The 72,089-nt window shown below is 34.8% G+C and overlaps 2 protein-coding genes and 2 pseudogenes across 2 annotated transcripts; all 4 read right to left on the bottom strand.

Moving 5' to 3' along the window:
- Positions 1-33,325: 33,325 nt before the first annotated feature.
- Positions 33,326-34,071, bottom strand: LOC120185479 (protein PIR-like). The gene is made up of 3 exons (XM_039189683.1): positions 34,008-34,071; positions 33,822-33,886; positions 33,326-33,551 (listed from the first exon to the last, which is right to left on the bottom strand). Exons 1-3 carry the CDS (start codon positions 34,032-34,034, stop codon positions 33,332-33,334), a joined length of 312 nt encoding a protein of 103 aa, XP_039045614.1. The 5' UTR covers positions 34,035-34,071; the 3' UTR covers positions 33,326-33,331.
- A 674-nt stretch (positions 34,072-34,745) lies between these two features.
- Positions 34,746-35,725, bottom strand: LOC120185475 (protein PIR-like). Its single transcript, XM_039189680.1, has 3 exons — positions 35,606-35,725; positions 35,217-35,289; positions 34,746-34,876 (listed from the first exon to the last, which is right to left on the bottom strand). The coding sequence occupies exons 1-3, from the start codon at positions 35,660-35,662 to the stop codon at positions 34,773-34,775; spliced, it is 234 nt and encodes a 77-aa protein (XP_039045611.1). The 5' UTR covers positions 35,663-35,725; the 3' UTR covers positions 34,746-34,772.
- Positions 35,726-42,951: 7,226 nt separating this feature from the next.
- Positions 42,952-44,192, bottom strand: LOC120185471 (annotated as a pseudogene).
- A 16,596-nt stretch (positions 44,193-60,788) lies between these two features.
- Positions 60,789-65,359, bottom strand: LOC120185470 (annotated as a pseudogene).
- Positions 65,360-72,089: the final 6,730 nt, after the last annotated feature.

Here is a 72,089-nt window from a genome sequence, read left to right as displayed (position 1 = left end):
AAAATTTTAGTGAAAAAAAATGAAAATTTACTCAAACATTATCATTTGTGTACTTTATTTTTTTTGTCTGTGAAAGAAGAACAAGGAGTCAATACTGTGAGATTCCAAAGAATGCCATCAAAAGCTTAGCTAACGTAATTTATAATATAATTAGGACTAGGAATGAACAAATGTTGATTTGAAAAAAATGAATTTTTCGACTCAATATGGGATTAAAAATCATTTCATAACTCAACTGGATTTAAAAAAAATTCAAATTCGAATCGCATTATAAAATAAAATTTGAATAACTCAAAATTTTTACTAATTAATAGATTAATTTTCAAATTCGAGTCGAATTCCTCAACTCTGTATAATATATGTATATCACATATGATAAAATATGAAGAAATATATATGTATATCATATATGATTATAAAAAAATCGTTTAAGTTGAATTCAAATATTATATAGCATTATAAATATTTACAATTAAATTTAAATAAATCTCTTAAACAAATCCCTTACGTAACCCAATCTTAAAATCATGTGCTCACTTGACCTCACTAGTCCGTACTAATCTCTTATCTCTTTATCAATGAATGTTGCTTGTCGACTTGTCTGGACATTGCTCTCGATCGATATCTTTGCCTTGAGCTCCCACGTATGAAGAAGAAGAAAAGAGGAGAGGAGAACTCTAGAAGCTTGGATTTTTTTGCTTCCTCTCATCCACGTGGGTTACTCCCTTAAAAATGGAAAAATAAAAATCTTTCTTTGCCAAATAACCATTTTACCTTTTACTTAATTTAATAATTACCAACAATCCTTCACACAATATTTCCAAATAAGTCATTGAACTTTTCAATTTTTTGAAATCATACCTCAAAGTTTCAAAAATTCCATTTTAGTCACTAACCCTGATTTTGGGATATTACAACCTAAATATGAGAATTGATATTACGTGGGGATGGCAATCGGGCGAGGCGGGTGCGAATATCCCTTCCCCATCACCATACCTACCTAATATTTTTCATATCTACTACTTAACCACCACCCACGATGGGTAAAAAATTTAAATCCACACCCACCCACGCAGATACATTCTCAAATCCATCCTCACACCCACTACCAACTGATACCCACCATCCATCTCATACCCATTTATATCTGCCCGTACCCGTCCATACCCACCAATTTGAGATATGAGAAACAATGGTATTCAATTCTAAAAATGTTTATACCCTAACATTTGGTTAAATTACAAGTCATGTTCTATAAAATCTTAAGATTTACAGAATAGTCTCTAGAATTATATCTAAATTCATAATGGTCCAAACTTTATACGGTAAGTAAGTGGGCTGGCGGATGTGGGGCGGGTGGATGCGGGGCGGGTAAGGTCTCAAACCCATCGCCTACCCATTACCCACGGCGGGTATGATTTCTTACATCACACCCGCCCACTACCCACTAAACTTATACCCATCCTCTCCCCAATTAGAGCGGATACGGTGCGAAACCCATGAAATTATACCCATCTGTCATCCTTAATATTATGTGAGGTTTCTAACTTTTAAGATTAAATTTGAGAAAAATTATTCGAATATTCTTAAAAAAACAACAGATTAAATGAATATTTCGGATATTAGGGGTGTGCAAAAAATCTGATCCGTTGATCTGATCCGAAAATTCGGATATCCAATCCTGTTTTTAATTATCAAAAAACCCGATAAAAATTGGGTCTGTGAAAATGTTTAACCAGAGTAATTCAAATATCCTAGCCCAACCCAGCACTCCAAGCCTACTAAAATTTTAATCCAGTTCAGCCCACTCCACAACTAACGCCCCAGTTAATGTTGAAATGGAATTCTCTTACATTCTGTTTTTATATATAAGTTTATAATTAATTCATTTTTTAATGTTGTGAAACATTAGATGGAAATGATTTAATATTAGGAAACAAATTTAGAATTTTCAAAATATTAAAATTTATAATATATCTATAAAATCATTTTTCTTGTATCATGAAAGAATTTAATGGTGCTTTTCACTCAAAAAATTGGAATTTGAATTATTAATATGCAAATAAAATATTAAATTTATAATTAATTTTTTTATCAAATTAAAATTTATATTCAGATCGAATATATGAATATTCGACCCGAAAATTCGGATATCCGATTTTTTATATCAGATACGAATTACAATTTTAATGATCCAAAATTTCTGTCCGTATCCAAAAATACACACCACTACCGGATACTCTCATCTTCTGAGAAACATGCAACCTCTCCAATTACGTGGTTCAGCTATGTTTTGGGTATTTAAAAAAAAAAGCTATGTTTTGGGCTTAGGAGCTTTTAGATGATCATGTGTAATATGTTCGATAATTTGGTCAAAAGTTTAATATATATTTAAAAAATAATAATAGTAATTATCAATAAAAACTAAATAAATTTGAACCAACTTTAAAAAACATAAAAACTCAACATTAATTAAAATTTCAATTATGTTTTTATTGGTTCAACCGATAATTTTTTTTACTGATTTGATAAAATTTCAATTAATTCAACGAATAAACCCGGTCTATTTCAATTAATGTCGACTGCAGTGATGTCGAAGAGATCCCGCCATGGACGGTGGATTGAAGTCAGGGATTGGGTGGTGCCCTTAAAGCTAGAGAATAAAGAAGACGTTTCCCGGGCAACAATAACCCCAAAAAACAGAAGAAATAAGAAAAAGATACAGAAGACGGAGAGACTTAAATCGAACAGATCAATAACGTAAATGATCAAGCACACTTAATTAAAAAACCGATAACCAAAGTAGGTAAGACCGAAAATAATGGGGGACTACTGCATAGTTTACCCAAATTTAAAATAATATAAACAAAAACAATTAATGTGTTTATATTACAATATTTAAAATATGTAAAATTATAGTGTTTAAATACATTATAAAAAATTAATATGATTTACTTTTCAGATTTAATTTAAAAAATAATATTATATATTAAATGAAATTTAATATATGTCCTTTTTCTATTAGAAAAATAAAAATAAACATGAATTATTATTTAAAAATTAATTAATAATATGATATGAATATTCTCAAATAATAAATGCAGGCAATAAATTACCACTTCCAATTAAAACAAATCCCCCATAAATTTATTGTTGCATAGTCGTTATCTATTAATTAAAGGGTAAACTACACAAATGGTCACTGATGTTTGGACAAGTATTCGTTTTCACTATTGATGTTTGAAAAGTCACAAATCGGTCACTAACGTTATCGTTTGTTACAAAATAGTCACTCGATGTTAACAATTGTTATTGTGGGTTACGAAAAGTTGATGTGGCACGTTAACTACTAATTTGGCACCGTTAAACCATTATTTTGACCCACCCTTCTCTTCCATCTCAACTCTCTCATCTCAATCGCTTTGAAGAAATGTGGCAATGGGGTTCTCGGCTTGGATATTTTCAATGACTATTACAATCTTTTTTTGAAACAAGCGAGCCAGAATCTTTTAAGAAAGCACCACATTTTCATTGTCGAAGGACATTTCAACGAGACGTTGTTGACGAAGCTCTTCGATGTCGTTCCGTTCACTCATATCCTTCACCTGGGGGCATAAGTCGCGTGTTCGTTACGCCATACAAAACCTATAGTCAATCATGAGAATGAACATTGGGGGTTCATTAATCTGCTCAAAATTTCCAAGGCGGCAAATCCGCAACCGCCATTGTTTGGGCTCCGTCGAGCTCGGTTTATGGGCTCAACACCGAGAACATATTCTCCAAACGCGATCGTACCAATTAACCGACAAGACTTTACGTCGCCAAGAAGGCCAGCGAGTATATCACTCACACTTATAACCACATCTATGGACTCTCTGTCACCCAACTAAGATTCTTCACTGTTTACGGCCCATGGCGAAGACCCGACATGGCATATTACTTTTCAATCAAGATATTCTCCAAGGCAAACTGTTCGCGTGTTGTGAGTACTATAAAATATACACAAATAATATGCAAGTATACACAATCGCTCAAGTAATATAATGATAAGTGAGTATCGTCTCCACAGGGATTGGGTGAAATCACAAAAGTCTAACCAAAGGATATGTGTATGCTGGTGGATGCGGATTGATGGTGTGATGGTGTAGCAAATGGAAATGCAGTGGCAATGATGGATGTTTAATGTTGAGTATGGTGAAATGTTGAGGCAATGAGAATTGGTAAAAACAGTAACTAAAAAGATAAATAAAATAAGAAGAAAATAATCCTCACGTGACAAGCTTCCAATGAAATGAATGGTAAGGATTGGTCTAAGGTTGCTAAACTTATTTCTCAAGTATATCTAAGCTATCTTGTCTTTACTTACTCGACAGGGCTTTCCTAAGGTGTTCAAAAGAACCTAACAAAATAGGATGCCAAGGCATCTGCTCTCACTCAACGATGTTGGACAGCCTACCCTATTGATGAAGACACCCTTTTTAGTCGATGAAATCCTATCCTAGTCTCTTCCGAGATCTAAGGGATTAAGTTATAATATTCCTAGGCCGGTTCAAAGCCCCTTGAAAATACCATAACCCATTGCTTATGAGGATCTTATCTTGCATTTCTTCCGAATACTTACAAGTATTTTTAGTTTAGGATTCTTCCGAATACCTAAACTTCATCTAAGAGATGGACATTTCCATGCCTCTTACAAGCCTAGATGGTGAAGCATTCATAAGCAAAGCAAATAAAGAACCAAAATAAACTTAAATATACCATTAAAAATAAAGTTTAAACAACCATTCAACCAACCACCACCAAATAAGTTAGTTCATGGTGGGGGTTCGAAATATCCAAACACAAAGTCATGAAAATTCGTTCCAACAACCCATAAAATAATATAAAAAAATAGCAGCAAAAAGGGAAGTGAGAAGAAGCATTCGACGCGCCACCGGAGGTCTCCTCTCGGCCACCACGAACCATCTAGCTCACTAGCTCCTTTCGGCGCCTAGCTTGCCACTCCTTGGAGCTTTATCAATGGAGGAATATTTCAAGGAAGAAGAAGGGAAAAAGAGAAAATAAAAATTTGATTTTTCTGCTCTATGCGTGTGCTCACCGTCCTCTCTTCTCTCTCCCATGAGGTGTCATATATAATAAATAAAATATCTAGGGGTAATGATGAGTTTGTTGGGTGCAAAATACCCCTCATACCCCTAGAATCACATTTTGTGCATGAATCTTATCCTCCAAGTGGCAGTGGCCCATTGGCAGCTCTGGAAGGCGGTTACAGCAGTCCTTCACGTGCAGAGACAGCTGTCCAGTGCCAGCTGTCCTTATGCAGAAATATCTTTTTGTCTTTTTCTGCGCCAGAAATGCCAAGGCATTTCAATCTGCTTTAGCAACGTGTGATGCCGCGGCATTACTTCCCAAAGAATCTTTTTTCTTGCTATTCCCTGCACACCATAGACAAACTGCACCTTTCCCTCAAACATCACCATTGAGAAATAAAATAGTACAACCACCACAAATGCAACTATATGCAACTACATGATCCTAAAATGACTAAAATGAGCTTTTAAACAAACAATAACTTAAGTGAAAAAGGCTTTAAAAGTAGCCTTTTTAGGAAGTTAACACACCCCCAAACTTAAGCTATTGCTTGTCCTCAAGCAATGGATAGCAGTTACATAAGTATAATGTCATGGCAAAGTTCGATAGTAAGACAGTAGGACAAAATTGAATTTCAACCCTCAGAACGATAGGCTTCAACATGCTAGACTTATCAAGAATTCAAGTACTTTTCCCTAGGTCAAAATCCTTTGTGGTAGTGTGTGTGCGTGATTGTATCCAATCTATACTTAGCGAATTTAGACAATTTCTAATCAAGTCCCCTAGTTTTTGTCAAGGCATTTACTTATCATTAAGCACATTTTTACTCCATTTTCTTTGTTTTTTTATTATGTTACGAAGGGAGTCAGCTCATCACACCTACTCTCCCACACTCTAGATGAAAGGGAGCATACCTTCCATCCCCGAGCTAGTTAAGTAGAGTCATCCCGTGACTTCTTTCATTCACTCATATGCACAAGGCTTCCATTTATTAAAGAAAGTTCCTGGAAATGCCACGGCAAAGAGGAGTGTCCCTCTACAGCTATGCTTAAGCATTTATTCACAGTTTCATTTCTAAGGGAGTTTGTTTTTGATTTTTCTTTTAAACACCATACTATATTTCAATGCCAAGGCTAACTAAAGTTCCTTCATAAAAATTTCCTAAATTTTCTAAGTGTAGAGAACATACAAATCGTGTGAATATTTTTCACCAAGCATCAAGCCCTAGAGTGAGTTCTATCATTCTCAACAGTCATTTACATTCAGATTCTAGCCTAACAAAATTATCATCATCGGGTATCCTCAAAACATTTTATCTAACTGTCCTACCATTTACTGATGCCATGGCATAATACTATGCTAATGCTATCATGCATATGCCCTACCAAGAACAATACCTCCCCCAAACTTAAGGGAAGCATTATCCTCAATGCTTTAAAGAGAACTAAACTATCTATAAACTATATGTTATGCAATGCAATACAACTAAATGAAAATAAATGCAAGAGAGGTACCTCAATGTTTACGTGATGGTGGTGCTTTGGAGGTCCTAGCAGCTCCTCGTCGGGTGCGCTTTCGGATAGGTGCTGGGCTGGACTCGGAAGAATTGGAGTAATAGTGTGCAATGCGTCCAGCCGTGGTCTTGGTGCGGCGACCATTACGTTGTGCAGGAGAAGGATTGGGTGCTGGGACGGGGCTGGGTGTTTCTTCGACAGGGACAGTGGGCGGATATTCAGGAGTCTTGGACCGGTGTGTATCAGGAGTAGGGTCATCAGCAGGAGGATCATGTGCATCGTGCTCAGGCTTTGGAGATGCCTCGGCATTGAATGCCGGCAGAATTTCGTCTGGGAATCCAGGAAAATTCCGTTGTCCGTGGGGAATGATTTCTTGAAAGAATGATTCCACCACAGCATCTCTATGCTTCACATATCCAAAGAAGTTACGGATGTAACCGTGTAAAGCATGCATTTGAGCTTGAGTCTGCGTCACAGCTTCCTCGAGAGCAAGTAACCTTGCCTCGGCATTCGATTCTGTAGCACCTGCAGATTGCTCATGAACAGGGTCGTTAGACTTGGGATTTTTAATTCCCAACAACAGTGGAAGTCTAGCCCTAGTGATGCCCGATAATCCAGGTAAAATTTCATCAAAAGCCTTTTCCTCAACCTTTTTCTTACGACATAAAGCGGTAATTAAATTAGGAAACACCAAAGCACTTGCCTTTTTACCCAAACAGTCGTGAACTTGCTGAACAATGATATGACCCACATCGATCGAACGGGATACCATTATAGAATGCAAAAGCAATAAGCGTGAAAGTGATACCGTAGTGTTGTGGGAGGTGGGCATTAGTTTATGCTTGAGAAAGTGATTCCATAGCTTTGCGCACGGCTGAAGACATTCCCGGTTGACTGAGTATCTACTCGTCTGGCGACCATTCCACTCAGTGTTTTCGAAACAAAGGTCCTCCAAGATCCCATCGTATGTGTTGCTATCGGCTTCCTCTTCGAACGTGGTATGGTTATCCACAACATCCTGCAAATGAAAATAACGATTAATAGCAGTTGATGTAAAACGGATTTGCTTACCTCGAACGAAGATGGAGTGTTGATTGGTCTTAGAAATATTCGCATAGAACTCCTTAACTAATGAGGCATTCACCGAACCAGGATGACGGGCAAACTTCTGCCATTTGAGCGGCGCCACGATGTCCATAACATCGGGTCCAAAACCACCATCGGTTTCCTCGATAAAAATAAATCCTAACTCAAAAAAGAGTTTTCGGTTCTTGAAGTTTTGGAATCGAGCCTTAGCCTCATCGTTCTCAAACTGTTGCCAAGCGGTCGTGTCGGTTGGAGCTGGTCTTGAGCGCACCATTTTCAGTGCTTTAGAAGTAAGAAAAATGAAAAAGGAAGAAGCTTTTGAAAGCTTTAAAAACTTGGATGTATTTCGGCTATGGAGAAATAACAAAGAAATAAGATGAATGAAAGAAAGAGAAAACGTAAAAGTTAAAATGAAAGAGAAAAATTAATAATGAAAGATAAAAGAAAAAGTTAAAAATTTAGGAGGGAAAAGGGGTGATAGGACGGTTAAGAGAGAAATTAGTGGATGGGGTTGTGCGTGTATGGGGAAGGAAAAACTGCCAAAAAGCAATGATGATGATGGGACAAAAACTGTGGAAAGAGAAAAGTAAATGTCAGAAATTAAATTAAATAAAAAGAAACAAATCACAAGAATATCTCTCCAATTAATACTTTGTCATTTCCTCCCTTTGGTAACCGCTCCTTGTACGGTTTGCAGCAGTGTGGTCCCTACAAATCAGATCAAAAATTAATTACAAAATAAAATAAAATAAAACTAAAGAAAAAACTTGAATGTTAAATTTTATTTATGCACAGACACAAATTCAATGCCGAGGCATCGAATTTTGGTTCTCCTATGGGCACGCTTCAGTATCGTACAGCCGTAACACGTCCTTGTTGTGCGGTGGTGGAATTCCATTGTAGGCTTTCAGTCGCTGGCCATTGACCTTGAAGATCTTCCCATTGTCTATTCTCTTGATGTCAACAGCTCCATGGGGATAGACATAATGCACCTCAAATGGCCCTGACCATTGAGATTTTAGCTTCCCAGGAAATAGTTTAAGTCTGGAGTTGTAAAGCAAGACTTGTTGCCCCAAATGAAAATGCCGTGGCATCAGTTTTTGGTCATGCCACTTCTTGGTTTTCTCCTTGTATATCCGATCATTCTCATATGCTTGTGCTCTAAACTCTTCCATTTCATTAAGTTCTAATAATCTCTGCTCCCCCAGCTAGTTGAGCATCGAAATTCAATCGCTTGATAGCCCAATAAGCTTTATGTTCAAGCTCAACCCGGGAGATGACAAGCTTTACCATACACTAACTTGAAGGGTGACATCCCCAAAGGAGTTTTGAATGTTGTTCTGTAAGCCCAAAGTGCTTCATCCAACTTTGGCGACCAATCCTTTCACTTTGGGTTCACCACTTTCTCTAAAATCTGCTTGATCTCTCGATTAGATATCTCAGCTTGGCCATTTGTCTGCGGATGATATGCCGTGGCAATCTTGTATCGAACTCCATATCTCAGAAATGCCTTGGCAATCAACTTGTTATCAAAATGGGTTCCTTCATCACTGATGATAGCACGAGGTACTCCAAACCGAGTGAAAATATACTTGTGCAAAAACTTGAGTACGGTCTTGGAGTCATTCTTTGAAGTTGCTATTGCTTCCACCCACTTTGACAGATAATCCACAGCAAGCAATATATATAATTTTCCTTCAGAAGATGGGAATGGTCCCATGAAGTCGATGCCCCACACATCAAACAACTCTATCTCCAAAATATTTTGCAGCGGCATCTCATGTCGTCTGGAGATGTTTCCAGTCCGTTGGCATCGATCACATCCTTTGTAAAATGCTTGGGCATCTCTAAACAAAGTTGGCCAGTAAAAGCCTGATTGCAGGACCTTAGCAGCAGTCCTTGTTCCACCAAAATGGCCTCCACTTGGGGCCGAATGACAATGGTACAAAATATTACTTTGCTCCTCTTCAGGTACACATCGTCTAATGAGCTGATCGGCACAATGTTTGAACAGATATGGCTCATCCCAAAAATAGTGCCTTGCATCGTGCTTGAACTTCTTTTTAGCCTGACTATTCAAATAAAAAGGCACAATTCCACTAACAAGAAAATTAACAAGGTCAGCGTACCACGGGATTGCCGCGGCATATAAAATTTTCTCATCAGGAAATTCCTCTTGGATATCTACAGTGTCATGGCATTCAGAATTGTTCTCTATCCTAGATAAGTGATCAGCAACTTGATTTTCAGTTCCTTTTCTATCTACCACCTCTAAGTCAAATTCTTGCAAACGTAAGATCCACCTAATAAGTCTAGGCTTGGCATCCTTTTTGTTCACTAAGTATTTTATAGCCGAATGATCAGTGTGAACAATAACTTTAGTGCCTATTAGGTAAGGTCTAAATTTATCAAAAGCAAATACTACGGCAAGTAATTCTTTCTCAGTGGTGGTGTAGTTCAATTGTGCTTCATTTAAAGTGCGGCTAGAGTAATAAATAACATGAAAAATTTTACCTCGGCGTTGCCCCAAAACAGCTCCTACGGCATAGTCGCTTGTATCACACATCAGCTCAAATGGTGATGTCCAGTCGAGAGGGACTACAATGGGTGCCGAGATCAGTTGTCGTTTCAGCTCAGTAAATGCGCCGAGGTATAATTTGTCAAACACAAAGAGTTGGTTTTGTTGAAGCAATGTGCACAAGGGCTTAGAAATCTTGGAGAAGTCTTTGATAAATCTTCTATAAAATCCAGCATGTCCAAGAAAACTTCTTATTCCCTTGACCGAAGTTGGTGGTGGCAATTTTTCAATCACTTCAATTTTCGCCTTGTCTACCTCAATACCCTTGTGTGAAATTTTGTGGCCTAATACAATGCCTTCAGTCACCATGAAGTGACATTTTTCCCAGTTTAAGACCAACTCAGCCTCCTCGCATCTCTTGAGAACTTTTGCTAAATTGTCGAGGCATCGTTCAAAATCATCCCCACAAACAGAAAAATCGTCCATGAAGATCTCCAAAAAATCATCAACCATATCTGAAAATATAGCTTGCATACAGCGCTGAAACGTTACCGGGGCATTACAGAGTCCAAAAGGCATCCTCCTAAAAGCAAAAGTGCCATAGGGACAAGTAAATGTAGTCTTCTCCTGGTCCTCTGGTACGATGGCAATTTGATTGTACCCCGAGTACCCATCCAGAAAGTAATAGAATGCTTTTCCGGCCAATCGATCCAACATTTGGTCGATGAAAGGTAGAGGAAAGTGGTCCTTCTTCGTAGCTTTGTTGAGTTTTCTATAGTCCATGCATATCCTCCAGCCGGTAACAGTGCGAGTAGGTAATAGCTCATTATCCTCATTCGTAACCACCGTCGTGCCTCCTTTCTTTGGAACACATTGGACAGGGCTCACCCATGAGCTATTGGAGATAGGGTAGATCACTCCAGCATCAAGCCATTTCAGAATTTATTTCATCACTACTTGCTTCATAACATGGTTGAGTCTTCTTTGTGGTTCAATTGAATTACCGTGGCAATCTTCTAGCAGAATCTTGTGCATGCAGATTGTGGGACTAATGCCTTTCAAATCGGCCATAGTCCAACCAATTGCTTTCTTATGCTGCATCAAAACACTTAACAAACTTTGCTCTTGGTTAGCAGTAAGGTTAGCGGAAATAATCACCGGTAAAGTTTCATCGCTACCTAAGTAAACATATTTAAGATGCCTTGGCAAAGTCTTGAGCTCTAGATTGGGTGCATGCACTAATGAAGGCTTAGGAGAAATGAATTCATCAAAATTCAGAGGTTCAAAATTCATACCTGATCTAACTTGTACTAAGCTAGATTGCTCCTCCAAAATTGGAAAGTCGTCGGACTCCACTAAGCTTTCATCATCCACCCAATATTCATTTTCGGCTAGCTGAATGAAGTTGTTCTGGCAAAGATGTTCAGTCTCTTCTTCAATTACTGAGTTCAATTCAGAAATGCTTTGGCATTCTTCAGTGTCATCAACATATTTGAGCGTTCTAAAAATATTGACAGTTACACACTGATCAGCCACTCTCATGGTGAGTTCACCTTTTTCACAGTCTATCAAGATACGTCCAGTGGCTAGGAAAGGTCTTCCCAGAATGATTGGTGCCTTGGCATCAACTTCGCAGTCCAGAATTAAGAAGTTGATTGGAAACACAAACTTGTCCACCCTTACTTTGACATCCTCGACTCTCCCTTCAGGTTTAACATGGGATTTGTCGGCCAGTTGTAAAATAACTGAGGTGGGTCTTGCATCTCCTATGCCAAGCTTCAAGAATATCGATTTCGGCATTAAGTTGACACTTGAACCAAGATCACATAAAGCCTTTTCAACAAAATTAGCTCCAATTGAATAAGAAATAATGAAGCTGCCCGGATCATTTCTCTTTGGCGGCAACTTACTCAATGAAGAACAAAATTCTCTTGCCGTGGCAACAGTCTCTACTTTCCTCTTCTTGGTACAGATGTCCTTCAGAAATTTGGCATACATCGGCATCTGTTCAACAGCTTCCAAGAGAGGTATATTGATGTGGAGCTGATCAAGAATGTCTACGAACTTCTTGAACTGAACTTCATCATTGTGCTTCTTCAATCTTTGCGAGAAGGGTGGGGGAGGTCTAGCTTCCTCAGCTGTAGGAATAGAATTTTCTTTTGCCTTGGCATCAGAATCTGGTACCTTGGCAGAATCCTCCTCCTTGTCCTTCTCAGAAACTCTATCATCTTGTAATTCAGCTTCAGTAGTGGGATTAGAATCATCATGATGTGGCCCACTATCCTTGACTTGTCGATTGATTTGCGTTCCACTCCTAAGAGTTAACACATTGCAATGCTCTTTTCCAGGCCCTTTAGTGACTTCAGTATCACTTGGAAAACGTCCTTGCTGACGCTCTTGCAATGCCGTAGCAATCTGACCAACTTGACCTTCCAAAGCTCTCAGAGACGAGCTATGGCTTTGAAGTAAGGCGCCTTGACTATGAAGTAAAGCTCCTTGATTCTTAATTGAAGTAGAATGGTCTTGCAGCATTGTCTTCGTAGTAGATATGAATTCTTGAATTGTAGCTTCTAAGGAACTTATGCTCGCTGAAGATGAAGCTCCTTTGTTAGCATTATGCCATGGCATAGCATTTTGGTAACTTTGAGGCTCATTGTGATTCTGCTGCCTAGTAGGTTGATTAGCATTGTGGGCTCCTTGATTTCCCCATGAAAAATTAGGATGTTGACGCCATCCAGCATTATAAGTGTTTGAGTAAGGATTGTTGCTGCCTCGATTGTAATTACCAACAAAGTTGATGGACTCATGGTTGGTTGGGCATTCGCTCTCGTGATGATTGCCTTGGCATAACAGACATGCCAGACTAGTTGTTTTCACTTCCTTCACATCAGTGGAACATTGTAAGTTCTTCAACATATTAGTAATAGCAGAGAGTTGAGCGGACATCGAATCTTTGTCTTCTAACTCGAATGCTCCAGGTGCTCTCCTCCCACTCCCAAGTCTTGAGGAAGGAAATTGATAATCATTGTTAGCAATTCTGTCCAAGATAGCAAATGCCTCCATAGGTGATTTATCCAGCAATGTCCCATTTGCCGAGGCATCCAGTAACATCCTCGTGGGTGCATTGACTCCATTATAGAACATGACTACTTGAGTCCAATCATGAAAACCATGATTTGAACACTTTCGAAGCAAACTCTTGTAACGATCCCAACACTCATACATGGATTCGTCGTCGCCCTGGTGAAAAGATGATATTTCATTCCTTAGCTGCGTATTCATATTCGGTGGGTTGTACCTCAATAAGAAGCTCTTGTAAAGATCGGCCCATGATTCCATCGAACCGGCTGGTACACCACTCAACCAAGCCCTTGCTCGGTCACGCAATGAATACGGAAAAAGCTTTAATTTCAAAAAATCCTCATGCACTCCTTCTTGGCGGAAAGAATCACAAACTTCCATAAAATTGCGAATGTGCTGCCTAGCATCTTCAGTTGGTATACCCCCAAACTGTCCAATGGAATTCAACATGTTGAACATGACTGGTTTCAGCTCGAAATGTGCAGCTTGAATTTCGGGTGCCACAATCCCAGGATTCAGATCATCCAGCATCGGATTTAAATGATCTCGAATAACACGAGGCCTGATAGCAGGTTCAGCATTGTTTAATGCCTCGGCATTCTGATTTCCGTCATCTTGATCAATGCCTTGGTTTCCAATCTGATACATATTTCTTTGAGCACGTCTTCTTCTTCTAAAGAGTCTTTCAATCTCAGGTTCTATTGGTTCCAAAGGCTCTTCAGAATTTCTTCTAGGCATACACTAAATAAACCTGAAAAATAAAATAAAAATATCAAGTAAACTATACAAAAATAAAAATACAAAACAAAATAAAATGCTCTGGCAAAACTAAATAACTTCAGGTTGCCAATCCCCGGCAACGGCGCCAAAAACTTGTTCGCGTGTTGTGAGTACTATAAAATATATGCAAATAATGTGCAAGTATACACAATCGCTCAAGTAATATAATGATGAGTGAGTATCGTCTCCACAGGGATTGGGTGAAATCACAAAAGTCTAACCAAAGCAATGCAATATTCTATCTAAGTATAGTTAGTCTTGATATGTACAAATGTCACGGCAATGGATATGTGTATGCTGGTGGATACGGATTGATGGTGTGATGGTGTAGCAAATGGAAATGCAGTGGCAATGATGGATGTTTAATGTTGAGTATGGTGAAATATTGAGGCAATGAGAATTGGTAAAAACAGTAACTAAAAAGATAAATAAAATAAGAAGAAAATAATCCTCACGTGACAAGCTTCCAATGAAATGAATGGTAAGGATTGGTCTAAGGTTGCTAAACTTATTTCTCAAGTATATCTAAGCTATCTTGTCTTTACTTACTCGACAGGGCTTTCCTAAGGTGTTCAAAAGAACCTAACATAATAGGATGCCAAGGCATCTGCTCTCACTCAACGATGTTGGACAGCCTACCCTATTGATGAAGACACCCTTTTTAGTCGTTGAAATCCTATTCTAGTCTCTTCCGAGATCTAAGGGATTAAGTTATAATATTCCTAGGCCGGTTCAAAGCCCCTTGAAAATACCATAACCCATTGCTTATGAGGATCTTATCTTGCGTTTCTTCCGAATACTTACAAGTATTTTTAGTTTAGGATTTTTCCGAATACCTAACCTTCATCTAAGAGATGGACATTTCCATGCCTCTTACAAGCCTAGATGGTGAAGCATTCATAAGCAAAGCAAATAAAGAACCAAAATAAACTTAAATATACCATTAAAAATAAAGTTTAAACAACCATTCAACCAACCACCACCAAATAAGTTAGTTCATGGTGGGGTTCAAAATATCCAAACACAAAGTCATGAAAATTCGTTCCAACAACCCACAAAATAATATAAAGAAATAGCAGCAAAAAGGGAAGTGAGAAGAAGCCTTTGACGCGCCACCGGAGGTCTCCTCTCGGCCACCACAAACCACCTAGCTCGCTAGTTCCTTTCGGCTCCTAGCTTGCCACTCCTTGGAGCTTTATCAATGGAGGAATATTCCAAGGAAGAAGAAAGGAAAAAGAGAAAATAAAAATCAGATTTTTCTGCTCTATGCGTGTGCTCACCGTCCTCTCTTCTCTCTCCCATGAGGTGTCATATATAATAAATAAAATATCTAGGGGTAATGATGAGTTTGTTGGGTGCAAAATACCCCTAATACCCCTAGAATCACATTTTGTGCATGAATCTTATCCTCCAAGTGGCAGTGGCCCATTGGCAGCTCTGGCAGGCGGTTACAACAGTCCTTCACGTGCAGAGACAGCTGTCCAGTGCCAGCTGTCCTTATACAGAAATATCTTTTTGTCTTTTTCTGCGCCAGAAATGCCAAGGCATTTCAATCTGCTTTAGCAACGTGTGATGACGCGGCATTACTTCCCAAAGAATCCTTTTTCTTGCTATTCCCTGCACACCATAGACAAACTGCACCTTTCGTTCAAACAGCACCATTGAGAAATAAAATAGTACAACCACCACAAATGCAACTATATGCAACTACATGATCCTAAAATGACTAAAATGAGCTTTTAAACAAACAATAACTTAAGTGAAAAAGGCTTTAAAAGTAGCCTTTTTAGGAAGTTAACACAAACCCATCGACATCTACAAAACCAACAACCAAGTGACATAAACCAAGTGGATCAGCCCCTGGATATCATTATTCCTTAGAATATACAAACTCGGATTCTTGAAATAATGACATCCATTAAGGTAAGCAACAAGTTTGAAACCCATAATTATAAGGGAAGTTATTAGGAAGAGTTTGACGATAGTGAAAAGAAGTTTCCCTTTCCCCATTTTTTCACTTGAAAATGCCTTGTCTTGCCTAATGATCAGCCTTTTCCTGATAGCTCTGAGCAATGCCCAGAAGAACGAAGCAATCCAGACGACACAATCGACAGCATGATGAGCCTTGAATGACTATTTTGTAACAAACGATAACGTTAGTGACCGATTTATGACTTTTCAAAAATCAATGGTGAAAACGAACATTTACCCAAACATTAGTGACCATTTACATAGTTTACCCTTAATTTAATAGTAATTATAACTAATAATATCTAACGCAGTTGAAAAAAAATCCCTTTTCAAGTTCTTGAAAATTTAAAAGTAATTTTATCTTCATTAATTAAAATTAATATGTTTTAATTAGAATCTCATTTTCCTAGACTAAACATTTTATATAAAGTCCACACAACTAACTATTTCCCTTATTTTTTTCTTTATAAATCTTTACCTTCTTTAAAGAAACCCTAAAATAACTCCCATAACGTCTTCTCATGGTCGACATCAATTCCGACACCCTTTCTCCAATCGGAGTTTAGAGATGGAACTTGTGTTTTATTATTTTCTCCCCCTCCTATGGGCACAAGAAGCGCAACGCCTGCGCCCACGTGAAAAAGCGACATAAGCATGCGTCTACTGTTCACCGCCTCACCTGTGCCGTTAGAGGCGATTTTCCCCCCACCCACCTGCTCCCGACCCTCTAGGCGCGCCTAGGTGCGCTTTTTTAAACTAAGATACAAATGAAGAAGAAGTTATGGAATGGGCATCGGCTATTGGTTGTGTAATTGGTATTTTTCCTCAAAATACCTAGGTCTCCCGCTCAGTGCAAAGAAGAATTCAGAAGTTTTATGGGATCCAATCATTCAAAAATTTCACAGTAAGCTTGTTGGTTGAAAAGTTGCAACACTATCTTTGGCTGGAAGACTTGTTCTATTGAAGTCTGTGTTATGCTCTCTCCTAAATTATTACTTATCAATTTTCAGACTCCCTTTAAGTGTCAACATGAAACTAAATTCCATAATGGCAGAATTTTTATGGGGGTGGGGGAGAGCAGAGAAGAACAAAATTCATTGGATTAATTGGTTAACAGTGTGTAAATCAAACGACAATAAGGGTTTGGGTGTTATGGATCTCAAGTTAAAGAATAGAGCCTTAATCGGGAAATGGTCCTGGAAATTTGTAAATGATAAGGACTCGGTGTGGAGAAAATTGATTTGCAGCAAGTATAATTTATACAGTAGATTCTTGATGTTCAACAATAAGATTTCAGTGAATGCTTCATGGATTTGGAGGAATGTGATGAACAATCATTTAAAAATGATGACTTTGGCTCAAGATTTCGCAGTTGTTTTTTAATCAAGGTGGGAGATGGTGAAAATATTCTTTTTGGCATGATATTTGGAGTTCGAAAGCCCCTCTAAAATGTATATATCCTAGGCTCTTTATTCTCTCTATTAATCAAAATGGAAGATTATCTGAGTTCAGAGAATATGGAAATAGGGGTTGGATTTGGAATGTTCGAATGAGAAGGAATTTGAGTGACTGGGAGTTGGATCAATGGCTTGAGTTAATGTCTTTAATTAATAATTTTAGCTGTGGGAAACATGAGGGACAATCTATTATAGAAATGAAGTGGTCCAACACCATTAGAGAAAGTGGCTAAAGTAGTGCAATTAGAATCTTTCAAAACTCTTCCAATTCCACCCAGCAGCCCATCACCTCTTACCGCCCCATCCACATTAAATTTAAAAAAAATCAAGTGGAGGAAGCCAACATAGAACCTTCTTTATCTTAAAGGATTAATTAAGAATCCTGTCTACAAGTGAGGGATCCCCAACTAGTAAATCAGCCTGAATAAGAACATGAGGGAACTTAGTTAAAAACCATTTAGCCAGCCTAAATCTGGAAATGAAGAAGAGAGAAGAACTTATAAGGAGAGGTGTTCAAAGAATTTTGGACCCCCTATGTCCTATGTGTAAGCTGGAAGTGGATACTTCTTCGCATTTATTTTTTTTCTTGTAGAATTGCATGGAGGCTGTGGAACAGGTTTTTGCTTTTTTGGAAAATTTCAACAGTCCTTCCCGAAAATGCTTTAAGTTTTCTGCTAGCCTCGGAAAAGTTAGTGCCCTAATCGACAATTTGGAGGTTTATTCCAAGGGTAGTTCTATGGACAATATGGAAAATTAGGAATGTATGTCTTCAAAAAGGGGGTTTTAAACATAACACAACTATTTTTCACAGCAAGATTCAGACTAGCAGCTTGGTTCCTAGCTAAATTTCCTAAAGCTCCGATTTTGATAGGGACTTGGTTTTTTTTTACAAAGCCACAACATTCAGTTTTGGTATCTTGGATCCCCCTACCCGAGAGATTCTTCAAACTAAATGTGGATGCAACAGTTAGAGATGATTGGAAAGCATGTGGCATAGGTAGGATTCTTAGAGATAATTCCAGCTCAATTATAGGGACCTTTCCAGAAACTTTTGGTCTTGGCCCTCTAGCTTTTGTGGAATTGTTGGCTATTAGAACTAGTTTAAACTACTTTGAAGCATCGAGTTGGAGTTCTAAGAGGAGTCTGATTATTGAAAGCGATAGTAAGATTTCTGTGGAGTGGATAAAGAATCCGGATATATGTCCAGGTATTTATGCTTCAATCTGTAAGGATTTAGCAGATAGGATCAGAAGCAATGAAGGTATTCTTCGTTGGATTGCTAGACCAACAAATTTGGAAACAGATGCATTAGTTAAGGCCAGAATTGGTTAATGGAGAAAATCTCCTCTAGGAATAGGGTGCTTTTTGTTTTAGAAATCAAGATTCCTATTTCGGTTTAATAATCCGTTGTACTAAACTCTTTGTAATTTTCCTTTACAGTTTATTAAAATCTGAGGCACTCTTTCTCCCTTCCGCTTTTTATTGGAATACCTTTTGGTTTCTAGTAATTATGAAGGGAGGTTTTAATGAGACTTCCAATTCTTATAGAAAAAAATACCTTCTCATAATTGGAATAAGATGGTTATAACTCTAAAGATTCTGAAGGACGAACATCCTTGCATGGGCGAGAAAATTTCCAAGCACATTGTTCCCAAACACGTGCAGTCCATTTACTCAATAGCTGGAAACCTTCAACAACCATATTATATGTGTTGCCTTTAACTTCTTTACACCACTCAACATCTGCACCATCAGTTGATTTCAACAGAAAAAGTTGTACAGAATAATATGAAAAAAGGAACAACGGTTTAAATTTTGATATAGCATTGATTAGAAGTTTCTGCATATGATGAAAAGAAACTGAAGGACTCGGGACAGAGAATCACCTGATTCATCGCTGAGGAAAAATGGATAGCAAAATCATCATGCTCAGCACGGATGGTTCCGATGTGATTGACTATCAGATAATGTCTCTGATATGTAATTATGTCAAGGCTTTACCAAGGCAATAACTAAAATTTTAGCAATGAACAAACGGATAGATATACCAAAAGACATCATAAGTTATTAAACAAAATACGTATATGAAAAATAATGTGATACTAGCAACCACAAGGGGTGTAAACGAGCCGAGTCGAGCTCGAGTATTGCTGAGCTCAACTCGAACTCGAAAAATTTAAATGTAGACTTGACTCGACTCGAAAACTCGTAAGTTTAAAATTTTCAAGCTCGACTCGAACTCGAAATATAATATTGAAACTCGACTCGAACTCGAAAAGGCTCGAACTCAAAAAAATTTCAAGAGTTCAATTAAACCTCAAGCTCGATTAAAGCTCGAAACTCGAGCTCGATTGAAGCTCGAAACTAGAGCTCGATTGAAGCTTGAAACTAGAGCTCGATTGAAGCTCGATTTTGAACTCGATTCAAGCTCAATTTTGAACTCGATTTTAAGCTCGATTCGGGTTAATTTTCATTTGATGAAACTCATCCCCTTTTATACACTTGACTTTACCCCTTATTCCCCAAGAACCATCGATGTGGGACTTTACACAAAAAAAATAAAACTCTATTCGAGACGTTGTTTTAGCTGCTGTTTGATCTTCGTTAAAATTTGGTGACTGCTTAATATTTCTTGGACAACCGATGCATTATTTTTTTTCTCTCCCTCTTTTTTCCAGTGTACATGAAGATACAAGCCTCTGCTCATTAATTGAAAACCATGTCCAGCCTAGCCCCTGGAATCATCCTCTAAGGCGGTTTCGTGAAAAGCGGCTCGATTGCCTCAAGTTTTTCATTCGAAAATACCCCAAGGTGATTTAGGTCTCTGGGTTTCATTCTTTTTCTTCTTTTGAACTATATATATATTCAGCAACCTCCACGTGCTCTTGTTGCTTGTTGTTTGCTAGGTTTTGCTACATTTTCATGTTAAAACTGGAGTTAAGCTCAGTTATCTGGGTTATGTTTAACGCCCTCATCCTGGATTATACATTATATGTATTGAGCCTGTGGTGTTGAACAGGTTGTTTAGAGTTGTGATTCCAGTGCTTCTATCTATATATATAGTGTAAACCAAGATGCGACTAACTTCTTTTTCGGGAAGAGGCAAGAATTGGACAAGATTAGGCCCTTTCACTCTCTTGCAGATGGCAAATTGTTTTCATGTATAAAGAAAATAATAAATTGTTTTTTATAATGTTTTCACCAAAAATGGATGAACAAAGTTGTTGGTATTGCTTATTAGTTGCATTAACAAAGGTTAGTTGAACCATGTTGAAGGAGATAGTCTCTGCAATGTTGATGATCTTAACAAGTCATTGATAAGTTTGGTTAACAAACTATTGGTTCTAGGCCTGTAAATGAACTGAACGTTCAGCGAACCGTTCATGAACTGTACGTCGGGAAGTTCGTTTATGTGCGTTTATTTATTAAATGAACGAACATGAACAAGATTTTGTGTTCGTTTAATTAAATGAACGAACATGAACATAGGTCTCGTTCGTTTATTTACATTTGTGAACGTTCTGTTATGTCTGTTTATGTTCGTTCGGTTATGTTCGTTTATGTTCGTTCGGTTATGTTCATTTATTTTAATTCATTTATGTTTAATCCAATCTTCTTAAATAAATTTTGGTGACCAATTTGTAAATATCTTAAAATATAAATTAATCTGATATTCTGATGATCAACTCCATAATTAACCCAATTTTATTTGGAGATTAAATTCAATATGTTAACCCGTGAGGCACCTCGCACCTATATTTATTTTCCCCCTTTTTTCCCAAACCCTAGTGTTTACTGGAGAGTGGAGACGATCGCTGAAAGCTTCAAAACAAGTTATATTATAGTGCAATCTGAAGTTTTACAGATATGTTTTCATCTATTTCTCTATTTTATTTGGCTTAATAGTTGATATGTAAAGTTATTGCGGGTATCTTCACATCTAAAACTCAAGAAAACATCATACTTCTTTCTAAAAATAGATGAGAAGATAAATGTAACAATCGGAAGTATATGAGCATAAGTAAAGAGAAAAATATATAGAATTTACCAGAAAACAAAACAAAGGTTTCTATGCAATTTTTAAAAAAGAGTGTAATAGCGGAAGTAATGAGTTTTCTAGGAAAAACCCATTAATAAGTAGAAAATATACTTTGACAATGAACTTTTGTTTTCATAGTTTTTGTATGACCTTTAGTTGTGGAGTAGACTTTAGGTACGTTAAAATTTTGAAGGTGGTTTAGCAATAATATCAGTTACAATATGTATCATCGAAGGGATTTCGGATCTATATTATTGCCTTGTAGTCTAATTTGTACCGTTCGAAATCTTTATGTTGTTAAATTTTCTACTCTGCCAATGGAAAGGACCGTTATTATCAAACCTCACTAAAGTCTGACATTGATGTCACAAAACTTTTAGCCAGCGAATTTATTTGAATAACGTAGTGGAAAATGATTGTTCATATGTAATCATGGACCACTAAGATAAATGTTATAGCGTTAAATTAAAGTCGTGTGAATCATTTAATATCTTTAAAAGATCGATCGAAATATTTGATATCTTCAAATATTTCATCACTACTAATCAGCTCTTACACTATTTATCACTGTAGATTTGATTGATTTGCATTGTCGACTATTTTTCATGAAAGAACAATGGAAGGTAGGGTCTCCAACGTTTATGTTCGTTTATGTTCGTTTATGTATTAAATGAACGAACATGAACAAGTTATATTCTTTAATAAACGAACATGAACAAAAAAAAAAATTGTTCGTTTATGTTCGTGTTCGTTTATGTTCGTTTATTTTTTAAATGAACGAACATGAACATACATCCGTTCGTGTGCGTTATGTTCGTTTACAGGACTAATTGGTTCAGTGGTTGAAGTTTAAAAATTTATGATTAATTCAAGATTTGAAACCCTTGTAACCTTAATTGGCAAACCCAAACAAAATTTGATTTCACACGTAATTGGGCTTTGCATATTACGATTTGGGCTCGACTAGGATCATGGGTCTTTTTCTTTTGCCAAGGCTATTACCAATATTACGATTATGTCGTCGAATCACTTTTTGAAATATTATGTTGGTAAGTCAGTGCTTGAAAGCAATGACGGTGTTGATAGTCATCATTAAGATATAATAAAATCATGTCTCAATCAGAAAATTGTGTATATTTATTTTGCATGTTGATATGTTTATGTATAAGTATGCGAATGATTTATTTAGGAGTCACATAACATGATTTATTTAGGAGTCACATAATATGATTTATTTAGGAGTCACATAACATAATTTTGCATAATTTGTATGTTACCTTCATGTGAATAACTTAACCCCTATCACATATCGGATTAAGGGTTTATGGTTTAGAATTTATGTTTTATGTTTTAGTATTTAGGGTTTAGGGTTTAGGTTTAATGTTTAATGTTTAGGGTTTAAGATTTAGAGTTTAGTGTTTAGCATTTAGGGTTCATGGCTCATTACAAAGACATTAATTAATCGATTTGATATCAATTTATGAGGTAAGTACAATATAGTATCTTGATATTAAATGTTCAAACCCTTGATATTTATGATATTTGAACTCAAAACCTTAAAATATAACAACAATTAAATAATTAGTTATTAAAAATATTATCATTAGAAATATTTTTTTAATAAGGGTTTTGTTAATTTTTTTTTTACTTTTTAAATTTTAATATTCTTTTTTCTATAATTGATCTGTTTTGTTTTACTTTATATGGTACACGTTAGTAGTATGGATGATCATTTTCTCTCAAATATGATTTGATGCCATTAATTTTTTTAATTAAGATACTAATGTAAGTCTAAATGAGTTTTTCTTTCTTAATTCTTTATAAAATCGGTTACACTCTATTTTGATATATTTTTTTAATTATTACTATTTAAATTGAATTATATATTTTTTATTATGTTTTTAAAATTTTATAGAATTTTTAATATATTTTTAAAATTTTATAATTATCAATAATGAATTTTTAATATAATTTTAATAATGTAATTTTAAAAAATCTAAAATTATAATATAATATTTTTTCGAGCTGCTCACGAGCTTTTCGAGTCGAATATCGAGTAGCTCGTTTCGGCTCGTTATGAACTCGAGTCGAGCTCGAGTCGAGTCCATTCGATCCGAGTATTTATTGAGCCTTGATCGAATCGATCTCGAATAACTCACGATCTTTCTCGTCTCATTTACAGCCCTAGCAACCACATAGCATAATGACCAAATGCAATGCTTACAGTTTAAAATAATAGTGACCCGGATATATAAATATAATAAAGGTCTCTCTGCCTATAACAAATTGCTTTAGGTTAGATGCCAATCTAAAAATTCAACATTTTCCAGTGCAGGTGGCACAGCTCCTTTAATGTGGTCTATTTATGACCAGAAAAAAGTTCACAGACCAAAACGAGAAAAGCTAGTTGCAATGAATGTTTTGTAAACCATAAATAATAATATTTAACAAAAGTGCTAGGATATTCTTGTGCTTCTCGGAGTGGGAGTTCATGAGGTGACGGAAGAGTGAGAAGACGAGTTTGGCTGGAAAAGTACATTGACAATTCTTTCAAAATTGCAGCTGGAGAAAGATGAAGATATGGGAATCAGTCTTTTGAAAATAGGATTGGATCGGTCGATTCAATCGATTTAATCGAAAATTATTGTTTAGTCTGATTCAATCTACACCGGTTGAATCGTTATTAGTGAACCGGCCGAAACCGTCAAACCGTTCAAATCGGACCGACTAAAAACCGGAAAAAACCGGTTAAAACCCAGAAAAACCGCCATTTTTTTTAAATTAAACCAAACGACGTCATTTGTTAAACGAGCCAAGTCGAACTCGAGTATTGCTGAGCTCGACTCGAACTTGAAAACTTTAAAAGTAAGCTCAACTCGACTCAAACTCACGAGCTAAAAATTATCAAGTTCAACTCGAACTCGAAATATAATATTGAAACTTGAACTCGAAAATGCTTGAACTCAAAAAAAATTTAGAAGCTCAATTAATGCCTAAAATTCAAGTTGAAGTGAAAGAATAGTTCACTCAATGCTCCATGATTTTGAATGTCAAATTACCTCTATTATTTATAGAAGTTAGTTGGGATGCTCTTCTATGTTTCTTAGCCATGTGGGATTATTTTGTTCTCATATTTTTACTCTTTAGACTTTTGAGATGCTCTTCTATCTTTCTTAGTCATGTGAGATTATTTAAAAAATAAATAAATTAAACAATATAATTTTGTTATGATTTTTTTAGCCTCAACTTTATTTTTTAATTATAGTTATATAATTATATTTATTATTTAATATGTTTTACCTTAAATATTATGTTGTAGTCAATTTGAATCATTTTGTTTCACTTGATTTTATGGTTTTTAACTTATATATGTTATGACTTGCTTTGAATATAACTTATGATATAAAAAATTATTTATGTGATATAAAAAATTATTTTTTATTAAATATTTTTGGTATTTTTATTTAATTTTTTAAATAATTATGACGTCGTCCGGTTCTTCCGACCGGTCGGACCGGTTCTTCCGACCGGTCGGACCGGTTCGACCGATTGAATCAGTGAACCGATAACATGACCGGTTCGCTAACCGGTCCGGTTCTGAAAACCATGTTGGGAATGCAGGAATTATTGTATCATTCTACACAAGAAATAGAAGCTATTAATTTAATCATCTCAACTTATTAATAAAATATTTCAAGAAGAAAAGATGTAACAAATAATTTTGTAAAAAACAGAATAATTCTCTGTATTTTCATATTATTTCAATAGGACAGATTACATATTTATATACAAATTATCTCTCTAAAGTAGGAAACACTTAAGAAAAGAAAAATACTAATCCTAGGATGTGATCCCTTAAAATAAGGGGTGTATAAATATATGTACAAAATCCCTTAATTAAAGGAATGATATCAAATCATAACAAATCATATCTCTATAATTCATACAATCCCCCTCAAGCTAGAGAATATATATTGTATAACCCCAGCTTGAATAGGAATTTATTGAAAACATGCTTTGGCAAAACCTTAGTAAGAATGTCTGCAACTTGTTCTTCTGAAGGAATGTATAAAAGTGTGATTGTATTTTTGTTAACTTGACCAGCTATAAAATGCCTATCAATCTCAACATGCTTTGTCCGATCATGTTGAACTGGGTTCTTGGCAATTTGAATAGCAGATTGATTATCACACAAGACTTCAAAGTGATTCTCTTGATTAGTGCCAAGTTCTTTCAGTAGTTTAAGTAGCCAAATTCCTTCGTATATTCTCAATGCTAGTGCTTTGAATTCAGCTTCAGCACTACTTCTTGAAACGACATATTGTTTCTTACTTCTCCAAGTTGTAAGATTACCCCAAACAAATGTGCAGTAGCTACTAGTGGATCTCCTTTCAGTAAGGTCTCCGACCCAACTAGAGTCTGTAAAAATTTTAACAGTTATGTCTTGTGTCTTCTTAAACATTAAACTGTGTCCTAGAATTTTCTTCAAGTACTTGAGAATTCTATTTGTTGCTGCCATATGCTCTTCAGTAGGATTAGTCATGTGTTGACTTATCACATTTACGGGAAAGGCTATATTTGGCCTTGTCAAGGATAAATAAATTAGTTTCCCAACTAATCTTTGAAATTTCTCTTTGTCTACTAATGGCCCATCTTCTTTGCTAAATTTCAAGCTTGCCTCCATTGGTGTATCAATCGACTTACAACCAAGAAAACCAGTTTTTTTGAGTAAATCAAGTACATATTTTCTTTGGTTGATTACAAGTCCTTCTTTTGACCTTGCTACTTCCATTCCTAGGAAATACCTTAGCTTTCCCAAGTCCTTGGTTTCGAATTCCTCATTTAACAACTTCTTCAAATTGCAAATCTCTTCTTCATCATCTCCGGTAAGAATTATGTCGTCCACGTACACAATAAGGATAGCTTTCTTATTTGTAGAAGTTACCTTAATGAAAAGAGTATGATCGGCGAGGGACTTCTTGTAGCCGTTTTTCATAATGACTTTAGTGAATCTCTCGAACCAAGCTCTGGGTGATTGTTTTAATCCGTATAGAGACTTGTTAAGCTTGCACACCTTGTTACTTCCTTCAACAGACTTTAAGTCAGGTGGCAACTTCATATAGACTTCTTCTTCTAGCTTGCCATTAAGAAAATCGTTTTTTACATCAAGTTGGTGTAATTTCCAATCGCAATTTACAGCCAAACTTAGGAGTACTCAAACAGTATTCAGCTTCGCCACAGGTGCAAAAGTTTATGTGAAATATATCCCATATGTTTGCGTAAAGCCTCTAGCCACTAGTCTAGCTTTGTATCGTTGAATACTACCATTGGAGTTATACTTTACAACAAAGATCCATTTACAGCCAATAACTTTTTTTCTTTGAGGAAGGTCCGTAGCGGTCCAAGTAGCATTTTTCTCTAATGCACAAATTTTCTCTTCAATAGCCCTTCTCCATTTTGAATCCTTTAGAGCTTCAGTTATCTTTGTGGGAACCTGTTCTTTATCCAAGTTTGTTGTAAATGCTTGGAAAGATGACATCAATGAATTATAACCAGCAAATTTTTCAATAGGATGCTTGGTGCACTGTCTAACCCATTTTCTAATAACAATAGGAAAGTCATCTAGAGTAAGGGAAGTGAACTTACTGATTTCTTCTATTTCGACAGCTGGACCCAAATTCAATTCTCGGCAAGCATCAGATTGCAAAACAGCCTCAGGAATATGTTTGCTTTTCCTTGTATAGACATGAAATTGTTTTATTTGTGATGTTTGTGGAAGATTTTGAATGGGAGTAGGTGTGTTTTCAGGAAGGGTGTTTAAAGTAGATGTGGGTGAATTAGTGATAGGTACTACAGATGAATCAATGGGAGTAGTTACAGGTGACAAATCTGTAGGTAAAGACAAAATCGGTGACAATTCTGAAGGTTGAGAATGAAAAACAAGAGGAGATACCTGATGTGGCTGAAAATCCTTCCATGTCTCCCCCTGAATTTCAGTCTGAGTGAAATAGGAATCCTTCATGAAATTATCAATAATGAATTTTTAATATAATTTTAATAATGTAATTTTAAAAAAATCTAAAATTATAATATAATATTTTTTCGAGCTGCTCACGAGCTTTTCGAGTCGAATATCGAGTAGCTCGTTTCGGCTCGTTATGAACTCGAGTCGAGCTCGAGTCGAGTCCATTCGATCCGAGTATTTATTGAGCCTTGATCGAATCGATCTCGAATAACTCACGATATTTCTCGTCTCATTTACAGCCCTAGCAACCACATAGCATAATGACCAAATGCAATGCTTACAGTTTAAAATAATAGTGACCCGGATATATAAATATAATAAAGGTCTCTCTGCCTATAACAAATTGCTTTAGGTTAGATGCCAATCTAAAAATTCAACATTTTCCAGTGCAGGTGGCACAGCTCCTTTAATGTGGTCTATTTATGACCAGAAAAAAAGTTCACAGACCAAAACGAGAAAAGCTAGTTGCAATGAATGTTTTGTAAACCATAAATAATAATATTTAACAAAAGTGCTAGGATATTCTTGTGCTTCTCGGAGTGGGAGTTCATGAGGTGACGGAAGAGTGAGAAGACGAGTTTGGCTGGAAAAGTACATTGACAATTCTTTCAAAATTGCAGCTGGAGAAAGATGAAGATATGGGAATTGGTCTTTTGAAAATAGGATTGGATCGGTCGATTCAATCGATTTAATCGAAAATTATTGTTTAGTCTGATTCAATCTACACCGGTTGAATCGTTATTAGTGAACCGGCCGAAACCGTCAAACCGTTCAAATCGGACCGACTAAAAACCGGAAAAAACCGGTTAAAACCCAGAAAAACCGCCATTTTTTTTAAATTAAACCAAACGACGTCATTTGTTAAACGAGCCAAGTCGAACTCGAGTATTGCTGAGCTCGACTCGAACTTGAAAACTTTAAAAGTAAGCTCAACTCGACTCAAACTCACGAGCTAAAAATTATCAAGTTCAACTCGAACTCGAAATATAATATTGAAACTTGAACTCGAAAATGCTTGAACTCAAAAAAAATTTAGAAGCTCAATTAATGCCTAAAATTCAAGTTGAAGTGAAAGAATAGTTCACTCAATGCTCCATGATTTTGAATGTCAAATTACCTCTATTATTTATAGAAGTTAGTTGGGATGCTCTTCTATGTTTCTTAGCCATGTGGGATTATTTTGTTCTCATATTTTTACTCTTTAGACTTTTGAGATGCTCTTCTATCTTTCTTAGTCATGTGAGATTATTTAAAAAATAAATAAATTAAACAATATAATTTTGTTATGATTTTTTTAGCCTCAACTTTATTTTTTAATTATAGTTATATAATTATATTTATTATTTAATATGTTTTACCTTAAATATTATGTTGTAGTCAATTTGAATCATTTTGTTTCACTTGATTTTATGGTTTTTAACTTATATATGTTATGACTTGCTTTGAATATGACTTATGATATAAAAAATTATTTATGTGATATAAAAAATTATTTTTTATTAAATATTTTTGGTATTTTTATTTAATTTTTTAAATAATTATGACGTCGTCCGGTTCTTCCGACCGGTCGGACCGGTTCTTCCGACCGGTCGGACCGATTCGACCGATTGAATCAGTGAACCGATAACATGACCGGTTCGCTAACCGGTCCGGTTCTGAAAACCATGTTGGGAATGCAGGAATTATTGTATCATTCTACACAAGAAATAGAAGCTATTAATTTAATCATCTCAACTTATTAATAAAATATTTCAAGAAGAAAAGATGTAACAAATAATTTTGTAAAAAACAGAATAATTCTCTGTATTTTCATATTATTTTCAATAGGACAGATTACATATTTATATACAAATTATCTCTCTAAAGTAGGAAACACTTAAGAAAAGAAAAATACTAATCCTAGGATGTGATCCCTTAAAATAAGGGGTGTATAAATATATGTACAAAATCCCTTAATTAAAGGAATGATATCAAATCATAACAAATCATATCTCTATAATTCATACAATCCCCCTCAAGCTAGAGAATATATATTGTATAACCCCAGCTTGAATATGAATTTATTGAAAACATGCTTTGGCAAAACCTTAGTAAGAATGTCTGCAACTTGTTCTTCTGAAGGAATGTATAAAAGTGTGACTGTATTTTTGTTAACTTGACCAGCTATAAAATGCCTATCAATCTCAACATGCTTTGTCCGATCATGTTGAACTGGGTTCTTGGCAATTTGAATAGCAGATTGATTATCACACAAGACTTCAAAGTGATTCTCTTGATTAGTGCCAAGTTCTTTCAGTAGTTTAAGTAGCCAAATTCCTTCGTATATTCTCAATGCTAGTGCTTTGAATTCAGCTTCAGCACTACTTCTTGAAACGACATATTGTTTCTTACTTCTCCAAGTTGTAAGATTACCCCAAACAAATGTGCAGTAGCTACTAGTGGATCTCCTTTCAGTAAGGTCTCCGACCCAACTAGAGTCTGTAAAAATTTTAACAGTTATGTCTTGTGTCTTCTTAAACATTAAACTGTGTCCTAGAATTTTCTTCAAGTACTTGAGAATTCTATTTGTTGCTGCCATATGCTCTTCAGTAGGATTAGTCATGTGTTGACTTATCACATTTACGGGAAAGGCTATATTTGGCCTTGTCAAGGATAAATAAATTAGTTTCCCAACTAATCTTTGAAATTTCTCTTTGTCTACTAATGGCCCATCTTCTTTGCTAAATTTCAAGCTTGCCTCCATTGGTGTATCAATCGACTTACAACCAAGAAAACCAGTTTTTTTGAGTAAATCAAGTACATATTTTCTTTGGTTGATTACAAGTCCTTCTTTTGACCTTGCTACTTCCATTCCTAGGAAATACCTTAGCTTTCCCAAGTCCTTGGTTTCGAATTCCTCATTTAACAACTTCTTCAAATTGCAAATCTCTTCTTCATCATCTCCGGTAAGAATTATGTCGTCCACGTACACAATAAGGATAGCTTTCTTATTTGTAGAAGTTACCTTAATGAAAAGAGTATGATCGGCGAGGGACTTCTTGTAGCCGTTTTTCATAATGACTTTAGTGAATCTCTCGAACCAAGCTCTGGGTGATTGTTTTAATCCGTATAGAGACTTGTTAAGCTTGCACACCTTGTTACTTCCTTCAACAGACTTTAAGTCAGGTGGCAACTTCATATAGACTTCTTCTTCTAGCTTGCCATTAAGAAAATCGTTTTTTACATCAAGTTGGTGTAATTTCCAATCGCAATTTACAGCCAAACTTAGGAGTACTCAAACAGTATTCAGCTTCGCCACAGGTGCAAAAGTTTATGTGAAATATATCCCATATGTTTGCGTAAAGCCTCTAGCCACTAGTCTAGCTTTGTATCGTTGAATACTACCATTGGAGTTATACTTTACAACAAAGATCCATTTACAGCCAATAACTTTTTTTCTTTGAGGAAGGTCCGTAGCGGTCTAAGTAGCATTTTTCTCTAATGCACAAATTTTCTCTTCAATAGCCCTTCTCCATTTTGAATCCTTTAGAGCTTCAGTTATCTTTGTGGGAACCTGTTCTTTATCCAAGTTTGTTGTAAATGCTTGGAAAGATGACATCAATGAATTATAACCAGCAAATTTTTCAATAGGATGCTTGGTGCACTGTCTAACCCATTTTCTAATAACAATAGGAAAGTCATCTAGAGTAAGGGAAGTGAACTTACTGATTTCTTCTATTTCGACAGCTGGACCCAAATTCAATTCTCGGCAAGCATCAGATTGCAAAACAGCCTCAGGAATATGTTTGCTTTTCCTTGTATAGACATGAAATTGTTTTATTTGTGATGTTTGTGGAAGATTTTGAATGGGAGTAGGTGTGTTTTCAGGAAGGGTGTTTAAAGTAGATGTGGGTGAATTAGTGATAGGTACTACAGATGAATCAATGGGAGTAGTTACAGGTGACAAATCTGTAGGTAAAGACAAAATCGGTGACAATTCTGAAGGTTGAGAATGAAAAACAAGAGGAGATACCTGATGTGGCTGAAAATCCTTCCATGTCTCCCCCTGAATTTCAGTCTGAGTGAAATAGGAATCCTGCTCATAAAATGTTATATCCATAGTGGTAAAAAATCGTTTATAATGAGGATGATAACATTTATAACCCTTCTTAAGTGAAGAATACTCAACCAGTACACACTTTAATGATTTATGATCTAACTTGAACTTATTAGAAGCAATGTTTTGAATGAAAACAGTACAACCAAATATTTTAAGTGGAAGAATAGAGGAGATATGTTTAAAATGGGAAAAGTATTGTAAAAATATAGATTGAGGTGTTTGAAATTGTAAAACCTTACTAGGCATTCGATTGATTAAATATGTGGCAGTTAATAAGGCTTCCCCCCACAAATATTTTGGAACACTAGTGGTAAATAGAAGATAACGGGTAACTTCCAGGAGATGTCTTTCTTTCGGCAATGTCGTTTTGTTGTGGGGTGTCAACACAAGAACTAATCTGAACTATGCTCTTTTCCCTGAAAAACGCACCCAAAGACTTAGCAAAATATTCACTGTCATTATCAGATTTAAAGAGCTGAATTTTAGACCCAAATTGAGTGAGAACCATGTTATAAAATTGGGTAAAAACACAGCAGTTTCATATTTATCTTTTAGCAAATAAGTCCAAGTTATCCTACTGTGGTCATCAATGAAAGTGATAAACCACTTACAATTATCAGCATTCTTCACTCGAGAAAGGCCCCAAATATCATTGTGGATCAAAACAAAAGGGTGAGAAGGCTTATATATAGAAGGAGAATAAATTGATTTAATATGTTTGGCAAGAGAGCAAACTTTGCAAGAAAAAGAATTTGGACTTTTATGAATGAATAAAGCATGAAAAACTTTTGCAAGATAGTGGAAACTAGGATGACCTAAACAATAATGTTGTAACATAACATTATCAACTTTTTCTAAAGCGGTGAAAGATTTCGAGATTTCGGTTTTAGTAGAGGTAGGAAGAATATAGAGACCATTCTACAAGCTGACCTTACCAATCATCTTCTTCGAGTTCAGTGCCTGCAAAGTACAATCAATATCATTAAAAATTACAGAGCAGTACAAGTCGATAGAAAGTTTACTAACAGAAACGAGATTGCAAGCAGATTTGGTACGAAGAGGACATTTTTAAGTATAATCTGGTCATTGAGAATAACAGTGTCATGTCTTATTTTGCACAAGGAACCATCAGCCGTTTTGACAGCTTTACCAAAATTTGAAAAAAAATTGCAAAACAAATCCTTATTAGCATTCATATGATCCGTAGCACCAGAATCGAAGATCCAATTAAAGGTCGACTAGGAGGAGAAAAAAATTGTAGTATGAGATTTACCTTCTGGTTCTTTCATGACCAGATTACCTTCTGATTGAGTAGCAGAACCAGAAAAAAAATTTGGATTCGAAGTGATCTCCGGAGTAGGAGAAGAAGTTGTGGACATCATCTAGGTTGGAAAGAAACCGTAACCTAATCTGATACTATATAGAAATCAGAGTAATTCTCTGTATTTTTATATTATTTTCAATAGAACATATTACATATTTATATACAAATTACCTCTCTAAAATAGGAAACACTTAAGAAAGAAAAAATACTAATCCTAGGATGTGATACCTTAAAATAAGGGATTGTATAAATATATGTACAAAATCCCTTAATTAAAAGAATGATATCAAATCATAACAAATCATATCTCTATAATTCCTACAAATTTTGCTTCCCATATGGCATTTTAGACCTTCAGCGGAGACGATACCTTAAATATATTGATCAGTCTATTGATTTTCACCCTCTTGTATAGTGACTCGCTCTCTTTCTCAGATGACGTTGCCATAACAACAAGAACAGGCAACACTCGGAGAAGCATGTGTCGCTCAGGGAACAGAAGAGCAAAATCCAGTTCCAATGACTCAACAGCAAAGACAATAAGAACCTGAAGGATATCCTCTACACTAAATTCAGTCAAGGACCTCAACAAGCATTAAAAAGTGTTGTGCAAACGAAAAAAATAAAAAGAATGTCACATGGATTCTACACGAGGTCTTAATAGAAAAGGGCATACTAGTTTCCTCAAAAACCTGGTAACAAACTAAACATTTTTCAAACAAGGTAGGTTCAACCCAGATGCCAACCACTGTGATTGTCATTTTAAGGCCACATGTGGGGATGCATTAATAGAGACTAAAATCACCACAAGCATGTATTAAACAGGAATAGGATACTTGTTCACACGGAACATCTCCACATGCAAGTTCAATAAAATAGCCCACCTCGTGCTTAAAAAAATCTGTAAAACTAACAATAAAAAATTAGTTACCACAATGAAAATAGTAAGCAAAATTTCAAGTGAAAGGAAAGCAACGATTACTGTTGCTAAACAATCATCATAGCAGACCACAAAGACCCACCTGTAAATCATCCAATTCTTCTCTCATAGAATCAGTGTCTGGCCACTGAACGCTAACTTGTGTAAATGTCCTGTCGAAGTGGGGATAGGTCAAAAACATTTTTAAAAAAATCTGTGATTGCCCAGAATTAAAAATCAATTCTACTGACTTTAGGAACACTGATAATAAAACAAATTTTAAAACCATGAAACAGTGAATTTGAAATTTGATGATCAACCGGTAAATTTGAGCTTCAAAATTTTTTAGATCTTACTGGCAAACATAGCCTAAAGAACCATATTCTCTATACTAAATGAATTTTTATGAAATAAAAGCTGCAGAATTATTCAGGGGATAGTATTTCCAACTCGACTCCAATAAAAAAAAAAGATTATCCACACATAGGCAAGGGTCCTACTCTAGGCCTAGTTACATGTTTTACTTTTCTATAACTATAAGCTTTCTGTTTCTCCAGGTTTTGATTCAGCGCTTATTGGTTTTCACTCGTATATAATCTGAAGCAAAGTGATTACATACCATTTGGAAATTTTCTTTTTTATATAGCTATAATCTGAGTTCTCATCCCTAGATCTTCTCTATTTTCATATCCTCATATTTTGACACCTTCAAAAACATATTTTGACAAATTAAATGTACAACTCCTTCCCTATATCCTGATTGATGATGAACCATTCAACATCTTACCTGATACTAGATCAAAGGGGGGGGGGAAACAAAACATTACAAAATTTAGACTGTAACTAGCTTAGGCAAAAAAATAAGTATTTAAGCAGATAAGCAAAGAGGAGCAGAAAAATGACGTACAAGCTGATTGAGAGCTTTTGTGTCCTCTGTAAGAGACAAACGATAAGCAGAAACATCGCTATATTCTGAAAAGGAAAAGGGAAAGTATACAAAAATCATCAGTTGTGCAAGAAATTAAGAAAATGCAACTAAGGTAATAAAAGCAATAAAAGAGAAATCAAGCAACCTCAATACGATAACAACAATAAATAACCAATATGCTACTGATAACACGGCATCTATTCTGAATCCATCCTCTTTACAACTCCATAAAGAGTCTCACAGGTCAATATTTCATGCAAATCGAAGTTTTAAAACTTGAAGGTCAAGTGCCGCAATGAACATATAATCCATTCTTCAGCTAAAACTTAAATCTAACTAAAGAATCTACCCTAAAATCATAAGGGAACACAGAAAGAGAAATACCAATTGGACTGATAGTTGATCCCCTTTCAGTAGACACCAAAACTGCTGGTCCTTGTATTTCTGGTTGCTCATCCTAACAAAAACAAATTTTAACCAAAAAAAAGTATGGGAAAGTATTTTATTTTATTTTTAAAAATGCATTTTCTCCGTTAATTGTTTGCTAAGAGGTTAAATTTGATTTCTTTGAATTTTCTTCAAAGATTTAATTATTCAAAAAAATATATAATGTATAAAAACAAAATGCATTGTAATTTCGCTAAAAAAAAGAACAGGACGAAAAACCCATGTTGGAAATAAAATTTTAGACGTTAAATTAATTTCTTTGAAACCAAATTAATGAAAGCCAATCAAGGCAAAAAGAAGAAATAATGTTTAAGAAACTTATTTACCTCTAGGGAGAATGTCGATAAAGCTGCAATGGCTTCTTCAACTGGAACTGCTGCCATTTTCAAAGAAATTTTCTTGTTGAAATTATCCCCAAAAAAAATATTTAAGCTTCTCTTCCCGAATTCAAAACAACAACATTTAAAAAAAAAAATCAGTTTAGTTATAAGGCTGAGAAAAATGGGAACGTCCGATCCTCAGTGAATCGGAAAAGGGTAAATGGAGTGGGAGCTTGAGTTAATTACTTGAGATTTCAACAATGGTTGATAGAGGTGGTTGCTTTATGACTCTTTTCCCCCTTTCTCTAGAATGGGCACGTTTCTAATCCGAAATTACTGCAATGCCATTGTGAGATGTGAACTTTAAAGTTAGAAATTATTTCTTTCATTGGTTCGTTAAACTTAGAAATTACTTGTGATTTATACCAATATATATATATATAGATGAATTTTATAGAACTTTTATATATATTTTTTTTGATGAAACAACAAAACCAGCAGCATTTAGCTAGCTGCACTCAGGTCCTTCTGCAGCAGAATCTCCACTTCCATCGAGGCTACCGTGAATTCTTGGGTTTCTAGAGCGAGTCCTCGACTCATCCTCGCCAATTTGTCCGCAACACTATTCTGTTCCCTCCTCACATGTTTCATCCTCGTGACCCAATTCCGATTCCGAAGGTTCTTATCACCAAGAAGCGTGTTACTCTCAAGCCGGGACATACGCATGATTTTATGGTGGGTGCGAACTTAAACTTAAGGGGAATGAACTAAAATTTCAGGGTGCGAACTAAAATTTCAGGGGTGAACTAAAATTTCAGGTGGCGAAACAGATTTTCAATAAGAAATAAATAGAAAATTTTAAAATATATGATAATTTTAAATTTTTAGGGACGACTGCCCCATCCGTCCTCTCGATCCATCTCTGCCCTCAAGAGCATCTAAAATATCATTAAAAATAGAGGCAACCTCGATATTATCTGTTTCGACTTCCATCCTTCGAAAACCTAGCCTCCATGCATGCCATAGAATGTCATGAACAACCCAAAGTTCGGCCAATAAAACCGAGCACCTACCAAAACTTCGGGTGAAACTGAAAATCCACTCCCCGTCTTTGTTGCGTAACACCCCACCAGCGGCAGTCGAACTGTCACCGGTATTGATAGCAACTTCAACATTGGCTTTAATCCATCCTTCAGGTGGTCGCCACCGTAATGTCCTCCACAAAACGGTTACATCGCAGCAAAAAGCCATCCCTCTCCACGTACTCCGAATCCATGACCACGATACATCTATGCTTCCACATCAACCATCACGCCACCGCGAATCAGGTTGGCCAAAGTCAAGACCGAGTCTTATAAAACTAATTGAATCTCTTTAATTATCTCTCCAAAATTTTTATTGAATTTTTTGTACATATTTCCTATTTTTCTTTTGAATCAATGGTCCATTTTCAAATTTCGCCCGAGTCAAAAAATAGTCAGGACCGACATTGCATCCACCTAATATGTTAGTCTATGAGCATGATAACCTTATGATTGCACTAATGATCCTTATAAAACTTCTCAACTAAGATCAAGAGAGGATGCAATCTTAATGAAATTACACCACTCTTGTTTATCTTTGTTCTACCTCCTTATGGAGATAATGTTGGGGAAAAAACAGAGTACGAGTAATTTCCCTATAACCAGATTAGTGAGAATGCGAAATAAAAGTGGAAAAAAAATACCCGAAATTGATAACGGAGTTCAACCAATTTTGCTTACGTCTCAGGACTGCTACAGATCTTTTCCTAAGAGAGAAAAATTACAGGTGTTTACAAAACACTCACTACTCACAAGAAAACTCTCTAGTATTGGGAGAAAGAAAATGATTTTGGGATGATTTTGAAGCTAAATGGGCTAGGGTATTTATAGTTGAAGCTTGAGGACTAATCTTGTAAATACCCTAAAGGGTGTAGTGGCTAAATGTGTAATTAACCCTATTACAATTTAATTAAAAAATTAGGGCACCGAACGGTGCCCCTCTTTGTTGAAAATATGATCCCCTTTTTTCTTATTTTCAACCCCCTTATGTTGAAAAACATTAGGCTGTGCGGTGCCCACCCTTTGTTTAATTTCCAGCTTTGATTTCCAGCCTCCAGCCACCAAATTTGACTTGATTTACAGTCTCAACTTTTGACTTCCAACAATCTCCCACTTGAAGACTGATTTTAATCTGTCTTTATACCTCGATCAATGCAACAGCATTTCTGGTCTTGTTACTCTAGCATGCCAACTGAAGATGAACACAACTTCAGTTTGTCCGTGGTCACCGTCTTTGTTAACATGTATGCCGGATTTTGAGCTCCACTGATCTTTTCAAGTTTCAAAATCCCATCTTCCAGAAAAGACCGGATAAAATGATATCGCAGTTGTATGTGCTTCGTTCTGGAATGAAAAGACGGATTCTTTGCTAGATGCATAGCACTTTGACTGTCGCAATACAAGACATTATTTTCTTGTTTCTTGACTAACTCTTCCAAGAAACTTTGGAGCAAAACCATCTCCTTGCTGGCTTCCGTAACAGCGACATATTCTGCTTCAGTTGTGGAGAGAGCAATTATCTTATGTAATTGAGAAACCCAACTCACTACAGTTCCTCCTAGGGTAGACATACCCTGTAGTGCTTCTTCTGATGTCGACATTTCCGGTTAAGTCAGCATCTACATAGCCTGTCAGTATCGTATCTCCACCTTTGAAACAAAGTGATTTGTTTGTAGTACCCTGCAGATATCTGAGGATCCATTTGACTGCTTCCTAGTGTACCTTGCCTGGATTATTCATGTACCTACTAACAGCTCCCACTGCATGAGCAATATCTGGTCTAGTACAAACCATGGCATACATTAGACTTCCAATTATTGAGGCATACGACACCTTCACCATGTGTGCACGTTCTTTCTCCGTCTTTGGTGACTGTTCTTTGGAAAGTCTGAAATGAACACCTAAAGGTGTACTTACTGGTTTAGCATCTTGCATGTTGAACCTGGAGAATACTTTGTTGATGTACTCAGCCTATGATAACATCAAAGTCCCTGACTTTGTGTTTCTCTTAATCCTCATCCCAAGAATCTGCTTTGCAGCGCCCAGATCCTTCATAACAAACTGGTTCGACAATTTTTGCTTCAAGTTTATAATCTCTTGCATGTCTGAGCATGCAACGAGCATGCCATCAACGTATAACAATAAAATAATGAAGCTATTATCGAACCTCTTAATGTAGCAACAATGATCTGCTTGGCATCTGATAAAACCATTGCTACTCATGAAGTTGTCGAACTTCTTGTACCACTGTTTAGGAGCTTGTTTTAAATCATACAAGCTCTTCTTCAACTTGTATACCAGGTTTTTCTTGTCTGCCTTTATGAAGCCTTCTGGCTGCCTCATATAGATTTCTTCCTCCAAATCACCATGAAGGAAAGTTGGCTTTACATCTAAATGCTCAAGATGTAAATTCTCTACAGCTACAATTTTCAACACCAGTCTGATTGTAGACAGTTTTACAACTGGAGAGAAAATTTCATTATAGTCAATACCTTCTTTTTGCTGAAAGCCTTTGACAACCAATATTTCTTTGTAGCGTTTGCTCCCATCGTGCTCTTCTTTGATCCTGTAAATCCACTTGTTGTGGAGCGCTTTCTTTCCTAATGGGAATTCAACTAATTCCCATGTCTGATTTGATATAAGAGAGTCCATCTCATCTTTCATGGAAGACTCCCACTTGACTGAATCCTCCACCTGCATTGCTTCATCATAGCACTCTGGTTCACCATTGTCAGTTAGCAACAAATAGTGCAAAGAAGGCGAATAATGCTGGGTTGGTTTAGGAATTCTGGAGGAGCGTCTTAGTTCTGGTGTGACTGGTTCTTCTTGAACTACTTCAGGACTGATCTGAACATCATTTCCAGAAATCTCCTCAAACTCAGCAAATTCCTTTGTTCAGCTTTGGTATTGGAGCTACTTGATTCTATGGTTGCCCTGTCTTTGTACATCATATTCTCATTGAAAATGACACCTCTGCTTCTGATTATCTTCCGATTTTCATAGTCCCAAAACCGGTAACCGAACTCATCACCACCATAACCAACAAAGACGCATTTGTTGGACTTGTCATCAAGTTTACTTCTTTCAGCAAAATTTATGTGTACATAAGAAATACAACCAAACACTCTTAAGTGTGAAAGGTTTATTTCTTTCTTGCTCCAAACTTCCTCTGGTATCGTCATGCTTCTGGCACGTTCATTTAGAGTTCTATTCATGCGCTCTGCTATGCCATTCTGCTGCGGTGTCATGGGAACTGTTGTCTCCATCTTGATCCCATTGTTTGCGCAGAAATCTCTGAATCTACAATTTTTGTACTCTCCTCCATTGTCAAACCTCAACCGTTTAACTTTCAGACCAGTCTCATTTTCCACCATAGCCTTCCATTTTCTGAAGGTATCAAAGACTTCTGATTTCTTCTTCAGAAAATAAACCTACACTTTCCTTGTAAAATCATCGATGAATGTGACATAATATAATGAGCCTGCAAGAGATGGAACTAGAGATGGTCCCCATACATCAGTATGAATCAACTCTAACCTTTCTGCCTTGGGTGTCTTGTCAATCTTTGCAAAAATGACTTTCTTTTGTTTGCCAAAGATGCAATCCTCGCATAGTCCGACATCTACACTCTTTAGATCTGTCGGCTTCCCTTTTGACAAAAGCGTCTTCATCCCTTTCTCGCTCATATGACTAAACCTTTGGTGCCATAGGTTTGATTTTCCATCAGCATCTGCTGCTGCAATGATATTCTCTAAATTTGAGGTTACATAGAGAGTATCAGTCTTCTTACCATGGGCAATGACGAGTGCTCCTTTGGTAATCTTCCATTCACAGCCTGAAAAGATTGTGTTATATCCTTCTCCATCAAGCTGTCCTACAGAAATCAAATTTCTTTTGAGGCTAGGAATATGTCTCACTCCCTTCAGCGTCCAAGTGGTCTGGTTTGGCAACTTTAATCGGATATCTCATTTCCCGACGATCTTCAAGGTTTCATCATCAGCTAGATAACCCTCCCAAAATCACCACTGGCATAGTTCTCCATAATTTTTTGGCATGGGGTGGAGTGGAAAGATGCCCCTGAATCCAAGATCCATGATTCAATCGGACTGTTGATGCTTAGAATCATGGCATCACCTGTCTCATCTGTCATGTTTGCAGATTCCTGTACGCCGGTATTTTTCTTCGGTGCTCGGCAATCTCTTTTAAAGTGACCCTTCTTGCCACAATTATAACAGGTAAAATCTTTCTTTCCCGTTCTGAATTTTCCCCGTCTGGATTTCGATCTGCCACGATTTGAATTTCTTTCTGAAGTTCTTCCTCTAGACTCCGTGTGCAAGGCTGAGGAGGTTGATGCTTCACCCGATTCTCTCCGTTGAATTTCTTCGCTCAATACTAGATCCCAAACATCGTCGAATTTCAATTTACTATTTCCCGATGAGCTGCTAACTGCTGTAACAGTAGCATTCCAACTGTCTGGTAGAGATGATAAGAGAATTAAAGCTCGAACTTCATCATCGAATTCAATTTCCACTGAACTCAACTGGGTTGTGATTGTGTTGAGTTCATTCAAGTGTTGAGCCACTGATGCCCCTTCTGCCATCCACAAATTGAATAATCGCCTCATCAAGTGCACTTTGTTTGAGACTGATGGTTTCTCATACATACTGGAGAGAGCCGCCATAAGACCCGTCGTGGTCTTTTCCTTTGCTATGTTGAAAGCAACATTGCGGGATAACGTCAATCGGATAACTCCGAGGGCTTGTCTGTCGAGAAGAGCCCAATCTTCATTCTTCATGCCCTCTGGTTGCTTTCCTGAGAGAGGTTGATATAGATTTTTCTGGTATAGAAAATCTTCAATCTGCATCTTCCAAAAGCTAAAGTTCGCACCATCGAACTTTTCAATTTTCACATTCCCTTCATCTGCAGCCATCGCTCCCACTCGAATTTGGCTTCGTTTGGATCGTTTCTGACAATCTTTGCGAACCACCGTGTATTAGAACACCTCCATCGACAAATTCGTATCGCCAACAAAATTTTTACTATTCACAAAATTCACTATTCACATGAACATTAATGAATAGTAACCTCGCAAAAAAATTGACAAAATTCACAACGAAAAGCTCTGATACCAGTTGTTGGGAAATAAACAGAGTACGAGTAATTTTCCTATAACCAGATTAGTGAGAATGCGAAATAAAAGCGGAAAAATAATACCCGAAATTGATAACGGAGTTCAGCTAATTTTGCTTACGTCTCCGGACTGTTGCAAATTTTTTACTAAGAGAGAAAATTTACAGGTGTTTACAAAACACTCACTACTCACAAGAAAGCTCTCTAGTATTGGGAGAAAAAAATGATTTTGGGATGATTTTGAAGCTAAATGGGCTAGGGTATTTATAGTTGAAGCTTGAAGACTAATCTTATAAATACCCTAAAGTGTGCAGTGGCTAAATGTGTAATTAATCCTATTACAATTTAATTAAAAAAATTGGGGCACAGAACAGTGCCCCCTTTGTTGAAAATGTGATCCATTTTTTCTTATTTTCAACCCCCTTATGTTGAAAAAACATTAGATTGTGCGGTGCCCCTCCTTTGTTTAATTTACAACTTTGATTTCCAGCCTCCAGCCTCCAAATTTGACTTGATTTACAGCCCGAACTTTTGACTTCCAACAGATAAAGTATTTTAACATTGATCGATCATTTATATAACTGTAATATTTCACTTAAATCAAAAAAAGATAAAACGCTTATGACTGTCATGACACATTTCGTTTCATTTCATTAATCAATTTAATTTTAAATTTGAATAATAGTACGAGTATTGAATGATGTTTTGAAGTAGTATTTAATATTATTTTATATATGATCTGTATAAATTTTAAAATATATAAATTTAATGTTACGTGTATTGTTTTCTTTATCATATATTTCTTTTGTCCCTTGTTGAGGTAGTTGAAACAATTGTATTTGATGATGATAAAGAGAGGTGGCTTTGAGGTGAAGCATGGCTGAAATCTGGTTTCCACTAACAAAAACAGGGTTTCCACTAATTGATTAAGCGTGTGATTGAAGGGGGGAAACAGATAAACAACGGTAAAAGAACAAATAAATTTATACTACTTTGGACTAAGTACAACTAATAATAGCTCATTTGACTTTGGAGTTAGCTGACACCACGATTTCAATATTTGACCTTGGGGGAATACAAATAAGAACCCAACTTATTGAACAACGCCCTAATTTTTCAGGCAAAAAAATTTTGATGTTATCAGATGATGGAATCAAAGGCCATGATGGTGCTCAGATTCATGGGATGCATGTACTGATTAGAGCCGGTCATGATCTGCTCCACAAAGATTCCAAGTTTAAATTCATTCCGATCGATACATATTTATATCCGACACTTGCTCTCGAATTAAGTACCAAAGGCTTGAGGGTCGGAAACGAAATCATTGTGCATTCTTTGAGTATTTGCACTAATGAAGGCATCTTTTCCAATTACAGCATTGACTTCATTTATCATTTGAGCAAGTTGTGGATTGTACAAGGAAGCAGCGCGTTGCAGTTCCTGCGAGCAACCACAGTTGTTGCCCCTTGTCGCAAGTTCCGCCGAAACACAAACCAACGGTCCGGTGCCCGTCACTAGAACCCTCTGTGCTCCCAGTTTGTATAGTTTCTGCAGTTCAACATACTTAATTGTACCTAACACACATACTCGGATCCAAGTAATGTAGTCGCTAATGTCAGTTTCGGTTCTGAAAGATTACCGTCAGGAGTTCTCGATACTCGGAAATGAGAAACAGGACATAATCAGGCAAACTGTATTGTCTGGATCTTGCAGAGAAGGGGACCAAGTAATAGTTGTTGACGAAATCGTTACCGCCGACAGTGATAAGGACGAGTGCTTGGCTTACCAGTTGATGAGCTTGCTTCGATCCGACCAAAGCCGACAGTCTTCGCTCGTATTCTTGAAACAACTCCAACTGTCTATACATTCACAGTATATTTACCCGCAATTCCAACATTCAAGCAGCAGATCAGATATGTGTAATTTAGTAAGTCAACAAATTTGTAACTTACAAATTGGACCCCGGTGTCATTAAGGATTCCAACACCAGCTGAAGCCAAGTTGGCACCAACAAGCAGCTTTTTCCCGTTAAAATCTGGGCTCAAATACGGCAATGATGATTCCGATAACCCAATTTGCTTACCTGCAAAGCACGAAAATAAACAAATTAGCAGGAGGATTTAAATTGCGGTCACGGCTAACAAATATTAGAAACTTAACCAATGAGGTCTGGGATGTTAAGGGCATAGAGAAACGGCCGGTGGGTTGTCCCATCAGGTAATCGATGCCGTAAGATGGTGAATCGGCACGAGCAATGGTTTGGAGGTAATTATTGTTGCCAATGTCAACAAGCGAATCACCAAAAATGAAGAAAGCTCGAGCTTCGGCAACGGTGGCAATGCACCCAAAGATCACCGTTAACGAAGCCAAGACCATTCGCCGAAGCCGAAGCCGAAGAAGCAATAGATATTATCGTAAGAAAACCAAAGAAGACTTGTATTGCAATTTGACTGCCTTTTTATAGACCTGGAATTTGAGCCACCATTAAATTAAAGAGAAGCTGTTGTTTTAGTTGAACATAATTTATACCAACTTTTGCCACCTTTGTCACTGAATTCATTGCCTAGTATTGCAATTTTCTTGATGATGTTCTGTCTGTAAAGGTAACTGGGAACACAATAGGGTTTTCAATCATATGAACTCATCAACGATGCTGAAAAAATCGACGTCAGAATTATGATTCTCCAATCTCCGTTTCACCCGGTTGAATCGGATAGTTTGATATGATTATATTTGTAAATATTTAAACACTTTAATAAATTATAGTGAAATTATTAAATTAAGAAATAAAAAAACATTTTAACTTATCAAGTGACTTTAATGTTCAAATAGAGTGTTATTCTTTCCAGAAAATTTAGATTCGAGCAATTGTATTTACATGTATGTGTACATTATCAACTATTAAAAATATTTGATTATCTTATAAAATTATAAATATTAGATGACTCTTTCGTAATGTCAAAAACTACGTCGAGCGACACTCATACAAACAACATGGACAACTATAATCAAGACAACATCTAACCCATGTGATATTAGACTATCTAGACAGTTATTATTTAATATGTTGAGGCAATGAGAATCAACATTGATACTTGGTATTTGATATGGACTAAGACAATAGCAGTGAGTATGGATAAATGATATTTGATATGGAAAGTAATTAAGCATGTATTCTTGATATTTGATATGGAGACTATTTAGTATCAATATTGATATAGTGAGTATTAATATTTGTTAAATAATATTAAATATCATATAAATTGGTATTAATATTCACCTTTGAGAAATCTTATTTTGTTAAGAATATTCTTATAATATCGAAACTTGTTCATCAAGTATCAATAATCAAACACGTAAACTCAAAATATAAGATTAAGAAAACCACTCAAACTTGACATGAACTCATATTTTGAAGCCCTAACTTGTTTCTAAAGTTTGCGGAATTATTATCATATCATTTGGAATTATTTTTAAATTGAGTCGTTATAAATATAATAATTAAATATAATTTTAGAGACTAAAATACTATTTAATTCTAGTAATAAAATACAAAAGTTTCCTCTTTAGAAATTTAGCATATAGACTAATCCACAACTTTCGATGGTACATCTTTGGTTAACATGATTTAAAATTAAATCAAATAACATTTTTATTTTAATTAATTATAAATATTATTTTTAAATCATATTAATATTCATATCGTTCATAATATGAAAATATAACATCAACAATTAAACGTAAAATTCATGAAATTTTTGACGGAGGAATCATTTTCTTCACATTTGAAACTAAATTTTTTCTAGTTCCAAGGTTTCGTCTTGATTAATTTGGATCAACTTCGGGTCGCATATCTCATTTTGGTGGGTGAGTTTCTTAGCGGAGATTTTATGCATACACAAAAAACTCGAACTTGAGACTTTATTTATGCGATATCAAGTTACTTATCACTTGAACAACCCGTCGATAGATCATATGCATTGACAACACCAACGTAACATTCCATTGAGTTTTCCAACCTTGCTGTAAAAGAAACACTAATTTCACTTTCCCATTTTTAATGATTCACTTGTACATATTTAAATCGTCTAACCTTGAATTCAACTTACTTCACTATTATGTCATTTACATATAAGGATTAGGATGATTATAGATCTGATCAAGTTAAAGTTTTTTATGTTAATCTTAATTTAATTTAAATATTATGTTTTTTCACTCATCACTTGATTCGAATTGAGTTTAGGAAAATTCTACCCCACTTGAAATTTAACTTGATTTTTAAGATAAAAATCTTCATCCACGTTCGACTTGACCTGACACACACATATATAGTTTTCCCGTAAAATAAAAATCTTATTGGAAAATATAGATAGAGAGAAATTCATTATTATAATTTTAATTATAATTTTATCCAATTTTTAATGATGTTCGTAGTTAATTATTTCAGCTAACTTATCCCTTCCTCCCAAACAAAAACAGTTGATGTTTCCATAGCATTTATTTTCTCCAGCGGTGATATTAACGCTATCCGTACCATGCAAAAGCAAAAATATCGTCCCTACTCATTTAAATGCACTTTCTTTTATCGATTAATCATTGGTATACGATGAAAATTTTTTTTTTTAATATTTAAGATTTGAACCGTATTAAATAAATTAAATTAAAAAAATTTATTTTTATAACAGATCATTATAATATGGGTAAAGTATAGTAATGGTCACTGAACATTTCTGAAACTTGCATTTAGGTCCCCCAACATTTACAGTCCCCCAACATTTATTCTATTTGCAATATGGTCCCCAACTTAAACCACAGTTAGAAAATTAGGATAAATTATATAAACGGTCATTGAACTTTTCAGTCACTTGAATTTCGGTCCCCCAACTTTTAAAACTTGCAAAACAGTCATCAATTTTATTCTAAACCCCAATTTCCAAAGTAATTCAATTTTATTCTAAACCCTAAATTCTAAAATACTTCAATTAAATTCTAAAATACTTCAATTTAAGGTAATATAGGCTTGAAGAAAGAGTTCAAGGCACAGACACAACGAATAAAAATATATTTATATAAATGTATATTTATATTTAGATGTATAAATAAAAAATATATTCATATATTAATGTATGAATCATTTATATTTTTTGAATATTTTATTTTTAATAAGAAATTAAAATTATTAATTATATTAGAAATACTCAACTTAAGATTATATATATAATCATGAATTATAAATATGAAAAATATAATTATTAAATTTAGTTTAAAAATATATAAATCTTAAATTTATTCTTTTAAAATATTGTATCAACTAATATTTAAAAAATATATTAAATCTATCAAACAATTTATCAAATATAATATTTTTTATTGTAAAAAATATAATATTTTCCCATCATTTATTGCTTTCAAATTTTTTGCCGAAGTTCAAATCTCATTATTTCCATTTTACATTATTATTTTTTTCTGGCATTGGTCATACTATTAGTATATGTATTATTGTATATCTCTTAACACAAACGATGGTGTTAGCTTAGTGGCTCCACCCTATATCTTTCATTTGCGTGACTCAGGTTTGAGTTTGCCCAAGACCCAAATTTTACTTCTTTGTAACTTAATTTTCTTCTAATTAGGAGGTGACATGTGTCACCAATAACACATATCATGATCATGTGTTAACACATGTCAGATCCTGATTAAATGATTAATTTATTAAATTTTATTTAATTTAGGACCAAATTGATAGCATATATAAATAATTAGGTGGTAACACGTGTCACCAATGACACGTGTCATGATCATGTGCTAACACATGTCAGATCCTAATTAAATGATTAATTTATTAAATTTTATTTAATTTAGGACCAAATTGATTATATAAATAATAAAGACTGAATGTATAATAATGTCAATTCCTTTTAACTGCCACATCATCATTTTTATCAATTGGTAACGACTAGTGGCTTAGTTGAAACAGTTAAATAATTATGTGGTATAATTGATAAATTTAAAAGATCGATGACAAAAGTAAAAAGGGCTAGATAGTTAAGTTGTCAACTGAGTAGTTTACACTTTTATTTATACGTCAAAATAACATTTTATAAATTTAAAATTCGAATTATTTTCAACCTCTTTTATATCCTAACTACTTTTTTTAATTAAAAAATTTCTTCAACAGATAAGAATTATACTATTATATTTATATAAAAAATACGTATCACATGAAATAAGATGAAATTAAATAATAATAACTTTGACATAATTGAATTTAATTTAAGTATTTTGGAATTTAGGGTTTAGAATAAAATTGAATTACTTTGGAAATTGGGGTTTTGAATGAAATTGATGATTGTTTTGCAAGTTTTAAAAGTTGGGGGACCTAAATTCAAGTGACTGAAAAGTTCAATGACAATTTATATAATTTATCCTAATTTTCTAACTGTGGTTTAAGTTGGGGGACCATATTGCAAACGGAATAAATGTTGGGGGACTGTATTGCAAGTTTTAAATGTTGGGGGACCTAAATGCAAGCTTCTGAAATGTTCAGTGACCATTACTATACTTTACCCTTATAATATTTAATTGATGTCTACACTAGACATCACATGTAATTATTTCATAAATCCTACTTTGCATAGCAGTAGTGACGAAATATAAGCAGGGTTAGTGGGGGCTATGGCCCACCAAAATTTCAAAAATTATAATTTAGATCTTTTAAATTTAAAAAAAATAATTTGGTTTATTAAAATTTTAAAAATTTAGATTAAACTTTAAATTTTTTTAATGTTCTTAATTAAATCCCCTCTCATAATTTTTTTAAAAAAAATCTTATTAAACCTCTCAAAATTAATATTTTAAAGTTTTAACTTACCCCTCAAAATTTTCACCAAATTTCCAACTGTATGGATGTAACGTAATTATAACATGTCACATCTTTTCATGAAAAAAAAAATAAACAAAGTTTTGAAATTTGAAAAGATGGTGGAAAACAAATATTTTTTTTACGGAACAGTCTGAAGCATGAATCGATTAAAAATTGTTATCTCAAATAAGAACAAATATAAGGTTTTATGATAAAGGATCAACTTCTAAAATTTTAGGAAACAATAAACAAAATTTTAAGAACAAGAGCAAAAATAAATTATCAATGCAAATAAAATAACTAAAATATACAATAATTTATGATTTTGATAAATACGAGTGAGCCTGATGGTTCACTCGACCATCCTCGTCCCAGGAACGATCAAAGTGTTGTTATGTTTATTGGTAACTCAAGTATTGGTGTTGGTGTCGAGGGCCAAGAGGGTGGAGAGATTCTTGGGGCTCATGTAATTGGTGGAACCACGCAAGATCATGTCGACGATAATCTCATTAGCTCGTTCCGATGGATTGAATGGATCCCAAAACACGTACTCGTCTCGGTTGGGACATAAATTTGAGATTACAGTACATAACCACAGACCGTTATATGGTCCTTACACGCTATCTTCGATGTTGTAAATCCTACAAACAAAACGTTGAAAATCTCTGTTACGTTATATGTTATATGGTCCTTACACGCTATCTTCGAAGTTGAAGGAGATTTAATGCTCTATAAGTGACTCATTAATGACTTTATAGTACACGACAAAGATATTAATGACTCGTTAATTTATTACTAACTATTAAACATGTATAGAAATAAATAACTTCTTTCACCTAAAGTAACGACGACTATTATTACTGTCAACCTGCTACAATTCATTCTTTTCCCCCAATTATCTCTACGCTTCAACTGAACTATTATGATTCCTCCAAGTATCATTTTTCAGTGTGAAACGTTTATATTTAGCAATACTCTACAATATATATGGAAAATTCTACCATGTTGGATGAGCATCGTTGAGAATCACTAACGATAAGCATTGTTGAACATTATTAATTTAATTTATAAAAAATACAATTTAAAAGGACTCAACGTATAATTATAAATTAGTTAAAAATTTAAAGATAAATCATTTAAAATAAAATATTAATTACATTATTTTTCATAATCTTTTTTAACAATAATTAGATCAAATACCAACCCCTAAATTATTGTTAAAAAATATTATAGAAAATAATGTGATTAATATTTTATTTTAAATAATTTGTCTTTAAATTTTTAACTAATTTATAATTATACGTTGAGTCCTTTTAAATTTTAAAATTTTTTTAAATTAAATTAATGGTGCTCAACAATATTTGTCGAGTGTGACAAACTCATCCTATATATATTAATAAAACATTGAGTCTAATAAGATAAATGAATAAATCAAAGTTGTCACTTAATATATAAGAAAATTCTACAACGCTCAACGAGCACTGCTGAGTACCACCAATAATGAGCACCATTGAGCACCACTAATTTAATTTATAAAAATTTAAAATTTTAAAGGGCTCAACATATAATTATAAAATAGTTAAAAAAAAATTAAAAGTAAATTATTTAAAATAAAATATTAATTAACACTATTTTCCACAATATTTTTTTAATAATAACTAGATCAAATACCAACCCCTAAATTAATAAACCCTAAAAAAATTCTTGCCATTGAAGCTCCCACCGCAATTAGCCTTTTCCGCTGGCGAGATAATCGACACCATTCCTCCCTCCATTTGTTGTCGTCGTTCGAGCCTGGCCGCCGTTTGCGCAGCCAATTTGATAAAGTAAGCTTTCTTTATTTTTTATTTTGTTTCAAACTTGGGTGATCGTCCAAGCCATCACCGGCAGGTGTCGCCTCACCGATAATGGACGCGGTTGTCCATGTGCGGCGACCGACCAGCAGTGGTCGCGGTTGTCCGTGTGCGGCAGCCTCCATTTATTTTCGGCTTCCTCTAATCTCGAATTCCCAAACCTAACCCTAATTTCCTAATTAGGCCAAATATAGAACCCTAATTCACAATTCAAATACCCTAATTCCCAAAATTAAATTTTAATTTCTATATTAGAACCCTAATTTCCAAATCTAGTTCGAATACCCAAATTAAAACCCTCAATCCATACTTTTACGTTTTTTCAGTTGTATTGGTATGCGAGTAATTGAGTACCGATATTGGATGTATATTGATACAAAAATTGATCATTGAAAATTATTTCCAAATGTGTATCGATACTCTAATAAACCGTGTCGGTACACTGTGTTTGAATTTTAGAATTTTGTGTTAACTTCAATTATCATGCCATTCACCGTTATAATAATGTTGCTTTTCTTTATTTTTTTTTAAAATACATTTTTTAGATGGTTGAGAATGAAGATACCAAAATTCAAATTACAAAGTTGGAGTGTAATAACCAGGATGAAGATGACTACAACAGTGAATTAGATTGTGAAACTTATATTGAAGAAAAACAAATTGATTATGATGATAAACATATAGATGATGAGAAGACAATTGACTACTTCATTGACGAAAGCATATAAGACAAGATTAGGAAAGAACTAAAAGATTATGATGAGAATTATATGAATAAGCTGAAGTGGAAGACTTTAGATGATTACATTGAATTTTATCATACCTATGTAAAAGTGAAATGTTTTGGAGTTCGAGTCGACCAGACAGTGAAAAGTCAAAATGGTGTGTCGTAAGGAGGGATATAGAGAGAAAAGGTAAATTAACTTTCCAAATAGAAAATGTGAACTAAGATCGTTCATTAGAGTTGGATGTGAAGCACTTATTAGATTCAAATGGGACAAACGATATTAATATTGGAAAGTTGCTAAATTTCATGCAGAACATAATCATAAAATGGTTCTGCCAATATAGGTTACTTATATTAGGTATGTAATTCATCCAAAAGTAAATTGTTACATACTAACTTCTTGATTATATATATATAATGTTCTTTAATGATTTATTTGATAGATTATTCTAAAAAACTAGTGAGTTCAAAAAAATTAAGATTAAGATCATGCATAACTTTGGAATTGCTTCAATAAGATGATGCCAAATTTCATGAATGAAGCTGATTCAATTGACAATGTTGGATTTCTACGAAAAGATTTGTACAACTATCTATGTAGAATCAAATGAGAAGAAGTGCAAGATGGTGATAATGAAACGGTGGTGGCGTATTTGTATTGAAAACAAGAATATAATCCTTTTTTATGAGGCACACAAGGGATGAATTTAGAAACTTAGAGAAATTATTATGGTGCGATGGAATATCACACGTAGACTATAAAGAGTTCTAGCATGTACTTACATTTGATACGACTTACAATTGCAACACATACAACAAGTTGTTCGTTATTTCATTTAGGGTTAATCATCATCGAAACATAATGCCATTTGGATGTGCATTAATGGTTGTGAATAAGAAAGAGGATAACTATGTGAAGGTGTTACAACGATTGATTGTAGCAGGAGATGGCTATAGACCACTTATTGTTATTACTGATATAGGTAAGGCCATGACAAATGTCATTCCTGAAATACTATCGGGGCAAAATATATATTGTGTTTATGGAATATCATGAGGAACGTGCAGTCTAATGCTCAACATAATTTTCTCGATGGGTTTTTGAGATACATTGACAAGTGTAGAACACCATCAAATTTTGAAAGGGTTTAGAAAGAATTAGTGGACAAACAAAAAGTTGAAGGAAGGAGATGAGTACAACAATTGTATGAAGATAAAAAGGAATAGGCAGAAGCATATTTGCAAGGATATTTTTATGCAAGTAACATTATATACACTTTAATTGTATTTAATATTATATTTATTTATTATATTTAACTAAATTATTAAATATTTTTTACCTGAAAGGACAGAGACAAATATAACTTCTTTGGCATAAGCTCTTGTCTTAAGTACAAATCGTACGCATAGAAATCGATAAATTATTAAATATTTAAAAACAATAAAAATACTTGTATTAATAACAGACAAAAGAACAATTATTGTTCATGTAAAAGATTTAATAATTTGATCTATAATACCCAATCAGATAATCGTTTTCCTAGAAAAATAGTACGAGCATTACCAATGTCCAAATTATTATTTATAACCATGTAAAGAGTGTTGGATGTGTTATTCCAAGTATCAACATTCATACAAATTATGCGTTCTTTAGGTGTTAAGTACTTCATATATTGCTTGTACACATCAATTATGATACCAGTTTCTTTTGCGAATAAATCTTGCAATCTTGGCTCAATCTCAAAATTACAAAATTTGTTTTCTTTTCTAGCCTGCACAGTCAAAAAGTATTTGGTCATATATTCAATTCAAATGAAATATTTGTACATAATATTTTTAAAATTTTCACCCTACTACAAAAATATATATATTTTTCAACTTGTTACTATCTCCTTTTTTTCAGAACTTTTAACCTTCGATGTTTGTTCATTATCATGGAATTTTGTGAATTTTTATGTATCTACATATCATATGGAAAAGATTATTTTTAAGTAAAAAAATAATATCAAAGTTTAAGATGAAATATAACAAATAAAAAATGATTTATACATACATTTGTATTCACTTTAGAAATTTGAATTCTTTTTTCGATGCCACATCTTTCGACTTTGGATCATCAGCAAAATCAAAATGTGTAGTTGAACTTCTAACACTCTTTTTATGTTGAGAGTCTTTACTCCTTAACAAAACCTTAGGACCGTTCGACTTTTTAAGCCCTATTTTTTAATTATTGGAGTTCTTATCTTTTCCTCATGTACAATTTTAGTTTTTTCCTATATATATATATATATATATATATATATATAATAAATAAAAAATATAACAATAATCTTAAATAATATATACCGAAAAGAAGAAATTCAACATTATTATTAAAATTGTAGTTAATTATAATGAATGTATTTCATTGTTTGTTTTCTCCGAATTCATATCGATATGACCTTACACTCCATCATCTTGTTTTGAAGACATTAAGTTTAGATCCATCATTTATGTTAAATTGATAAAATCTAAGCCTGCATGCATTTAAACTTAACACAAAATCTAAAATTCAAACACAACGTACAGGTACGCAGTTTGGAAATAATTTCCAGTGACCAATTTTTGTATCGTTACGCATTCGGTAGTGGTATTCGATTATCGTATATCGATAAAACTGAAACAAGGTACCATAATGGATTGAGGGTTTTAATTTGGGAATTCATAATTGGATTTGGGAATTAAAGTTCTAATATAGAAAATATGGTTCAATTTTAGAAATTAGGGTTCTGATTTGGAAATTATGATACTTGATTTGGAAATTAGGGTTTTATATTTAGCCTAATTGGAAAATTAGGGTTGTGGTTAGGGTTTGATAATTAAGGGACTAGAGGAAGTAAGTAATCTATGGCGTTCCTCGTATAGGGGCAGTTGCGACCACTGCAAATGAAGGCGGTGATAGCCGGTGAGACGACATCTACTGGTGACAGCTTGGACAACCGTCTAAGTCCGAAACAAAATAAAAATAAATAAAGCTTATCTTATCGGATTTGTTACGCGAAAGGTGAGAAACATCGGTCGGGCTCGAACAACAGCCATATAGGGATGGAGGAACAGTCGTCGACTATCTCGCCGGTGGAAGAGACTAACGGCGGCTGCGACTTTAATGGTAAGAAAAAAATATTTAGGGTTTTAATTTAGGTGTTGGTATTTGATCCAACTATTGTTAAAAAAAGATTATGAAAAATAATGTAATTAATATTTTATTGTAAATAATTTACTTTTAAATTTTTAACTAATGTATAATTTTACGTTGAGTCATTTAGAATTTTAAATTTTCATAAATTAAATTAAAGATGCTCAGCGGTGCTTATCGATAGTGGTGTTCAACGGTGCTCGTCGTGTTACACTCAAACCGGTATATGACCTGGATACGAATCCGATGTGTCACATTAACATTTCAAAACATTTATTTGTACAAAATAGTGAATTCTTTTAAACTCTTACTAAATACTATTGAATAATTTACATAAAATACGTTCAAAACATTACCAAACTCGATCAGAGCATACATACTTAATGACTTTGTTTACATGCCAACCTATTTATTAAACCAAAAAACATAATATGAAATTTTACTTCTGATCTGATCTTCGAGTGGAAATATGTTGTTCTGTTGAACTTAGCTTTGATCCTCCTACTTTTCAGTACCTACGTGTAAATCGCTTACACGCTTTGTCATAGACTTAGTGAGACATAAAAATATAATAATGATACATTTCTTATAAATATGAACATGCAATCTATTAATTCAATCATGTCACATGTACTTATGTGTAAAGAATAATAACATGATAACATATATTAATACCAAAACTTTTGATACCTGTGATAAGCTCATGTACATTACTGAGAACTTAAGGTATGTGAGTACATTGAGGTTGTGCACAATTATGATGTCACCACAGTTCAATCGATGTTCCGAAGGACCGGTCCATAGGTCCCGAAGAACCTAGGTAACTGTCTATATGTCCCGAAGAACAAAGGTAACCTATCCATATGTCTCGAAGAACATAGGTAACCCTCGACTCTTGGCATGCATACTATACATCTAGCTCTCATATCACATAACATGGGCACTATCATTATGCTTCATATATTCATGTATTCATATCATTGCTCTTATGATCACATATTTCTTCTATTCTTTCACATATCACATGTGCATATAATCATCAATCTCATCTCATATAACATATTATTTAAATATGTTTACATGAATCATATTGTAACACCCCAACCCGAATCTGACCTGGATCCGAGTCTGAAGTGTCACTTTGACTTTTTAAAACATTTACTTGAATAAATTAGTGAGTAATTTAAAAACTTTTATAACATATAACTTACTCAAAACGTTTACAAAACTATTCAGAGCTTATACAATTCAAATCTTTTAAATACATGCCAACTAGACTTTTAAACCATAAAATACATTTAAATCATCTATTTTCTGATCTGAAACTTTGTAAGGAAAAATGCTGACCTGACTTGTACCTCAACAATCCATAAGCTTGTAAGAACCTGCGTGTGAAACACTCACACGCTAAGTCTATGACTTAGTGAGGCGAATAAATATATAATGTAAACTCTAACTTGTAATCATGCAGGAACAACTATTTTTATCACATCATACACATCATATCAAATCATCTCACTCACATGCTTTTCATATAACAATTACATGCATATCATCATTTATGTTTTTATCTTGCTCCTATACTATTATACTTCATATCTCTTATTTCTTATTCATATGATCTCTTACATTCATATTATATAACTTATAAAAAATTCTTATATCATCATATATAAGTCATTTATACTCACTCACATATACATCAATATATATTCATGTAACAGATACAATAACCCATATCACACATATATCATATCATGCAATTCATATACATATATCACATACATTGATTTCACAATTATCTCTTTATTAGCCCATGTACACATGTGAGAACTGTAGATATGTGAGTGTATTGAGGTTGTGCACCACTATGCTATCACCACAGCTCGTATAAATGTCCCGAAGGACCTATCCAGAGGTCATAAAGATCCTCGGTAACTGTCCATAGGTCCCGAAGAACCTAGGTAAACTGTCCATATGTTCCTTAGAACCTAGGTAAACCCTCGACTCTTGGCATGCCAACTATACCCCTAGCTCTCATATCACATAACATGGGCATTATCATTTATAACTTTTCATATCACGTATTCTTTCTCTTCTGTCACATACCACATGTATGTGTAACCATATATCTCATATCATATCACATAAACTCATATCTTCTTATCCCATAGCTTCTTATTATATCATTCACCTCATGTAACTTATATCATTTCACACTTAGTCACATGGGTCATTTCTCATAGCATATATCACATCACATATGTTCATGGGTATATCCCATAGCATATAAAGTAACATATAAACTTGTACATATATTCATGTGTATACTTTCATCTAGCCTATATATCAATGTCATATAACTTATCTCATAACTTATTTGATAATCTTATATATTCTCTTATATAATCTTTATCATATATACATTCCTTCACGTATTTCACAGTTATGTATCATATTACATAATTTAACTTATATCATATTATCATGGGTGCATATATCATTTATAACTTTTCATATCACGTATTCTTTCTCTTCTGTCACATACCACATGTATGTGTAACCATATATCTCATATCATATCACATAAACTCATATCTTCTTATCCCATAGCTTCTTATTATATCATTCACCTCATGTAACTTATATCATTTCACACTTAGTCACATGGGTCATTTCTCATAGCATATATCACATCACATATGTTCATGGGTATATCCCATAGCATATAAAGTAACATATAAACTTGTACATATATTCATGTGTATACTTTCATCTAGCCTATATATCAATGTCATATAACTTATCTCATAACTTATTTGATAATCTTATATATTCTCTTATATAATCTTTATCATATATACATTCCTTCACGTATTTCACAGTTATGTATCATATTACATAATTTAACTTACATCATATTATCATGGGTGCATATATCATGGACAATTAACATGTATCATGTAAACATTTATTCACTCATATCATTAATATATGTAACAATCAATAACACACATATAATATATCAAACATATACTCATATTAATGAATTCATGCATTCTACTATAGGAAATAGACTTGTCACAAGTCTTATTTCCATTAATACATAATACACTATCTAATGTGCACTCACCTTGGCCTCACTACGTTCCAATACACTTTATGATTTTCCTCTCTTTCGATCGAATCTTAACTTGCCAATCGACCCGAACTTGTTCGTGCTCGATATCTATATAATCATACATTGATACATATCAATATCCAATTGATATACACTAATCTATCATTTCTTAGACCAAAAGAAATGTCTTTTCAATTTCCCCTTGAAGTGCATCGATGCATTCTACAGTGCATCGATGCATTCTTTAACATGTGCATCGATACACAAATTACCTTCGATGTTTTCATTTTAAAGGGATGCATCGATGCACTCCTTATGCATCGATGCACCAATTGCATTCGATGTTTCTTCTTTAAAGAGTGCATCGATGCACATTCAATATGCATCGATACACCTTGCCCATAATTTGCATTTTAAGCCCAAAATCCATTTAATTCAACTCAAATGTTTTATATTTCATCCCCTTTCATATTCCTAACTTACATATATATATTTGCACTCATTTCTACTCAATAATCACTTCTTTAACCTCCATATCCTATTCTCCTTAAGAAATTCAAGAATCATACTCAAATTTCAACATGTTCTAAATTCGATTCTAACATTTATAACTTCTTATTCACATCGAGAACAAGTCAAATTTCATCTCAAAGTTGATTTATTAACTCTATTTCAGAAATTCACTTTGAAACTCATTTTCTTTAATCTTTTATAACTTCTTCATCTTTTGATTTTAAGATAACTTAAGCTTTCCCCAAGCTTAAGTATCACCTAATGATTAAAACCCCACTTAAATTTTAGCTAATAATCAACAACTAAGAAATCTTACCTTTGCCATGGAGCTTACGGGGAGAAGAAGAAGAAGAAGAAGAAAATAAGCTTCTAGATACTCTCCACCCATATGCTTATCTCTTTTAATAAGAGATAAATATCTTTTCCATAAAAATACCATTATATCCCTTCCATAATTCCATAATTACCATTAATCCAATACTGAAATATTCATACTTAAACCATTGAACTTTTTAATGATTTATACTTTTGTCACCAAATTTTTGAAAATTACAATTTGGTCACTAACCCATAATTTGGGATGTTACACATATGTCATCTAATACATCATATAAACATATATAACTTATGCATGTATTTATAATGTCATCATGTATGCATGTTCATAGCCATGTGACTATGAAACCAATATAGGAAATAGACTTATCACAAGTCTTATTCCATTGCACTCTATATCTATAGTATGCACTCACCTTAGCCTCACTTAATTCACAATCCACTTTTATGATTATAATCTCTTTGGATCGATCCTAACTTGATGGTCATTCCGGAACTTTTTTGTGTTCGATATCTACTCAATCATACATATTGTATACATATCAACATTCTAAATATCATGATTTGATCCTTACTTTCTTAGACCAAAATAAAAGCTCAATTTCACTTTCTATTTAGGGTAATATCGATAACCCTCATAGGGTATCGATACCTCCCTAGTTATGGTATCGATACTCATTTTTCATTCGATATTTCCTGGTATCGATACTCTCCTTAGGGTATCGGTACCCCATGTATCGATACTACCCTCCAGGTATTGATACCTCCTGCATAATTTGTCAATTTAAAGCTTATGGTATTGATTTTGGTTGAAGCAGTACTGATACCTAACTCAGAATTTACTATTTAAACCCGAAAATTCATCAATACTAATCTAAATCTTCCATTTTAAGCCCCTATCATGCCATTAAACTCAACTACCTTTACTCAAATCAACTTATATCCATATAAACCATCATTATCTTCCATATCTAATCATGATTCTTAAAATTAAGAATCTTGATAAACTTTCGACTTTGTTATAAATCCTTTCTAACTTCATAAATTTCTTATTCTTATTGATGACAAGTCAAATTTCATCTCAAAGTTCCTTTATTAACTTTTTTCAGAATTTCCTTTCGAAACCCCTTCTATTTAATCTTTCATAACTTCTTCATCTTTTGATTTTAAAACAACTTAAGCTTTCCTTAAGCTTAAGTATCACCTAATGATCAAAACCCACTTAAAATTAACAAATAATCAACTAACCAGAAAACTCACATTTGCAATCTTGGTTCACGATGGAGAGAAATAAGAAGGATAAAGAGAACTCTGGAAACTTTCTTTTTCCTCTTCCTATCCATCTCTACGTATATATCCTTATCTTATCCCATTTTTAATTCATTTATTGGTCAAATGACTATTTTGCCCTTCCAATCATCATTCTTTGTAATTTAATCTTACACCAAAATTTCCATATAAGTCCCTACACTTTTCAATAAATTATACTTTAGTCACTAACTTTTGAACTTTTACAATTGAGTCACTAACCCATAGTTTGGGATGTTACACGTCGAGCGTGGTAGACTCATCCATATATATTAAGAGTTGTATAAAAATATATATTTAAAGTTAATTCTCTCCAACTCAATTAAGAAACGAGTAAAATATTTATATATTCGTCACAACTATGGATGGGACACTAGCTGTCATGACCTGTTTGTCTTTAGCTGTGAAGGTTGAGAGAATACAAGCTCGAGCTGAACGGTTAGTCAAGTTACTCATTTTTTTAATATTTATTTAAATTATGAGTTTAAATCTATTGAGATCACTTTCTTTTCTTTTCTTTTCATAGAGTCTTCTTTTCCCTCCCCTTTAAGTAGAATTAGAATTAGTAGAATTTGTTAAAAAAAAAGTAAAGGTGTTAGCTGAAGTTAAACGACTTGTGATTGGTTCAAATTCAATTCAATTAAAACTTAATTAATTCTTGATTTGAGTTGATTGATTCAAATTTGAACTCAATAAACTAAATTATGCTAAGATCTAACTCGAGTTAATAAGTTTACAAACATTTTATTATTTTTTTATAACATTTTAGGATGTTGATTACCTTAATTTTAAAATTTATTATATATTGTTGAACTTTTTTTTCAAGCACCTCCACCTCAAGTATGTGTCTAATGTCATCAAATTCTTTTCATATTGTTCAAAAAAGGATTCCTTTTGCTTATGTCCTTTCCTATTCTAAAAAAATAATCATAAAATCAATAGAAAATAATTTTTTAAATTCTGATTTGACAAAAAATTATGCAATGATATACACAGCAACCATTGTAATTGTATGTTACATAAAATACAAATTACACAAAAAATAAAGCTATTAGCCAATGTTACCGAGATTCTTCGTTTTCCTTGGAGCATTCATGTGCTCCATACATATTCCACCGTGAGCGAGCCATCCATCTTCATTTTCTGTATCCGACACCCATCTTCGATGAGTCTAATAATATATTTGATAACTAACAAGAGCATTCTGGTATCAACACAGGAAGCATGCACTTCTGGAGGGTGTGGAGTCCCCGTGTTCAAGACCTTTCGAGAACGAGCGGATCGCAAGATGCTCCGATGCATATGCCATGAAAGAAGCTAAAATAAGCCCTCCAACCACCATTAGCCCCAATCTGGTGTGAAAATGGCATGGACGATGAAATTTAGAGTAATTCAAGAATGTTAAAATAAGGATTCTCAAACATTAGATTCCAGGTTTTAACTCATAAAACACTCCATGTTCGTCTATGTTTTAGTTGAGAATGCAAATAAGGTTTGTGTCTGCCACGGTCTTTTTTTTGTTTTTCTTAATGTACTTGGCCTTTTGGAGGGTCATATATCCTTACCTACATCCAAATATGTGTTAAACAAGGGTATCAGGTACCGCTACGTACTTAAATAAATATAAGGTACAAAGCAATACAGCTGACTTCATTTTTCTTGCAACACTCGTGTTCATGGATATAGAGATATGACCGAAGATCCTCTCAAGTCGAGAAAAACATGGAAATAAATATGATACAAGAATTGGACATATATCCGTACCCGACACTTGCACTTGGGTCATGAGCAACATAGATGCTGACAAGAACGTATGAAGAGATAACGTCAGCATTAATTTATCATCTTCATTTTTCAGTTTCTTCCTAAAGTCTAAAAGCATTGAAAACGTATTCGTTCATAATGGCAAGAGAGAACAAGAATATATCAACAGGAATTACCTCAAGAAAAGAGCAGTGATCCCAAAAATACATGGTAAGGATGGGGCAGCGATAGCCAAAAACGCCATCCCAAGCCCGTAGTACCAAGTCGCAAAATCACAAGAGGATGCATGCCGCTGATGACCTGAAAAGAATATACAAGATTTATCAACTGATATTACTTTAAAGAGAAAAAGGAACGAACATCGTCTTTTCTCATGATCACGCACAATAGTTTTTGTATTTGATCTAAGTTAATAACCTTTTTGAGTATCCGAATCAAAAGAATCCGTATAAGAGGAAACTGATCCAGATCGAGTTGCCGTTCTCTTTCCCCATTGATAAATCAAATGAAGAAAAGCTCCGAACAAAAGAACGAAGGTAGTAAATGTCCACTCATACATCAAAAGCAAACCAGTCCATGGCATCACTTGTCGAGGCACAATTGCTATACCAATTCCAAGGGACACCACAGCAGCCATAAAAGAAACGAGAATTGAAATCCCACCAAGGTAGTGCGGCACCTTGGTCTCTCCGCCGTTAGAAAACTGTATTACACCAAAATCAAATAATAGAAGCGAGTCAACTAATAAATTCACATCGAAATTCAGTAGACAAAGAGGGTAACAGGATTTAATCAAACCCGAATCAATTCAGCTTAGAAGATGAAGAAAGGAACTAACCTGATTGTTCGCATTAATGGTGGAAGACGAAGAAACACCTGTGTAAGCAGTTATTCTGCTTGACCTAATTATGTAGTAGAGGTGTCTGATCTGATTGCCCAACAAAGTTCTGCAAATTGAAACCCTTATCTGCACCGGAAAGAAATATGGTTTGGGAATGGGAGTATAGGACAGCAATCATATAGGAATTGAATTTAGAAAAAAAGCAACATCAACAGTCACTAACCTGAAGGAAAGAACGATTGTACCAAAAAAGTAGAGCACAGAAAGGTAAAAGAAAGAGGAGTTTGACCAGAAGCTCGTCATTCGGATTTTTGCCTCCACCAGTTCCAGGAAGCGATTCTTCAAGCTGTTCCCTAACATTCTGCAACATTGGCAAACAATTTATTTAACATTTATCACAATTTGCGAAAAGGATTGGGAATACACGGGAGCTTTTCTTATAAATTGTGAAGAAGTTTGATAATACCTGCCAGACATCGACTGGTTTTAAGAGCCAGATGTCCACCAATCCCAAGGTTTAAGAGGACCAAGAGTATAGTGAATAACACGAAGTTTGCTCTCATCTACCATCCACTGCAAAATAATGCATAAAGTGATAAGGAAACTTTAACAGAAAATAAAAATTATACTACCTAACAGCAGAACTTTGTTTCCTTTTTCACAATTGGAAGTTTCATCATGGTATAGCCTACAACCAAAGGAAAGGATTGAAACAATTCCCTTCATGATCCAAAAGCAAGAGAAAGTATTCAAAAGTTTGTCATCATAATGCATAATTAAAATGGGGATTCAAATACAAGATCTAATGATTCCAATCCCCTTGAGATCTAAAAACAAGAAAGCCTACAACAGTCAGTCATCATAGTGCATAAACTGAGGATTCAAATACATGAAAAGCAAATTGGGAAAAGGGATTTAAAATCAATCATATTCCATATTTAGCATATTGTGAATCTCAACTGCTTGACTATAAGGCAAAGATTGACTGAAAGGGAGTAGCAACCTGCTAGATCATGCTCATCCTAATGGTTGAAAATCTGTTTTCTTCTCTTCAAACCTTTTTAAAGTAAGATTTATTGTAGTATTTTACTAACGAAACTAAACTGTATCCCTTTGTTAATTTTAGTACAGAACATGTAACATGTGAAACAAGACTAACAACAGACTAGAAGCATGGCATAAAGTTTAAAACATAATACTAGCATGGATATATATAGCGGTACCTTGTTGGCAAGCATGTACAGACCAACATCTGCATTATATAGAGTGGAGAGACGTTCCATCTTAGGAGTGGGTCGGGATTTCAACACATCCAGAGGCATATTAGGATCAAAAACATGTGCATTTGGAAAATCAGGGTAATAAGAATTCAGAAACCCTTGATCTCCTCCGGTATAAGAAGGCAAAGTTTTAACTTTGGTTATCATGTCATTGAAAACAGCTTCAGATGGTTCCACTACCATGACTCCTGAATTCAGCCTCTCAGAATGGCTTCAAATTGGCACAGAATTTCTCACATTTAAACAGATCTTCAATGCTTTTGACTACTATAGTATCTGCATCAAGATACACAACTACACAAGAAAACTAGTGTGAAAAAAATGCAATCAACAGAAGAAGCATTGCAATAGAAGGCATAATTGACTAAAAACCTAGATTAGCTAGAGGTGTAACAAAATTAAATATTCAAAATATTGGTTCTAACCAGACAATATTGCAAGGATAATATTCTCATGGAAGTTATATAAAACATATTTTCAAGTTCTAGATTTTACTATAAGAAACAAAACAATTTAACCTAGGATATGAGCAATTTAGTTTGCAATGTATATGTTAGTAAATTCCAACCCTCCACCTCAATAAGGAGAAAGTTTTTTGTGTTTAGTTTCAATGAATTTATGGTTTTAAACTTGCTCATTATAAAAGATGCTCAGAAGCCATAATAGCCATTCATCAACAGTTGTGTAACATGAGCTCAGGAGTTTCATCACTGTGTCAGGTCAGGTGTGTATCCAACTCGTAAGCTAAACATTTTTTCCTAAGTTCCATATTTTGTAAGGATTTTACTCCCACCCATCCATACCCATATTTGAATATGGGTTGGACACATATACCTTAAGGAGACGAGTTCGGGTAACATAGACTTACTATCTGTAAAGCTTATGCACAGATAGTAGGCCAAGTATAAGCTAAATCCAATTATATTCATCCCTAATCCTACCTATACATGTTCTCTAATCAATAGAAGAAAAAAAAGAAACCAAAAAAGGATTATCTTTTTTACCTTTCTTGTAGTTAGTCATATTAAAAATTTTCAATTTGGTGTAAACACCCCAAAACCTCGTTGGCCGAACTTGATTTGGATTCTCCAATAAACTTATCCTCTCCAGTATCCACCCATCAGCCTGCCCAATTATCCACCAAGGAAGAACAAAAGGATGAAACAAAGTATCAAAAATTACTAACAAACAAACAGGGCATCAATCATATAGCCTACAAGTTCCCATAAATGGAAATGAAAAAGAAGTGATTTTAGCTAACAGAGCATTGATTATATAGCCTATAAGTTCCCGGAAATAGAAATAAAAAATAAGTGATTTTAGCTAACAGAACATTGATTATATAGCTAACAAGCTTCCATAAACAGCAATGAAAAAGAAGTGATTTTATTTCTTCTTTCAGTAAAACGTGAAGTAACTAATTTTTCTTAGAAAACAAACAGAGAAGGAAACGAGTCGCAAGTTTTTACCTTGAGAAGTCTCTTGGGCATAATCAGAGACGCCATCATAGACCAAAACGACCATGCCTTTAGGTGACCCGGTGTTCTTTATCGATTTCCCCAAAACCCTAACCCCCAAGAGGAACTCATCTCCGTAAAGCAGTGTCACATAAGCTTCATCCTTTGAAGTTTGAGCTTTAACCCCCAACCACGGCTTAGATTGGGTCGTAATCAGAAGGAACAGAAAAAGGACCCAGGTTTTTAGGAGTTTCATAGCATTCAAATGTTTTCTTCTGAAAATGATCCGTAGATTCTCGAGGAAACAAAATTTATTCTTCTTTTGGGTTGGATTAAGTTTGAATTTGAGCGTTGATGAGCGTGAGGAATTTTACGAAGAAAGAAGGTTCCCTTCCATAATTTTGTTCTTGATTACGGTGTCGTTTCAAAGTGGACTGTTCTTTGTTTGAATCGTTTCAGTTGCCAATTTTGAATTAACTGATACATTTATTAAAATTAACAAATTACAAACAAAAACAACAACAAAACCCAATTCCCATATGCAATGGATAAGGGGAGGTAGGGTAGTAGGCTGCCCCCAACGTCAAGTTGAGAGTAGCTTCCGTGGAAGACCTCCAGCAGTCAGAAAATTAAAAATATAGATAAAATGCAAAGCATGTATAAATAAATACATAAATACATAGTTGAACAGTATTCATATGCAGTCAAAATCATTAATATTATATGCGCGTTTGAAATGAGAAGTAATCCCTGCAAATAAATCCTTGCGAAAAAATCTCTGCATATAGACAGAAACGTAAGACCCGACTAAATTTAAAAGTGAAGAGAATATTACACAGAAGTCCACGATAGCAAGCCCAGTTCTAAGCCTTCATAAATACCAATACCAAAAATGTATAAAAAATAGAATTTATGGAAATTACTACAAAGACATTAAAAGAAGACAGAGATGATACACCCTAGAGATGTGACCCACACTACTCGATTACCCTAGTCTTTAGTCTCCATACTTTCCTATCAGAGGTCATGTCCTCGGTAAGGGCTAAATCCATCAAATCAGATCTCAATCAGTCTTCCCACTACCGCCTTGGTCGTCCTCTCCTTCTGGCACCGTCGACTGTAATCGACTCTACCCTCCTGACCGCATCCGACGGTAGTCACCTAAGGACATGCCCAAACCACCGTAGTCTTCCCTCCCTCAATTTTTCAGAAACAAGCACTACCCCCAAGGACATCCTAATAGTAGAGTTTGTTGTCATATCCCACAGAGTCCTACCGCATGTCCATCGAAGCATTCTCATTTCTGCAGCCTCTATCCTCCTTACATGATCTTTCTTGGTTGCCCAACATTCTGATCCATACAACAACGCTGGTCTTATTGCCATTCTATAAAATTTTCCCTTAAGTTTTAGAGGCACCTTCTTGTCACACAAAACTCCAGTAGCAGCCCTCCACTTTAGCCATCCCGCCTTTATACGTGTGTTACATCATCATCTACACCCCCATCTTTATGTATCATAGACCCTAGGTACTTGAAACAATCCTTTGAGGGGAGAACGTGTCCTTCTATGCATATTTCTACATCTTCATCGTTTTGGTCCCCACTGAAGTTTGAACATAAATACTTTGTCTTTTCAATATTGATCCTTAGACTTTTTTCTTCCAAAGCAGTCTTCCAGGTAGTCAGTCTATTATTCAACTCAGATTTTGTTTCAACAACTAGGACAATGTCGTCAGCGAAAAGCATACACCATGGTACACCGTCTGGTGTCGCACAATAGATGTCGTCCATAATCAAGGCGAAGATGTAAGGACTAAGAGCCGACCCCTGGTGGAGTCCGATTTCCACCGGGAAAGTCTCGGTGTCGCCAACTGTAGTCCTGACGTGTGTAGTAGATCTACAATGCATATCACGAATCGCCCAGGTATAAGCAGTTGGGATTCGTCTCGTTTCCAAAGTCTTCCAAATCGTATCTCGGGGAACGCTATCATAAGCCTTCTCAAGGTCAATGAACGCCATGTGAAGATCTCTAGACTTTTCCCTATATTTCTCCATGAGTCGTTGAAGTAGATGAATCGCCTCCGTGGTAGACCTGTCTGGCATAAATCCAAATTGGTTTTCCGAAACCCTAGTAACTTGTCTCAACCTAGCCTCTATCACCCTTTCCCATAGCTTCATAGTATGACTGAGTATATAAACTAAGCACATTCTCTTAAGCAGTTATTTTAAGATTTTTCTCCTCTCAAATTATTACTTAGACACATTCTTTCAAGATAATACTTCAAAATATTTAGGGTAAACTATATAGCTGACCACTTAACTATTCAATCATTTTATATTTGTCATTGATTTTTTAATTTTATTGATCAAACCACTAAATTATTTAAATAATGTCAATAAATTCACTTGTCATTTGATAAAAGTATTGACATTGCAGTTAACTATATTAATATAATTCTGTATTTGGTCCTCAACATTTATACATTCAATCAATTTGGTCTTAAATTCAATTTAATCCAATAAATTTAAATGGTGACATGTCACCATTAAACTAAACTATATTTTATATAATTTAAATTTTATTTTATTTAATTATTTAACTTCCAATCGAACTCAAGACCAAGGGAATGAGATAAGGATGCCTGACCACTGAATACAATCTATATTGTACAACGTCAATATCAAAACAAAAATTAAATTGTGTAGTTTTCAAATTACATATTTTGAAATATAAAAACCATTAATTAAATAAAAAGACTCTATTTATATATAATCCTTAATTATAAACGAGAAAAAATATTAATTTTATTTTAAAAGTATATAAATCTTAAATTTATAATCAAGTTTAGTTTTATCGTCCGCTTTTTAAATTTAATTTTATATATTTTTAAAAATATTTTGCACTTGAGGGGAAAAGACTCAAATTAAATGTAATTTTAAATGTTTTTAAAATAAATTTAATATTTTTTTCACGATTATAATCAAGGATTATATATATAAATTGATTTTTTTTATTTAATTGATGATTTTATAGTTCAATGACAGAGGTTGCCTCAAAGACAAATTAATTTTTCAGAGGTTGCCTCGGTGGTTAGGCATCCTTATTCCATTCCCTTGGTCCCGAGGTCGACTCCCCTTCTTCATATATTTGGGTATTTGTTGTTTGATTTTCAATCAACTGTCATCAATTGGAAGATAAATAATTATATAAAATAAAGTTTAATATAATATGATATAAAATTATGCCAATTTAGTTAATTGATACGTTAACACTTCTCTTAAATATTAAGTTTTAATTGATATTATTTAAACAGTTTAATAGATAAAATTAAACGGAAACAACTAAGCACCTAAACAAAGTCAAAAACAAGAAGAAGAAAAAAAAAGTAAAATACCCAAGTATTTATTCGAGAAGTTGGCCTCTCTTTAAGGTGAGTAAAAGCACCTTTCTTGTTCCGTCCAACAACTGCCTGGCTGATAAGGGAGGACAGACCTTCGTTGAAGATTAGAAAGAGGTACGGACTCAGAGGGTCCCCGTGTCTTAAATCGTGGCTTGGCCAAAACACTTCACCTACAATGCCATTAACAATCACAGAATAAGATACCGAACTAACACACCTCTGAATGATAGAGATCCAATTAGTTGATAAACCCATATGCTCCAAAACAGCTCACAAGAAGTTCCATTTGACACGTTCGTAAGCCATGCCATACTCATGTCCAATTTCAAAGCAAAGAAACCGCGTTTATTACTATGACGGTTTACAAAAGAATTGGAGTAACTCATAGGCTGAAATGATATTATCTGTTATTTGCTTGCCCGTGACAAAGGCACTCTGAGCTTCGTCAATGCACTGGTACAATAACCCCTGCATTCTGAAAACAAGCATCTTCGACAAAATTTTAAACAACACATTGCAGAGACTAATAGGACGATACTGGGACAATCACGAAGGTGAAAGTACCTTATGGATTAGAACAATATGCGTAGTATTCACAACCCCCATATAAAAAATCTCATTAATCAGATCAATGCAATACTCTGCTACTTTTATACCAAAGATATGCCAAAATCTCTGTAAAAAATAGCATCTAACCCATTAGCTCCTGATGCTTTTAAGGGACTCATATCCTTCTTGCTCGGGTGACATCCTCATAAGTGAAACCCTCATTTAGTCTAGCATTCATATAAGGCGAAATACATTTTGAAATACCCGTCAGCACTCCTCAATAATTTCCTCCTCCACTCGACTGAGACAGGTTTAGGAAGTAATTCCTAGCGTGCTCATCCATATTTCTCATCAACCAAACGCTCTCCATTCGCATTTTCAAGAGAAAAAAATTGATTTCTTCTCATCCTCTGTGAAGCAAAACGATGGGAAAACGCGGTATTGTGGTCGCCATTACGAAGCCAGTTTGCACGAGTCATTTGCTCCCAATAAAGCTCAGATTTATCTGCTTCTAAATTCAACTTCAATTGGACTTCCGCAATTTCTCCCAAGACATCATCCGTCGGACTACTCTCCTTTAAATCCTCAAGCTTATTTCTCAAATCTCACTCCGTTAATCTTTTTTCTCGCTGAATCCTTCTGAATCACTTATCCAAACCAGCTCGAATATCTGCCAATATGTCCGGAATGTTGGTTTTTGGCAAAAGTCCCACATTGGTTGTGTATAAGGAGGAGGGGAAATTCTTTTGTTATAAATAAAGCCCTCCTCCTCCTTAGTTAATCATCCCACAAATATAAGCCTTCTTCTATTTTAAAGGCTATTTGTATTTTTCTCTTTGTAATATTTCCTCTATTAGTGAAATATTTTGGTGTTCTCTTTATGTCTATTTAATAGCTATTGTCGGGATAGTTGTTGTCAATTATTGTCCTATTAAAATTACTTGTCTTGGTAGTTCTGTCTAAGGAAAGTGGGTTTTAAGAGGGACCATTGTGACCCCTCCTCTTTCCTGGGAATCTACCTTGGGGTGATTTTTAGTACAATCGTTTTCACACTAGTCACCTAGATAATAGTTTTCACGGTGAATCTGTTATTGGTGGAAATTAACCCGAATTTCACAACAATTGGTATCAGAGCTCTTGGTTTATTTTAGTATGCTCTGTGGTTGCGGCTTAGGCTGATCTTCCACATCAGAAAAATTTCCTTGGGATAATTGACATTCTGCATTGGCAGCTATTAAATAGAATTTGTAGCAGAAATGGCAGACGCTTCTTCATCTTCAATTTTGGCAAGAAATGCTGTGACAAATGTTAGATTTGCAGTGGAGATTTTTGATGGCACCGGTCATTTCGGCATGTGGCAAAGCGAGGTTCTAGATGCCCTATTTCAGCAGGGTCTAGACATTGCTATTGAAGGAGAGAAACCAGATGATGTTGAGGAGAAAGAATGGAAGAGGATCAATAGAATGGCATGTGGTACTATTCGATCGTGTCTTTCTAGAGAGCAGAAGTATGCATTTTCTAAGGAAACTTCTGCAAGTAAATTGTGGAAGGCACTGGAGGAGAAATTTTTGAAGAAAAGCGGTCAGAACAAACTCTACATGAAAAAGAGACTGTTCCGCTTCAATGTACCAGGTACCACTATGAATGATCACATTACTAGCTTTAATCAGCTGGTGACTGATCTGATGAATATGGACGTGACTTTTGAAGACGAAGATCTGGCTCTGATGTTGATGGGATCACTTCCTGATGAGTTTGAGTATCTTGAAACTACTCTACTTCATGGGAAGGTTGATGTGTCTCTCAGTGAAGTAACTGCTGCCTTGTATAGTTATGAATTGAGAAAGAAAGACAAACAAGAAAAACACAAGTGTCGAAGCAGAAGCTCTTGTTGTTAGAGGCCGTTCCAAGAGTCAGATAAAGGAAGCAGAGGGAGATCGAAGTCAAAGTCCAGATTGAGCAAAGATGAATGTGCTTTTTGTCGAGAAAAAAGGGCACTGGAAGAAAGAATGTCCCAAGCTAAAGAATAAAGGCAAACCTGAAAGGGGGAAGGCTGTCTCAGAATCAAATGTGGTCGAGTATGATGATGGAGATTCAGATTTCGCATTCGCTGCTACGCCATCAACCAGCTGTTCCAGTTCATGGCTGTTAGATTCAGCTTGTAGCCACCATATGACCCCCAATAGAGAATGGTTCTTTGATTTAAAGAACTAAAAGGTGGAATTGTCTACACAGCAAATAATCCCCTCTTGACACACTTGGGATTGGTTCAATTCGCTTGAGGAATCAGGATGGATCAATCAGAACCTTAACAGGTGTCCATTATGTACCAGATTTAATGAGAAATCTCATCTGTGGGAACCTTAGAGTCAAAAGGTTTAGAAGTGAGGGCAAAAGATGGGATTATGAGGATTATCTCTGGTGCACTGGTGATAATGAAGGAATCCGAAAAAGAAACAATGTGTATTACTTTCTGGGCAGTACAATTGTTGGGACAGCAGCAGTGGCAGTTCTACTGATGAACAGGAGTCAGAAGCAACCAGGTTATGGCATATGCGCAAGGGAAGAAGACGAGGGTGAAATTTGGAACAGCAATCCATGATACTAAGGTATTTGGATTATGTTCATTCAGATGTATGGGGGCCTTCCAAGACAACTTCATTGGGAGGAACACTATTATGTTCACCTTTGTTGATGATTTTTCCCGGAGAGTTTGGGTGTATCCAATGAAGACAAAGGATGAGGTGCTAGGATTTTTCCTTAAAGGGAAGAAGACGAGGGTGAAATTTGGAACAGCAATCCATGATACTAAGGTATTTGGATTATGTTCATTCAGATGTATGGGGGCCTTCCAAGACAACTTCATTGGGAGGAACACTATTATGTCACCTTTGTTGATGATTTTTCCCGGAGAGTTTGGGTGTATCCAATGAAGACAAAGGATGAGGTGCTAGGATTTTTCCTTAAATGGAAAAAGATGATGGAGACTCAAACAGGCAGAAAAATCAACGTCCGTACAGACAATGGGGAGAGTACAAAAATGATCCATTTCGAAAGTCTGTGAAGAGGAAGGTAGTTAGGCACTTCACT

The sequence above is a fragment of the Hibiscus syriacus genome, unplaced genomic scaffold, assembly GCF_006381635.1.
Source record: "Hibiscus syriacus cultivar Baekdansim isolate YM2019G1 unplaced genomic scaffold, ASM638163v2 tig00113123_pilon, whole genome shotgun sequence".
Classification (NCBI taxonomy): domain Eukaryota; kingdom Viridiplantae; phylum Streptophyta; class Magnoliopsida; order Malvales; family Malvaceae; genus Hibiscus; species Hibiscus syriacus.
Note: the sequence above shows the minus strand (reverse complement) of the source record. Positions and strands in the feature narration are given on the sequence as shown.

Excerpts from the sequence above, each read along its gene's own strand:
- LOC120185479 (XM_039189683.1), bottom strand. The coding sequence starts at position 34,034 with ATGAGAGAAGAATTGGATGATTTACAG. Across the intron at positions 33,887-34,007 it reads AAGAATTGGATGATTTACAG|ATTTTTTTAAGCACGAGGTG; the intron begins GTGGGTCTTTGT and ends TTAGTTTTACAG. Across the intron at positions 33,552-33,821 it reads GAGATGTTCCGTGTGAACAA|TGTAGAGGATATCCTTCAGG; the intron begins GTATCCTATTCC and ends GACTGAATTTAG.
- LOC120185475 (XM_039189680.1), bottom strand. The coding sequence starts at position 35,662 with ATGGCAGCAGTTCCAGTTGAAGAAGCCATTGCAGCTTTATCGACATTC. Across the intron at positions 35,290-35,605 it reads TATCGACATTCTCCCTAGAG|GATGAGCAACCAGAAATACA; the intron begins GTAAATAAGTTT and ends TGTTTTTGTTAG. Across the intron at positions 34,877-35,216 it reads ATCAACTATCAGTCCAATTG|AATATAGCGATGTTTCTGCT; the intron begins GTATTTCTCTTT and ends TTTCCTTTTCAG.